The sequence below is a fragment of the Humulus lupulus genome, chromosome 8, assembly GCF_963169125.1.
Source record: "Humulus lupulus chromosome 8, drHumLupu1.1, whole genome shotgun sequence".
Lineage (NCBI taxonomy): Eukaryota > Viridiplantae > Streptophyta > Magnoliopsida > Rosales > Cannabaceae > Humulus > Humulus lupulus.
Window position 1 is genome coordinate 88,277,237 of NC_084800.1, and position 72,089 is coordinate 88,349,325.

The 72,089-nt window shown below is 33.7% G+C and overlaps 1 protein-coding gene across 1 annotated transcript; it reads right to left on the minus strand.

Annotated features, from left to right (window-relative positions):
- Window positions 1-35,534: 35,534 nt before the first annotated feature.
- LOC133798058 (uncharacterized protein At3g06530) lies at window positions 35,535-52,740 on the minus strand. The gene is made up of 39 exons (XM_062236242.1): window positions 52,438-52,740; window positions 51,961-52,174; window positions 51,768-51,863; window positions 51,552-51,669; window positions 51,299-51,472; window positions 50,254-50,424; window positions 49,397-49,452; window positions 49,201-49,290; window positions 48,966-49,114; window positions 48,675-48,757; window positions 48,456-48,587; window positions 48,272-48,346; window positions 47,821-47,989; window positions 47,522-47,664; window positions 47,294-47,386; window positions 46,765-46,945; window positions 46,107-46,204; window positions 45,825-45,977; window positions 45,523-45,679; window positions 45,140-45,279; window positions 44,456-44,537; window positions 44,214-44,376; window positions 43,756-43,831; window positions 43,392-43,565; window positions 43,230-43,295; window positions 42,980-43,084; window positions 41,969-42,058; window positions 41,199-41,410; window positions 40,865-41,075; window positions 40,575-40,757; window positions 40,210-40,305; window positions 40,037-40,104; window positions 39,594-39,930; window positions 39,301-39,516; window positions 38,454-39,119; window positions 37,948-38,354; window positions 37,254-37,503; window positions 36,558-36,728; window positions 35,535-36,292 (listed from the first exon to the last, which is right to left on the minus strand). The coding sequence occupies exons 1-39, from the start codon at window positions 52,598-52,600 to the stop codon at window positions 36,062-36,064; spliced, it is 6,459 nt and encodes a 2,152-aa protein (XP_062092226.1). The 5' UTR covers window positions 52,601-52,740; the 3' UTR covers window positions 35,535-36,061.
- Between the last annotated feature and the right edge of the window lie 19,349 nt (window positions 52,741-72,089).

The following is a 72,089-nucleotide window of genomic DNA, read 5'->3' on the forward strand; positions in this document are numbered from 1 at the left end:
TTTGATGCCATTTGCATTGTGGTTTAAAGTTTTAGGAAAATGGTTTACATTTAAACCTTAGTGGTTTAAATTAAAAAACTTTGGTTTAAAGAAATTTGGATTATAAGTAGATCTAAATGTATAAAAATTTGATTCAATTTATCCTTGTGGTTCAAAATTTGATGCCATTTAGCATTGGGGATCAAAATTTGATGCTATTTGAATTGTGGTTTAAAGTTTTAGACAAGTGGTTTAAATTTAAACCTTAGTGGTTTACATTTAAAGCTTAGGGGTTTAAATTTTAAACATTGAGGGTAAAAGAGACTTGGATAGTAAATAGAGCTGAATGTTTAAAAATTCATAAATTTTGGTTCAAAATTTGATGTTATTTAGCCTTGTGGTTCAAAAATTGATACCATTTAGCCTAGTGGTTCAATATTTGATGCCATTTGGTTTGTGGTTTACATTCTTAGGTAAGTGGTTTAAATTTAAAGCAAAACGGTTTAAAATTAAAGCTTAGTGGTTTAAATAGACTTGGATTATAAATAGAGCTTAATGGATAAATTTTTTTAAATCGCGATTAAAATTTGGTGTCATTTACCCCGCCGCGGCGCACAGAACCTTTAGATATCAGAGCCGCGGCACTCAGAATTAAACAAAAAATGGCAAATAATATCACTGCGAGCCGCGACTCTAATTTATTTGCGCCGCGGCGCCCAGTTCATACCTAAAATAATTTTTTTTTTTTTTTTTGCCACTAACAACTTCTGGTCTAAAATTTTTGACCAATAAAGAATTAGGTTTAAATTTAAAGTTTAGGGTTTTAAAATTAAAAATAATTGGTTAAATAGAGTTTGATTATAAGTAGAGCTTACTATATAAAAATTTGATACCATTTAGCATTGTGGTTTAACATTTTAGGCAAGTAGTTTAAATTTAAACTTTAGTGGTTTACATTTAAAGCTTAATGGTTTAAAATTCATAACATTGAGGGTAAAAGAGGCTTTGATTATGAATAGAGCTGAATGGATAAAAATTCATAAATTGTGAATCAAAATTTGATGATATTTAGCCTTATGGTTCAAATTTTGATGTCATTTAGCTCAGGGGTTCAGAATTTGATGCCATTTGGTTTGTGGTTTAAACTCTTATGCAAGTGGTTTAAATTTAAAGCTTAGCGGTTTAAATTAAAAACATTGTGGTTTAAAGAGACTTGCATTATAAATATAGCTTAATGATTAAAAATTTATAAATTATGGTTCAAAATTTGAAGCCATTTTGCCTTGGGGTTCAAAATTTAAGTCATTGTTGTCTAAAGAGACTAGGATTATAAATAGAGCTTAACAGAAAAATTTATAAATTGTGGTTTAAAATTTGATTCCATTAGAGTTGTGGTTCAAAATTTGATTCCATTTAGCCATGTGGTTCAAAATTTGATGCCTTTTGGATTGTGGTTTAAAGTTTTAGGCAAGTGGTTTAAATTTAAACCTTAGTGGTTTACATTTAAAGCTTAATGGTTTATAATTTTTTTTTTTCCAATCACAACTTCTGATTTAAATTTAAAGGATAGGGGTTTAAATTTTAAACATAATGATTAAACAGAGAATGTTTATGTTTATGTTTTAAGCCTAAAGAATTAAAACTTAAACCTTGTGTATTAAATTTTGATATTATTTAAGTTTAGTTGTTCATAGGTTAAGCCATTTAAGGCTTGCGGTTTAAATTTCTAGGAAATGGGTTTAAATTTTAAGCTTAGGGGTTTAAATTAAAAACATAGTTGGTTAAAGAGAGTGTTGGAAATAGAGCTTAATGGATAAAAAGTTGATACCATTTAGCCTTGTGGTTTAAAGTTTAAGGCAAGTGGTTTAAATTTAAACCTTAGTGGCTTAAATTTAAAGATTAGTGGTTTAAATTTAAAACTTTGAGGGTAAAAGCAATTTGCATTATAAATAGAGCTGAGTGGATAAAAATTCATAAATTGTGGATCACAATTTGATGATATTTAGCCTAGGGGTTCAAAATTTGAAACAATTTGGTTTGTGGTTTAAATTCTTATGCAAGTGGTTTAAATTTAATGCTTAACGGTTTAAATTTAATGCTTAGTGATTTAAAGATACTTGGATTATAAATAGAGCTTAATTGATATATTTTGATGCCATTTGGATTGTGGTTTAAATTTTCATGAAAGAGGTTTAATTTTAAAGTTTAGGGGTTTAAATTTAAAGCTTAGTGGTTTAAATTTTAGACATTGTGGTTTAAAGAGACTTGGATTATAAATATAGCTTAATGGATAAAAATTTATAAATTATGGTTCAAAATTTGATTCCATTTAGCCATGTGGTTCAAAATTTGATGCCATACGGATTGTGGTTTAAATTTTTATGAAAGAGGTTAATTTTAAAGTTTAAGGGTTTAAATTTAAAGCTTAGTGGTTTAAATTTAAAACATTATAGTTTAAAGATACTTGGATTATAAATACAGCTTAATGGATAAAAATTTATAAATTATGGTTCAAAATTTGATTCCATTTAGCCATGTGGTTCAAAAATTGATGCCATTTGGTTTGTGGTTCAAATTTGTAAGGGAGTGGTTTAAAATTAAAACATTGTGGTTTAAAGAGACTTGGATTATAAATATAACTTAATGGATATAAATTTATAAATTATGAATTAAAATTTGAATCCATTTATCCTTGTGGTTCAAAATTTAAAACACTGTGGTTTAAAGAGAATTGATTTATAAGTAGATCTTAACGGATAAAAATTTATAAATTATTTTCAAAACTTGATGCCATTTAGCATTGTGGTTCAAAATTTGATGTCATTTAACCTTGTGGTTCAAAATTTGATGCCATTTGGATTGTTGTTTAAATTTCTAGGAAAGTGATTTAAATTTAAAGGTTAGGAGTTTACAATGTTACTTGTTCAAGAAAAATAATGGCTATTTAAATTTTTAGACAAACGATTTACATTTAAAGGTTAGGGGTTTAAATATAAAGCTTAGTAGTTTAAATTTAAAACATTGTTGTTTAAAGAGACTTGAATTATAATTAGTGGTAACCCTAGCATTATGCAATGTTTCTTGTTTAGGAGAACAGAGAAGACAAAATTTTAAAGAAGGAATTGTTGTTTAGCCTATATATGCTTCATCCTGTCAAATTTGAGATTTTGGTTTGAGAAGAAATTTATACAATTGATAATCATATCGTAATATAGTTTGCACTATAAGCATTCTTTGCTCCACTTGGCATAAACATCTCATTATTATCTATGAATACATATAAACTACCTCATTCATTAAAGACAAGTTGCTTACAAAAGCACTTGAAGACTTGGCGTTAATAGTACCACTTGGGAAGTAATTCTCATTGGTAATGTAGAGTCCAAGAACTTTACTTAGCTAATTGTTTAGTAGTATTATAGTATGTTTAGTGTTATCATTGTTACTTTGGATTTTTGGTTCAGACCGGGAGTTATTTGGACACTCATAGTAGTACTTATAGATTTTCTAAGTTTAACCTATAGTTTAAGAATATTAAGTATAACCTAAGGTTTGATTAATGTGACTGATATTAAGGATTATATTATTATATTATAAGGTTTAGACATCAACCAATAGGATTTTAAGCACATGTTTTGAATGGTAATTAAGGATTAAGTATTTTTGAGGATTAAATTAAATAAGGGTAAAAGTTTGAATGTATAGGGTCAGTCAGCAGCTTTGAGCACGTTGAGGGCTTAGTCAAGGCTGTTTAATCCATTCAAACTTAGCTAAAAATGTGTAAATTCGTGTTTAAATATTCTGCGTATGCCGATATATCGCAGCTATAGGGGGCGATATGTCGCAGCACGTAGATACGGAAAACACGAATCGATGCACGGTCGCCTCGGGAACAAAGGTCCAGGCGATATATCGCCTATAGGGGGCGATATATCGCCTCCACCAGCATGAATTCAAATACTTTTGAATTCTTTTCCCTTCAGCCATTCAAACTCCTTCAACAGTCCAGCATCTTCTGAACGAGTCTTCAGCCTCTGCTGAACGATTATTCAAATGATTTTCACCTAAAAATCCATTATTTTTATTCAAGTAAAATCAAGATATTTTCATTCCCAAACTCTATAAATAGGACCTAGTACCCAGCCATTATTCACCATTTGCTCTAAGTTCAGAGGCTGCTAGTGTTAAGTGAGTGAGAGAGTGTAAACACTTGGTTTGGGGAAAAACTATAAGCTTAAACATCATAAGCTTATCAAACACTTGGGAAGTAAGTGAGTGCTATAGTATTTCGGTGGATGTTAGATTGATCTTGCAATCTTTGAGGTAAACCCAAAACTCTAGTTCTTTTCTGTATTTTTATGTTATTTCCTTTCTCAAAACCTTCTACTCAGTCCCCTAACCTTATTCTTATTTTGGTTAGGGAATCCAAGCTTTTAAGCATATAAGTTGGTAAGTATGTTTTCTATGGTTTAGTCTTTCCATCTCTTTCATTTCATCTCCTTTCTTTAGACTTACTCTTTCTTATGGTTTTAGGAGTGTTCCAACAATCCCAACTCAGTCCATAATCTCGGTAACTTTGGTAAGGAAAATAGGCTAGAATCTACATGTTTATGATTATGCTATTTTATGTGTTATGTTTTCATATGTTATATGTTATTGATGTGTATGTTGTAGGCTTGGGCATATGCCTATTTGACTAACAAGACCCCAAAAGGATTGTGGGCATAAGCCTATTTAGCTGGTAGGACCCCACTAATCTCATGGGCATAAGCTTGTTTAGTCTATGGGACCCCAAGTAATAATGGCCATTATAATAAGTGAATTATGTGTTATGATATGTCTTTATATTTTATTATGAAATTATGTATATGACTATGTGTTAGGTTTTCCTTGCTGGGCATTAGGCTCACTCCTTTCTGTTTATGTGCAGGAAAATAAGTTTAGAGGCGGTAAGATTCGTGACGCTTGGAGGATGTGTATCGATGATGAATGGAGTCAAGGGGCCGAGCGTTATTCGATTCGAGGATATAGTCTCCTTTTATGTTTTTTATGGTTTTTATGTGTATTTTCCGCATTATTATGTAATGTCTTTTATTTTAAATCTTATTTTGTTTTAAAGACAATGGGATCCCAAAATCCTTCTTAGTATTCTGTTTCTTTGTAAATAACTCTTATTTTCAAGTTACTCAATAAATTATGGTATTTTCGTAAAATGTAAGTTTTTATGTATAGTTTCGATAATGGTCCAATTAGTCTAGATTAGTGGGTCATTACAGGTAAACTCATATGGTAAGTTTATGATATCAAGCACAAAAAATCCCATCTTTCAGCAAAAAAAGCTGAATCCTTCTTCTACAAAAGTTGGTACTTGAGTCCCTTTAAGAGACCACATCTCCCATTTCCAATACTTATGTTAGTAGCAAAGGGTCAGTGGGGCGTGACTAAACCTTTCCCATATCTTCTCTAACTTTCTATTGACAAGAACAAAGTTACCATTATCATTGAAAAATAACTATATCTACCTAACATATAAGTGGGTCAGAGTTCCACAACTCTTGATTTCGAGGGTCAGTGAGCAATAAAAACATTCTTAAAACAAAAAGTATTGAGAATCATATTTTGTTCTTGTGATCACACGTGACACAAGTTCTCTGCTGGAGTTTCATGACCGTGCTTCCTCTTGTACCCATGATCCCAAAATTCTAAGGCCATCTTCCTTCTCATATCAACAACATTTTTTGGACCAATTTTGAATGGAGACATCCCCATCATTAACAACTCAGCCATTTTTATCACGTAAATACCACAATCAAACCTGCAAATTGGTAAAAACAAAATTCAACAGAAAAAATTGAGGAGAAAAGAAAAACGCAGCATACAAAGTAATTGAATCTTAACAAACTCACGTGTTATTCTGGAAAGGAGTTTCAACCCATGAGAACCTAAAATCCTCGCACATAGGGGCATAATGTTTACGTTTTTCATGGAAGCCCAAATAATCCAAAATGAATGGAAGAATTCTGCAATATTTCTTCACGTGTGTTTCAACATCTTCGTTATTGGGACTATTAAATGAGTCATAGATATAGATAATTTTTTTATCTATATGTAAAACTCCTAAGCTCCAATGATCTAAATAAATCCCCCTTCCTTGCGGAATAAGAAATGGCATGAAAACAAAGTCAACTTCAAACCATGACTTTCCAAATTTCAATATTTTTCTCATAATGAAATCAATAATAGCCTTCATTTTGGGACATGGATGCTTTATCCTTTTATGTTGATCATTATTTTTTACATCTGAAATCATCTTCCTTAAATGAGCTTCATCACAACTAATTAGGGTCATGTAGTGATCAAAAACACAACTTGTTGTAGTACACTTCCGGAATGAAGGATAACACGTATGAGACAATGCCTTCTTTCGCAAATAGTAAAAAGATATATCAATATGCTGCAAAAAAATATATAAAAAAAACATAAAATATATAATCCAAATATAACATAACAAAATTGAAAATGAAAACAATCTTAAGTATGCACAATATAATAATAAATGCTATATAGTATAAAATCTTACATCGTTATTGATGAGACCTTCTGCATCACACAAATCAAATAACCACTTTTTGTTGTCAATTTCTATTCCTCCCAATGATAAAGGTGATTTTAATTTGGCATGAAATGCAGCATATGGAGATGATTTACTTCTACAAAATCAACAAACATTTATAAAAAGATATATATAAAATAATAAAAAAAATTGAATAGAAAACACAAACGCAATTCATTTACCTTTTCTTATTCATACCATGAGTGTACCACTCCAAGAAGAACAAAATTGCTTCTGGATCAGGCATAACTTCATATTCACTCTCAAATGGAAATTTGCCTAAGAAATGACAAGTATTCTTTGCTTCTGTAGAGTTCACAGAAGAACAAAGCAATTCACTTGGTTCCACAATAGTTGTCATAGATGGGAGGGAAGCCATGATTGCACTTGAATCGTCATGATCACTTTTCATTTGCTTCACTTCTTTTTCTTTTTTTTGTTCTTCTGTTCCGATAAAGTTCTTTGCAATATTTTCTTCCTTTTGATAGAATTTTTCATTGACAACCTACATATGAAAAAAATCAGCAACTACAATTAAAAATAAAAAAAATTAACACATGTTTATGAAAGTATAATCAAATTCAAATTTTATACTTGTGGGGCACTTTTTACAATTAACAGAGAAGGAGGAATGCATTTTGGATTGCTAGGAACAATCTCGCCAGTTGATCTCAACAGTGTAGAAGGATTTTTTATTTTCTGTAAAATTTTAGAAATATTTGGTGGTTGCTTGCCATGTATGCTCCTCTTATTATAATTTTCCCTTTGTTCAATAGGGGCATTGCTTGCAAAATTCATGCATTCCTACAAATAATAAAAGATGAAAATTAAGAACATGATAATTAAATGAAATTTAACACAAAACTTTATTGAAAAATAGATAATATTTTAAATTTGTACCTTTGGTTGAGGAACACATTCAGGACTACTTAGAAGTATTTCACCACTTAACAAATCATTTATGCATGCTTGCAAATCCTCTTACGCAGATAACTTTCTTGTTTTCTCTGAAACTTTGGAATCTTGCACATATTTCAATCGTTTTTTGCTTCTCTCTTTCACTTGTTCTCCTTCTTCACGTATGCATTTCTTTAAATCATTTTGTTTCACAAATTTCTTAATTAGTTGTTCATAATCTTCTATTTTTTTCTTCATGGCATCTGTATCTTTCGTTCTCTCATCAATTTGTGTCATGCATATGTTAATCTGACCAATTCCACTTTTAATTTCAACAATATCTTTTTTTATTTCAATGTTCTCCTCTTTGAGCTCCTAGGAAACAAAACATAGGTGATAGAACAAATTAGAAAAGAAAAAACAAAATATACTAAAATATAAACAGCAAGTCCTAAACAAAAATGAAAAAAAAACAACATACATCATTAAATTATGAAAAAATAGTAGATAATATAAAAATACCTTCAATATTGAAATAATTTCTTCATCAATTGAGTTACTTTTTGTCTTCTTACTCATCATTGAGGGGGGATTGTTTGCATCCATGTATATTCCTCTTTCAAGAATTACTATGTTAGTAAACACACCATTAAGGTGTAATGACTCTTTTTCCACACTAGATGGAGACAAACAAACATAATCAACCTATATACATAAAATAAGAAAAGCAATGAACAAAACAAATTGTTAACAGTACAACAATTGAAATTAATTGAAGAACAATATTAAATATATATATATATGAATACGTACTTTTGATTTTTGGAAAACTTTAGACCAAATTGATCGGAGATTATTCACCTTAGTTGACTTCCAATTTAAGATTCTAGGGATTTTTGTACTTACACAAGCGCCAAACAAAGATCCCAATGATGGAATAACCTCATAACCCCACACTTGGAAAGCCACAGGGAAGCCGCATAACTCATAGTTGTTTTTTTGCAAATCCAAAACACTTGAAATACTCCCAATAGTTTCATTGAATGAACGACGACCCCATGGATAATTCTCAAACTTTTGTTCATCATCAACCAATTTCATAACAAAATCATCAACAAACCTGTCACCTCTTTTACTTTCTAAAATGTTTTGCACAATATGTACTTTAGCTATCTTAATGGCATCTTCGTCATCTATTTTTGAAGACATGAGAAGGTTTTTCAAGTCATTTCTTGAGAATGATGATTTCCCGGAGAAGTACTTTTCCATTAATCTATTGGGTTGAACACTATGATCAACATCAGTAGGAAGCTAGGAACAATTTAGACCAGTTATTAGAGCAAATTCTTCAATTCCAAACTTTTCTCTTTTCCCTCCAAAGTTCATTTCGATGTCTTGTCTACTAGAGTTACCCTCCTCATGAAGAATTAGAGAATGAACAATCATGGAACAAAGTTTTAGGTTACTATCAATATCTAAGAGAAATCCCAAGCATGAATCCTTTAACTTTTCAAATTGAGCATCAGTTAGACAATTCTCAATACAACGGAAATTTAGTTGATGATCTTGAAAATTAACTTTCATTTGATTCTTAGCAAAAATCAGCTTATTTGGACTTAAATTCTGCACATAAAAAAAAGAAACAAATAATTAAATCAAAAACATTATCTTCCTTTTTTTAAAAGCAAAAAAAGAAACATAAATAAACAATGTAAAATTACCTTGAAAACATTCAATTTTTTATGATAATAACCTGATTTCCTATTCTTCTGCATGATACGAGCTTTCTTTCCCATATCTGACATAAAAAACAAGCAAAAGATATAAACAACATGATTTTAAAATAACACTTCCGGCTTTAAAGTATATATATATATATAAAAAAAAAAGAATAAATAAAACACATAATATTAAATACATTTTCATACATTTAATCATGGAATTAAATGCCCTATTAATATAATAATATTGAATCAAAATCGCATATTCTCAGGATTATAGAAACTACAATTTAGTTAAGACATTTTGTCAAACACTTACAAGGCATGAAAATCAATTCAACAAAAGAATAAAAAAATCCTTATTCTTAATACTATACAATTGAATTTTAGTTGAAATATTTTGTAAAACAGATACAATGCATGATAATGAACTAAATCAAAGCATTAAAATAGATAAGTTAACTGAAACAAGGAATACAGATATATATATACAACTAAAAGAATACAGAATATATTTTACTGTTAGTTGCATCTGTTAACATTGTTAAATTTTAATTTTCAATTAAGCTTGCAAAAAAAAAAACACAGAATAAATTTGCAAGGAAACATTGAAAATACCTTGTTAGAAGCTCAACTTCATCTCAAATTCCTCTAGTTAAGACTAATAACTTCGAATATGGACGATCAAAAGAAGAATGGTTGTCCTCATAAAGGGAGGGTCGAACCAAAGCTATAAATAAAATGTTGAAAATGGAGAAGAAGATAATGAGTTTAGAGCTAAGAATGATTTGTGAAAACACTGAAGTTGGGATAGGAAAACTTACAGGTTTAAATAGCACTTGAAAATATGAAAATAATACAAATACGTAAGTGGTTATAATGTAACACACTTTGGGCATGGGAAGAATGTGGTGCGGGTTTTTTGTCAAAACATAGCGCCGCGGTGCGCAGTAAAAAAGAAATTATAGCGCCGCGGCGCGCAGGTGGCTTAAAAATAAAGCAATTTTATGTATCTGCGCGCCGCGGCTTGTAAATATATGGGCCGCGGCACACATTGAACACATATAACAAAATTTTTTTTTTTTTTTTTTTGCCAATCACAACTTGGGGTCTAAATTTTTAACCAATAAAAAAATATGTTTTAAATTTTAAGGGTAAATTTAGAGGGTGTTGGTTTAAATTTTAAACATAATGGTTAAAAAGACAATGTATATGATATAAGCCTAAATGATTATAACTTAAACTTTGAGGATTAAATTTGGATGCCATTTAAGTTTAGGGGATTAAATTTTAAGGCAAGTGGTTCAAATTTCAAACCTCGTGGTTTAAATTTCAAATCTAGGGGTTTAAAGATACAAGGTTTATAATTTAAGCTTAAAAAGATAAAAAAATTGTAATTTGTGGTTTAAATTTGAAGCCATTTAAGCCTTGATATTTAAATTTAAAAATTGTTGTCTAAATTTTAAACCATTAGGCTCATGTTTAAAGCCATCCAAGGCTTGTGGTTTAAATTTTCATGCAAGTGGTTTAAATTTTAAGTCTTGTGGTATACATTTAAATCTTAGTGGTTTAAATTTAAAATATTGTGGATTAAGTGGTCTTAATTTATAATTAAGGCTTAATGGATAAAAATTTATAAATTTTTTGTTTAAATGTGATGTCATTTAGCCTTGGGGTTCAAAATTTGATGTCATTTGGTTTGGGGTTTAAATTTTTAGGCGAGTGGTTTACATTTGAAGCTTAGGCGTTCAAATTTAAAACATTTTGGTTTAAAGAGACTTGGATTATAAATAGAGCTTAATTGATAAAAATTTATAAATTATGGTTCAAAATTTGATTCCATTTAGCCTTGTAATTCAAAATTTGATGCATTTAGCCTTGTGGTTCAAAATTTTTAAGCAATTGGTTTAAATCTAAAGTTAGGGGTTTAAATTTAAAGTTTATTGGTTTAAATTTAAAAGGTTGTGGTTTAAAGAGACTTGGATTATAAATACAGCTTAATGGATAAAAATTTATAAATTGTGATTTAAATTTGATGCCATTTAGCCTTGTGGTTCAAAATTTGATGCCATTTGGTTTATGGTTTAAATTTTTAGGCAAGTGGTTTAAATTTAAAGCTTAGGGGTTTAAATTTAAAGCTCACTGGTTTAAAGTTAAATCATTGTGGTTTAAAGAAACTTGGATTATTAAAAGAGCTTATTGAATAAAAATTATATATTATTTAGCCTTGTGGTTCAAAATTTGATGCCATTTGGTTTGTGGTTTTAGGGTTTAACTGCTTTTTTACCTTTTCGAATCTAAAATCGAAGCACGGTATTGTATGCTGGTAAATAACAAAACAGTTCAAATTCACTTCAAATTATTTTTCTTTCTTTCTTTCATTTTTCAGTAATTATCAAGCTTCAAGAAATTTTCTGTTCTGAAATTGATTTGAAACCTTTATTCTGAATTGATATAAAGCTGAAGTGAAATCAGATTCAAGAGGATGAATAAAATCTACATAACAAAAATATATAACTCAGTTTCTAGCACAACCACTTGAGCTTTTGGGATGCTGACAGCTAACTTGTATTAGGAAATTTGAAATCTGGGGTTGCAGGCATGGCATTTTTCAACAAACTCCACCATATCAGACCTAACTTGGAGCAGAATTTAGCTGTTTTGTCATGAGAGAACACCACACATATTGGACAAATGAGCTTCTCTGGCTATTTCAGTTCATATCATAAATATTAAATTCAGGTCATTACACTAGCTTCTGCTCTCCTAGGCATCTAAAGTGAGAGACCTAGGTTAGTTATAAAAAGTAAATAAAACAAATCATGTAAAAATGACCACAATTGCATACATACAATTAACTAATGCTTGTCGTTTTCAAATGAACTCGTTTTCAAATGAATCTTCATGTGAAGAAGATGAGCTCATCATCTTCATGTGAAGAACTTCCTTTAGCCAAATGACTTCAGCAATAAGGGGAGATTCAACTCCTTTGAACACTTCTTTAGCACCCTCAATCAGCTCACCATCTTCATTCCTTGTTATCCAACCTATACCAAAACAGCCAACAAAATCAAACAAAGCAGCATCAACATTGATTTTGATTCTTCCTTGCCCTGCTTTAATCGATTGCACCAATTTATGAGATTCACTGACACTACCAAACAGATCCATCTCAATCTTGTATTGGGCAGTCTTCCAATAATCAAAATAAGCTCTAGCAGAAGCCATTATCTCCTCTGTTGTCATCCTTCTTTCCACGCACACCACTTCATTTCTAGCTTTCCAAAACATCCAACAAACACATGCCAATCAAGCAAGAGTTATCCAACCTTTTATTGCTCTACACAGAAACAAACAAGCTAAGAACATCAGGCCAAGTTGGCCCAAAAAATATCTGATAAAGCAACAGTAGATTGAAAAGATTAGCTTTCCAACTTATAGTAAAGCCATTTAATGAAATACAAAACCATATTGAATTCTTCTTGAGTCTAAAACTGCTGCATAGTCAGATTCAACAAAGCCAATCACACTTGATGCATCAGTTTGGGGACCATATACTAAACTTGTAGTAGAACAACTCTTTAAATATCTCATTAGCCACTTGACAGCTTTAAAAATGCTCAATTCCTAGATTACTCATAAATCTTCTAAGAACACTAACCCCATGACATGATGCTTCCAACCATGTTGTATAAGGATATTTAAGAACAAGCATAAATGTATGGTTTTATTGCAATTATATCTTTTTGGTATGTAGAGTATTTGGTCACTGAGAATGTCAGTGTTTGTAATCTTTCTTCTCTGTTTCATATATAAATGAAATCAGATAAAACCATACATTCAGTATAATTTGTTTTTGTTTTTTCTTAAATTAATCATTTCAACTCAAAATTTTGCTGCTGCTACTACATATGCTGCAAGAGTTTCTGATCAACTTGCCTTTGTACAAATGTTTATACAAATTAGGTTATCTTGGGTATTGACAACTCCATCAAATATGGTAAATTCTACCTTTAATTGTTTTGTTCTATAATTGTTAAAGCAGTGAACTACATCATATTGGGAGCTATATATTGGTATATACTTGATGTTGGTGTTGTCTTCATGATAATCCTATGATGCCTTTGGCCCAATCTGGTGAGGTTTGGATGTTGATAATCACTGCACTCTGGCCAAGTATGTGTCCCACAACTCCTGGGGTTGCTGTAGAGGATTTGTCTTGTTTACTGATACATTTGGTCTTTCAATCTTTGCTTGTGAAGGTTTTGGCAATCAGATTCAACTCCCATGGTGGTAGATTTTTTAATGGCTTGTGGAATTGCTTTTTTATTCACTTAACAGATTGGGATTATTCAAGCCACAACAAACATGGTAAAGTCATGCTCAAACTCTTGACTTGAAAAAATTAACCATGGATTTGGTTTTGTATATAACTTGTTATTCATTACAGAGTGGATCATTGGTTACATTATATACCCTGGGAGGCCTCTTTCTAATGTGGCCTTCAAGACCTATCAGTGGTTATATCAGCATGTCAGAAGCTCTTATGTTCCTTGGTGACTTCAAATCAGTCCACTACATGAAGATCCCCCAAACTCATGTTTGTTGTTCAGGTAATAACAAGTTCAAGAACAACTAGTTTGATCTTTCTTGTCTTTTGTTTTACAATGGTATGTTCATTGATCTTTAGTGGATTTTAGTTCATATATCTTCATTGTTTACTTGATACTTTTGAGAGCATTGAGTGTGGTTGTAAAAGGGGTTCTCGGGTTTGCTATGTAAGCAAAAACATAGTACCAATAAGTCTATACTCTTGGTATTGGGATTCATATTAAGTTTATGTAGGTATCTCAAAACTCTAATTAATCTTGAAACAAAAGGGTATAGTAATACTACTAGATAAGAGAAAAAGAAAGTTGAAAATGAATTGGCCTAACAAGAGAAGTAAAATAATAAAACGACATGTGAATGGAAAAAATCTCAGGGGTCTCTGGGAATTGATCTTCTTGGCAACTGATAAAAATAGAAAGAGAATTTTGGACCAACCGTTACTAGACAGTTAAAAAGGATATTTAAGAACAATCATAAATTGTTCATATCATAAATATTAAATTCAGGTCATTACATTAGCTTCTGCCCTCCTAGGCATCTAAAGTGAGGGACCTACGTTAGTTATAAAAAGTAAATAAAACAAATCAACGAGCTAACCAGTAAACTAGTATGGGGGCTGCGGTGGATGTTGAGGATATGGTGGCTGGGAATCAAATGGTGGGAAAAGTGGTGGCTGCTGAAAGAAGATAGGATCTTGTTGATTTTGGTCCCAGCGCCCAAGCAAAGAGTTGATATGTGTAGTGTGATCCGCATCATATTGACTACGTTGGGCATAGTACTGCATCAAATGCGAATTTTGCCGATATATAAAATCATTTTGTTGAATGATATGAGAGTTTTGTTGAGCTAAGAACTGCATATATGGATCTGTAGGGGGAGTGATACGAACATGTGCATCCTCTGCCATAGGTTCAATCTCTTCTTCCTCATTCTCCTCTGGTATGGCACCTGCTAAATTAGCTATTGCTAACCGTTTAACAGTTTGTTCACCATATGCATTCACCATAGCAGCAATAATAGTAGGAAGAGCCCTCACATAGAGGTCATCTGTCCATGATGGAGTGGCAGCATTTTCACACAACGTTGTAACAGTGGATGCATGTCCCAAACCTCCTGTTGTGCCTCCCCGTCCAAAACATTTAAGGCTACTATTGATCACTTTGCCAATGTCAATTGTGTACCCCTCCATAATGGCATAAACAAGTAGTACACGCTCAACGTTGTAACAGTGGATACATGAGAAACTGGAAGAAGATTTGCACACACAAAATAAGTCCAAGCAGTGGCTTCTTTTGTCATATCTGCTTTCATCAAATGTCGAGGTTTCCCATTAGACATAACCCATTGAGAGCCTGGTTTACACAAGCGATTTATCACTGCACCAAAATCAACTTGTCCTTCTATAAATTTAACATACTCGTCCTCCTCAGGATCTAAGGTAACCAACTTGAAAATACCATTTATAGTATTAATATCGAAAGGCATCCATGTTCCACGAACAAAACATTTATTTTTGCGGGACTCCGGAAGATTAGCATAAAATTCTATTACCAATTGTTTTCTTCCTCCATAAGGTACTTGAACTAAAGTCTTCTACCCCCTCTGCTCAATATTAACAAGAATACTATTGTAAATTGGATCATCTTTTAGCCTAGAATCGAATTTCATGCCTCGTTCACCGAATACTTTCTTTGCTCGCATACTATCAAATCTCTTCTCAGCTTCTTCACTAACAAACTTATCTGAGTTAAACTTTGGACTTTTATCCCTAGAAGTAGAAGCTTCAGTAGATACCTTTGATTTCTTTTTAGGAGCCATTTGCACAAGATAAGACACAAAAAATATTTCTTCAAAATTACCTAAAAAATACAATACCAAAAACAATGATGTCAAAACATTGTATAATCATCAACTAGGCATATATTTATATTTATAATAACTCATATATATAATATTGAATTGCCTAAAACAAAATTAGGGGTAATAAAAAAAGCAAGCAATAAGCTTACAAAATATAATTCTCCAAGACATAAAAAGCAAACAATGTGTTTTAATGTGTAATTATAAGGTGGAGACAGATCGTATGCTCACAACATATAATTGTCCAAGACATATAATTCTACAAGCAATCAATGAGCTCACAAACATATAATTCTCCTAGACGTAATTATGTTTCATATAATTTACAATTATCATCTTCTGCTTAGAAAATATCATAAAATGTAATTTGGAAGTAAAGAAAGTAGATTACTAGTATGATACTTGAAAATTTGACATTATATTACGAATGCTTATGTAGCATGATTGATCTTTGAGATACTAACATTTTTAATTTCTCTATTGCAGCTTATACAGGAAAATGGGTTCTTAGCTTCTGCACTAAAAGACTGTTTATTATTATTCATTCAAATATATGAACATTTGTTTTGTTTTTTTCTTAGTTTCAATGCTTTGAATCTTAGAAATCAAATAAGCAATGGTTTCTTTGGTTTAAAGAATATATTCATGTAAAATATTTTTAATTTATCAGTGAAAGAGATTCTATGGCAACCTCAAATAATACTCATAGTCTCATATCATATATGTTGTTTTATACGATTCAATCAAACAATTTTTTTCATTTTTTTTTCTTTGGTTTAAATAATCTAGAAAACTCAAATGCCTTCTTCTCATTCAATACATGTTTGTCTCTTTTCGTTTCCTTATGCCACAACGTTGCATTTTAAAACTTTTCTATCTAGGCCAAAAATAATTAACAGACCAAAAATAATGAAATCATGACATTGAACCTCATTGAGTCAAATTCACAAACACTTGGTGAGCACACTAATAAAACAACCTTCAATACTTGATTTTCAACAATGTAATGCCCAAAAACTTAGACATAAACTGCAGTAATAAACAAAAACTAAGAAACAAACAACAATTTAAACAAATATAAAAGTTCCTCTACAAACAACAAAACACCCCTAAAATTACTAACATCATAACATAATTTTTTTCTAAACAAAGAATCTTCTTCATAAAAGATTTAATATAAGAATTATAATACATATACTCACTTGAAAATCTTCTTCCAAGACGGCACACAAAAGTTGTAAACCCGGAAAAGATGATTGAACCCTAAAACGGAATATGATGTTTTGAAATAATGAATAAATGAGATCTAGAAAAGTATATAAAAAGCAGAGGACTCGGGGTCGCGCTGCAGCACGTTATTATTGAGCCGCGGCGCGCAGACAATATAAGTTAGGGCAAATGTAGTGCCGCGACTCCCAGCGAAGGTAAACTTTTTTGGCAATTTCGCGCCGCGGCGCTCAGCAACAACAAACTTATTGCAATTTTAGCGAGCCGCGGCTCTCTTTTCTTTATAGAGAATAACTTAACAATGCTCACACAATATAAAATGATTTTGATAAAGTAAATAGTTTTATAACATAAACCAATATTTTAGATCAACACACATATAATTATATAAAGAGCTTATTTGATAACAATTTATAGATTGAGGTTTAAATTTGATGTCATTTTCAATATTTGATTCGATTTGCATTGTAGTTTAAATTTTTAGAAAAGTTGTTCAAATTTAAAGCTTAGGGGTTTAAATTAAAAACATTGTTGGATAAAGAGACTTGGATTATAAATTGAACTTAATGGATAAAAATTTATAAATTTTGGTTTAAATTTGATGTCAATTAGCCTTGTGGATCAAAATTTGATGCCATTTATATTGTGGTTTAACATTTTAACCAAGTGGTTTAAATTTAAAGCTTAGGGGTTTAAATTTAAATCTTAGTGGTTTAAATTTAAAATATTGTGGTTTAAAGAGACTTGGTTTATAAATAGAGCTGAATGGATAAAAATTCATAAATTTTGGTTCAAAATTTTATGTCATTTAGCTATGTGGTTGAAAATTTGATGTCATTTAGCCTAGGGGTTCAAAATTTTATTCCATTTGGTTTGTGGCTTAAATTCTTAAGCAAGTGGCTTCAATTTAAAGATTAACGGTTTAAGTTTAATGCTTAGGGGTTTAAAGAGACTTGGATTATAAATAGAGCTTAATGGATAAAATTTATAAATTATGGTTCAAAATTTGATGCCATAAAGCCTTGGGGTTTAAATTTTTAGGCAACCGGTTTAAATTTAAATCTTAGGGGTTTAAATTTAAAACATTGTGGTTTAAAGAGTCTTGTATTATAAATAGAGCTTAATGAATAAAAATTTATAAATTGTGGTTTAAATTTTTTGGCAAGGGGATAAAATTTGAAGCTTATTGGATTAAATTTAAAACATTGTACTTGAAAAAGACTTAAATTAAAAATAGTACTTAATGGATAATTTTTTTTAAATTCGGATCAAAATTTGTATGGAAGAATGATCAAAAGTATAGAAGAAAAGAAGAGAATTTGAAAATAAGATGTTTTGAAATAATAGAGAAATGAGATATTCAAATGTATATGAAAAACTAGCTCGGGTTGGCGCTGCGGCGCACAGACACTATGAAGCAGCAGAGCCACGGCGCGCAGGGAAAAAGGACATATTGAATTTTGTTTTCTCTGCGCGCCGCGACACTATTTTATTAGGGCCGCGGCGCACAGATCATACATTTATATTAATAATTTTTTTTCCCCTTGCCAACAGAACATGAGCTCTAAATTTTTTACAAATAAAGAAACTTGAATTAAAATTTAAGCCTATTTACTTAAATTTAAAGGCTAAGGATTTAAACTTTAAATGAAATTGTTAATTAGATTATTATTATGATTTAAGCCTAAAGGATTAAAACTTAAACCTTGTGGATTAAATTTTAATTGCTATTTAAGTTTAATGGTTCATAGTTTAAGTCATTTAAGGCTTGCATTTTAAATATTTAGGCAAGTGGTTTAAATTTAAAGCTTAGGGGTTTAACTTTAAAGGTTAGTGGTTTAAATTTAAGACATTGTAGTTTAAATAGACTTGAATTATAATTAGAGCTTAATGGATTTTTTTTTTTATAAATTATGGTTCAAAATTTGAAGCCATTTAGCCTTGTGTTTCAACATTTTTAGGCAAGTGGTTTAAATTTAAAGCTTAGGGGTTTAAAGATACTTGGATTACAAAAGGAGCTTAATTGATAAAAAATTATAAATCTTGGTTTAAATTTGATGTCATTTAGCCTTGTGGTTCAAAATTTGATGTCATTTAGCCGTGTGGTTCAACATTTTTTGTCAAGTGGTTTAAATTTAAAGCTTATGGGTTTAAATGTAGAACATTAAGGTTTAAAAAAGACTTGGATTATGAAAAGAGCTTATTTGATAACAATTTATAGATTGAGGTTTAAATTTTATGTCATTTAGCGTTGGGGTTCAATATTTAATTCGATTTGGATTGTAGTTTAAATTTTTAGAAAAGATGTTCAAATTTAAAGCTTAGGGGTTTAAATTAAAAACATTGTTGGATAAAGAGACTTGGATTATAAATAGAACTTAATGGATAAAAATTTATAAATTTTGGTTTAAATTTGATGCCAATTAGCCTTGTGGATCAAAATTTGTGATGCCATTTAGCATTGGGGATCAAAATTTGATGCCATTTATATTGTGGTTTAAAATTTTAAGCAAGTGGTTTAAATTTAAAGCTTAGGAGTTTAAATTTAAATCTTAGTGGTTTAAATTTAAAATATTGTGGTTTAAAGAGACTAGGATTATAAATATAGCTGAATGGATACAAATTCATAAATTTTAGTTCAAAAGTTTATGTCATTTAGCTATGTGGTTGAAAATTTGATGTCATTTAGCCTAGGGGTTCAAAATTTTATTCCATTTGGTTTGTGGCTTAAATTCTTAGGCAAGTGGCTTCAATTTAAAGATTAACGGTTTAAGTTTAATACTTAGGGGTTTAAAGAGACTTGGATTATAAATAGAGCTTAATGGATAAAATTTATAAATTATGGTTCAAAATTTGATGCCATGTAGCCTTGGGGTTTAAATTTTTAGGCAAGTGGTTTAAATATAAAGCTTAGGGGTTTAAATTTAAAACATTGTGGTTTAAAGAGTCTTGTATTATAAATAGAGCTTAATGAATAAAAATTTATAAATTGTGGTTTAAATTTTTTGGCAAGGGGATAAAATTTGAAGCTTATTGGATTAAATTTAAAACATTGTACTTGAAAAGGACTTAAATTAAAAATAGTACTTAATGGATAATTTTTTTTAAATTCGGTTCAAAATTTGTATGGATGAATGATCAAAAGTATAGAAGAAAAGAAGAGAATTTGAAAATAAGATGTTTTGAAATAATAGAGAAATGAGATATTCAAATGTATATGAAAAACTGGCTCGGGTTGGCGCCGCAGCGCACAGACGCTATGAAACAACAGAGTCGTGGCGCGCAGGGAAAAAGGACATATAGAATTTTGTTTTCTCTGCGCGCCGCGGCACTATTTTATTAGGGCCGCGGCGCACAGATCATACATTTATATTAATAAAAAAAAAAATCTTGCCAATCATAACATGAGCTGTAAAATTTTGACAAATAAAGAAACTTGGATTAAAATTTAAGCCTATTTACTTAAATTTAAAGGCTAAGGATTTAAACTTTAAATGAAATTGTTAATTAGATTATGATTATGATTTAAACAATTAAAACTTAAACCTTGTGGATTAAATTTTAATTGCTATTTAAGTTTAATGGTTCATAGTTTAAGTCATTTAAGGCTTGCGGTTTAAAAATTTAGGCAAGTGGTTTAAATTTAAATCTTAGGGGTTTAAATTTAACGATTAGTGGTTTAAATTTAAGACATTGTGGTTTAAATAGACTTGAATTCTAATTAGAGCTTAATGGATTTTTTTTTTTATAAATTATGGTTCAAAATTTGAAGCCATTTAGCCTTGTGTTTCAACATTTTTAGGCAAGTGGTTTAAATTAAATTTAAAGCTTAGGGGTTTAAATGAAAAACATTAGGGTTTAAAGATACTTGGATTACAAAAGGAGCTTAATTGATAAAAAATTATAAATCTTGGTTTAAATTTGATGTCATTTAGCCTTGTGGTTCAAAATTTGATGTCATTTAGCCTTGTGGTTCAACATTTAAAGCTTAGTGGTTTAAATTTCAAACATTATACTTTAATTATAATAGATAATTATCTTTTTTCAGAAACAATTATTATACAGCAATTATACTTCTCAATGAAAGATAAATAGGCAAAAATTTCCATTGAATTACTATTAGTATTTTTTGTTTTGTTTGTTTACATTTTGTAACTACAAAGCTCTAAGTTTTAGCAAAATGAAAGACTCTAAAATCTATAATCTTTGAAATTAAAACCAATGGTGCATTTCTATAATTAATCTAGGCATACATCTTCAATCGGAGTTTCGTATCCTTCATTCATGTGCTTGACGTTTCCATGAACCCACAATTCTATTGCCATTTTCTTCCGCATAGAAAATGCTTTATCTGGTCCAATTTCAAAAACTTATTTCCCCGCCATCAGTAATTCAACAAACTTTATGAGATAAATGCCACAATCAGTCCTGCAAACATAAAAAATAAAATCATATCAGAAGATTTTTAATAATAAATAAAAACCACAATTAATAATACTAATTTATATTTTAAAAACTTACATATTAACTTGAAATGGAGATTGCTCCCATGAACACTCGAACTCCTGACAACCTGAAGTATATCCTTTTCTTTTTTCATGGAAACGTAAGAAGTCGAAAACATATGGAAGAAGTTGGCAATATTTCTTTACATGATTTCTTACGCTTTCATCACCATCTTGGTAGTAAGAATCATAAATAAAAAAAAATCGTTTATCAATCTCAAGAACACCTAAGCACCAATGATTTAGGTGAGTTCCACCTAAAATAAAAAATGGCAGATATACAAAATCGACATCTAACCATGACTTCCCACACGAGATTGATTTGCCAAGTATTCTATCAATTATAATCACTTCCTTACTCCAATTAAAATTTTCTATTTCAGCTTCACTAACTGCTACTTGCGTAAGAAATGCATCAAAAATGTAGTCCGATGTAGTACAGTTTTGAAATGAAGGCAAGCAACTATGACAAATAGCCTTCCTTCTCAAATAATAAAGTGATATTGAAATATTTTGCAATATGAAAAACAAAGGACAAGAAAAATCATAAAAAGTATAAAAAAGAATACAAATTTTCATAAAGTATAAAACAGGATAAAAAAGAAATTTAATCTTACACTATCATCAAGGAGGTCATTCTTGTCATATAGATCATGGAACCACTTCTTATAATTAATGCATTGATCGCCATATACAAACCCAGGCATTGTTGCATAAAATGGATAGAATGGTTCTCTTTTAGACCTAAAAAAAACAAAACAAAAACAAATGGAATTAATATATAAAACAACATAATTAACGTAAATACTCAATAAGTAAACCAATTTACCTATACTTCTTAAGACCAAGCTTATACCATGACATGAATCTTTCTTCCAACTGCTTTGAAGGCATATCATCAAATTCGCTCTCAAAAGGAAATCGTCCAATGAAATGTTCTTTCTTTTTTCTTCGTTCATTGGACAAAGCAAAAACAATTGCTGACAAATTATGGGTATATGGAGAACAAACAAATTTGCTTGGTTTCCTTTCCCTTTTCTTTCTTGAGTATAATTTCTTAACCTCATGATTGTCATCTGATGATTGGGATAAAATATTGAAAGTTGGAGTGGTCTCAAAATCTTTGTCATGGTCAATATCAATTTTATTTGTTGTAAATTCTTCAAGATCATTTTGAATTGGTTCCACATTGGAAACCTAAAAATAAGAATTAGACAGACAACTTAAGAAAAATAAACAAACATTTTGTAAAAAGATAAAACACAAAATAATAAAAGGTTTTTCAATTCAAAGATAGATTAAAAATCATACCGGAATAATTGCTAAAGGAGCAACACATTCTACAGTGTTGAAGTCATTCATACTTTGATGCAAATCATCTTCAAATAAGAATTTCTCCTCTTGAGAAGAAGACTTCTGATCTTTGTTCTTCACCTTCTCCTCTTCTCCTTCTCCTTGCCCTTCACCAGGAACTTCCTTGTTTGCATCATGTTTCTTCATAAAAACCTCCATAAAATCAAAGAAACGTTTCATTCCCTCCTCAATGTCATTCACCTTTGTTTTCATATCAGCAATATCTTTTTTCATTACAATATGATCTTCTTTGATTTCCTGAAAAAAAATTAGAAGGGCAAAAATATATAATGAACAACACAAAAAAACTAAAATATATAAGGAATTGTAAAGAACATATTTTCAAAAATGAAAAGTAGATAAAAAAACAAAAACAAGGACATAAGTTGGAAACAATAAAAAACGAACCTTCAACAAAGAAATATTTTCTTCTTTGATTTCCTGAAAAAAAAAAATAGAAGGGCAAAAATATATAATGAACAACACAGGAAAAACTAAAATATATAAGAAATTATAAACAACATATTTTCAAAATGCAAACTATACAAAAAACAAAACAAAGACATAAGCTGGAAACAATAAAAAACGAACCTTCAACAAAGAAATATTTTCTTCTTTGATTTCCTGAAAAAAAATTAGAAGAGCAAAAATATATAATGAACAACACAGGAAAAACTAAAATATATAAGAAATTGTAAACAACATATTTTCAAAATGCAAACTATACAAAAAACAAAAACAAAGACATAAGCTGGAAACAATAAAAAACGAACCTTCAACAAAGAAATATTATCTTCTTTGATTGCCTGAAAAAAATTAGAAGGGCAAAAATATATAATGAACAACACAGAAAAAAGTAAAATATATAAGAAATTGTAAACAACATATTTTCAAAATGCAAACTAGACAAAAAACAAAAATAAGGACATAAGTTGGAAACAATAAAAAACGAACCTTCAACAAAGAAATAACTTCTTCATTAGAACTACTTGAAGTATAACTTTTGCTCTTTTTGGTTTTCGAATTATGATCATCTTCTTCTCTCCCTCTTTTAGAAGTTGAAGAGACACAAAGTATAGCATGATGAAATGAATTTCTTTCATCATTAGAAAAGTTTAAAGGAGCATAAACCTATACATAAAACAAAATAAAAAAATTAATACAACAATTCTAAAAAATAAGAGAGAAAGTTAAAAAAAATAAGAAATAAAAACAATTTTTTTACCTTTGATTTTTTAAAAACTTTTTTCCAAATTGTCTTTAAATGACAACTCTTCTTCCCTGTCTTCCAGTTCAAAATTCTGGGGAACTTTGAACCAACATGAACGGCAAATGATGACGCCAATAAGAATAACCTCAAACCCCCAAACTTGGAAGGCTATAGGGAAGTCGCATGGCTCATACCCTGTCTTTGATGAATCTAGGGCGCTTGTGAGGTATTTTATTGTTTCATTAAAAGATCGGCGACCCCAAAGATATGCCTCAAACTTTTTATCTTCATCAACTAAACTCATGACAAAATTGTCTACTAACCTATCTCCTCTTTTACTACCTAATATATTTTCCACAATATATACTTTCACTAATTTAACAGCATCCTCGGCATCAATATCTATTTTTCTAGATTTAACGAAATCTTTCAATTCATTTCTAGATATTGATGATTTTCCACTGAAATATTTAACAAGTAATCGATTATTATCATTGGTAACCCCCATATCAGCATGAATTTCATTGCAATTTAAATTTGTTATAATTCTGAATTCTTCAATGCCAAATTTTGTCTTGTTACCTCCAAAATTTAGATGGAGCTCATTCCCATTAGAGCTGCCATCCTCATGTAGAAGAAGAGAATGCATGATCATATGCGATGACTCAAGTAATGCATCCAAGTCTAGAATGAACCCAAGGCAAGATTGTTTTAGCAGTTGTACTTCTTCATTACTGAGAAAACTTTGAATGCATCCAATATCACTCCAATAGCATTGAGCTCGAATATTGGAATGCACAAAAAGTAATTTCTCTTCATTTAAATACTGCACAAATAAATGAAAATGAAAAAACATATGTTAATTATAGAAAGAATTATTAATAGCAACAAAAAATTTTAAAAAAATAAATAAATTTACAGATGATAAAACTTTTAAATACGTAAAAAACCATACAAAATACTTACTTGAAACATATCGTTTGATTTTGGATGAACCATTGATAATGATTTCTTATCTTTGTTAAATGAAGATTTGGAAGACATTTCTGAAATATGCATAAACAAAAATAAACAATTAATAAAAAAATAAAATAAATAAATAACAATAATAATAAATATGTATCTAACATTACTGATTAAATAATGCTCAATCAAAACAAATGCAATGAAACATAAACAATAATAAAAATTTGTTAATAAAAAAATATCAAAATTAAACCACATGCACAAGAATTCATAGAAGGACATACAATGATTTGAGCTACTCAATTATTCTTTATTTTGCATAATAAAACTACTTGAATAAATGAACAGTAAGAAACAGGTATTCATAGACAAGATGTTCATATTTTTCAAGACCTCAGCTTGACCATTCATTTCGAAAAAGGTAAGAAAAAAACATTACCTAATGGTCAAAGACTTAGAATTAATTTTAGTGTGTATCCAAAGGCAAATTTTAGAGTCCAAAAGAAAGTGTGTATGCAATACAAATAATGGAATAACAAAACATCCAAAATGATGAGAATTTTTTACTTGCATCAAATTTTGTGTTTGATCAAAACTTAAAGGGTTAATGGAAAAATTATTTGTCCCAGCTTCGAAGCAATTATGATTTTTTATTATCTTATGCCCCTCTAAATTTCCCCTCTAAAAACTATAATCTCTAACTAGTTAATGAAACTATGTTTATGCTAAAGGTTATGTCTATATGATTAGATGAACTATAATCTCATATAATTTTCTTTCTTAAAATTTAAAAGTTCATCTAACAGTTATTTGTCCTTCCATTCCTCTAGACCTTTTAATATTGTTGTGACTATTTATTCTTGGACTTCTAAGGCATCAGATGCTTCCCTTAAGGGGACTTCAATATAACTACTATATTTATGACTCACTACTTTATTTCTTTCTCCTTGCTAATGTTCTTCTTTTTTAGTTAAAGATCTTTGGTCACTCTCCTCTCTGAGTTTGAGTGAGTCTTTGGTCACCATCAGTGTTTTGTTCTGAACTTGTTACAAATGCCAGTAAGTTGTAAATTTGATTCTTTTACTTTGTTTTAATTTTCTCACCTAAAACCTCATCTTTACAAAGGGTCTCTTATCTTTCTACTTTCAGGGCTTATTTCTCAAGCAGCCAAGATGGGAACACAAGGAGCCCCACTCTGTAGATTGTTCTCTTATGAAGAGTTGAGAGAAGCAAGAAACAACTTTGACAAGTACATATTTTTGGGTGAGAGCTTCACAGGAAAGGTACCTACCAAACTCAAATGTGCTATAGAATTACATGTCAGACTCGAAAAATTGCAGAGAGAAAAAGTATGTACCTAAGCTCTTTTTACAAGTATGTTCTCTAAGAAGATTCTCTAGGGAGATAAAAGTTCTAATTGTCTAATTTAAAACTCCCTGCTCTAATAGACATAAACCAAATCAATAACAAAGCATAATGGTGCTAATTCTTAAGATATATAAGGGAATCCAAAATCACCCAACTAGTTGGAACTACATCAACTCTTCCATATTTAAGCCTCAAAACCTCCTCCTATAAAAATAAGATCCCCAAAATTTTAATTATGTAAACAAAACATAAATTCAGCAACTCCCTACAAGAAAATGCAAGTCAACATCAAAAATAAAATTTTAAAGAAAGGCCAATATCTAATTGAGATTAAACTGACTACACACTAAATTTAAATGCTTTAACATTTGAATCTATTATCGAAGGAACTCAGATAATTTTGCTAGCCTCGCCACTAATCTGAGACAATCTACCCAGAATTCCATTTCAAATTGGGGCAAAGATAGATCCTAACTCTTCCTATGTGGTTGGTTCCTAATACATATATATTTAAATAAATCGTTGATAAGTAAAGAAAAAATAAACTTCCTTGAAGAAAATATAGAAAGAAAATCAACAAAACAGCCACCATCCTTTATATTAAAATAAAAAACAACAACATGAAAAAGCTAGAAAAATATGCACAACTATACCAAAGAAAAAAGACAGGATAAATGAACTTATTAGGAATATAAGTATAAAAGGGAACACATAATACTACTATTATTCTCTAATACTAAGCTGAACTTTCATGGTATTTTCTTCAATTAGAAGGTTCAGCAGGTTTCTATTTCTTCCTAGGAGAAACTTCTTAGACTTGTTTTTCTTCTAATGGCACTTCTATTTTTCTAAAAATAAAAATAAAAAACTCTACATATGTCTGCCTTGTAGAAATATTTATTTTCTTTCTATAAGACCAAGTTGCCAAAAATTTAAAACTTAGTAGTTTAAATTTAAAACATTAAGGTTTAAAAACACTTGGATTATATGTATGGCTACAGAAATAGGCTATAGCTACTCTCTTCCATACTAGTTTGGAATCCTATATTATGCTTATCTACACTATTTTTTGGAGTATAAACCTTTTTCAAATGGATTACTTTTATCAAGTGTAATGACCCACTAATCTAGACTAATTGGACCATTATCGAAACTATACATAAAAACTTACATTTTACGAAAATACCATAATTTATTGAGTAACTTGAAAATAAGAGTTATTTACAAAGAAACAGAATACTAAGAAGGATTTTGGGATCCCATTGTCTTTAAAACAAAATAAGATTTAAAATAAAAGACATTACATAATAATGCGGAAAATACATGTAAAACCATAAAAAACATAAAAGGAGACTACATCCTCGAATCGATAACGCTCGGCCCCTTGACTCCATTCATCATCGATACACATCCTCCCAAGCATCACGAATCTTACCGCCTCTAAGCTTATTTTCCTGCACATAAACAGAAAGGAGTGAGCCTAATGCCCAGCAAGGAAAAACCTAACACATAGTCATATACACAATTTCATAAGAAAACATAAAGACTTAACATAATACATATAACATACACTTATTATAATGGCCATTATTACTTGGGGTCCCATAGACTAAACAAGCATATGCCCATGGGGTTAATGGGGTCCTACTAGCTAAGTAGGTCATATGCCCATAACCCATTTGGGGTCTTGTTAGTCATATGGGTCATATGCCCAAGCCTACATACACATATACATATCATAACACTTTTAATAACATAAACATATAGATAACATAAGCACATAACATATTAATTCTAGCCTATTTTCCTTACCAAAGTTACCGGGATAAAATGGACTGAGTTAGGACTTTTGGAACACTCCTAAAACCACAATGAACAAGGGTGAGTCTAAAGAAAGGAGATGAAATGAAAGAGAATAGGAAGACTAAACCATTAAACGAAAATATGCTTACCACCACTTAAGTGCTTAAGAACTTGGATTCCCTAACCAAAAATAAGAATAAGGTTAGGGGACTGAGTAGAAGGTTTTGAGAAAAGAAATAACATAGAATACAGAAAGGACTAGAGTTTTGGGTTTACCTCAAAGATTGCAAGATCAATCTAACATCCACCGAAATACTATAGCACTCACTTACTTCCCAAGTGTTTGATAAGCTTATGATGTTTAAGCTTATAGTTTTTCCCCAAACCAAGTGTTTACACTTTCTCACTCACTTAACACTAGCAGCCTCTGAACTTAGAGCAAATGGTGAATAATGGCTGGGTACTAGGTCCTATTTATAGAGTTTGGGAATGAAAATATCTTGATTTTACTTGAATAAAAATAATGGCTTTTTAGGTGAAAATCATTTGAATAATCGTTCAGCAGAGGCTGAAGACTCGTTCAGAAGATGCTGGACTGTTGAAGGAGTTTGAATGGCTGAAGGGAAAAGAATTCAAATGTATTTGAATTCATGCTGGTGGAGGCGATATATCGCCCCCTATAGGCGATATATCGCCTGGACCTTTGTTCCCGAGGCGACCGTGCATCGATTCGTGTTTTCCGTATCTACGTGCTGCGACATATCGCCCCCTATAGCTGCGATATATCGGCATACGCTGAATATTTAAACACGAATTTACACATTTTTAGCTGAGTTTGAATGGAGTAAACAGCCTTGACTAAGCCCTCAACGTGCTCAAAGCTGCTGACTGACCCTATACATTCAAACTTTTACCCTTATTTAATTTAATCCTCAAAAATACTAAATCCTTAATTACCATTCAAAACATGTGCTTAAAATCCTATTGGTTGATGTCTAAACCTTATAATATAATAATATATTCCTTAATATCAGACACATTAATCAAACCTTAGGTTATACTTAATATTCTTAAACTATAGGTTAAACTTAGAAAATCTATAAGTACTACTATGAGTGTCCAAATAACTCCCGGTCTGAACCAAAAATCCAAAGTAACAATGATAACACTAAACATACTATAATACTACTAAACAATTAGCTAAGTAAAGTTCTTGGACTCTACATCAAGTACATATCGTATGCTAAAATAATATACTCATGAGCAAAAGGGACATGACCTGTCATCTTATGCATATATAACCATTATAATTGCCTTGTTTTGTCAACAAAAACAATATTTATGATGTCAAATGCTAAAAGAATTATATCATTTCCTAATTTAGACAATCAAATACACTTTTAAGTTTCTGGGATTGAGTTTATAAGGAGCAAAGCAAGATTGAAAGCTTGAATGAGACTAGCTGTGAAGAACCAACAAACAAAAGAACAAACACATACTAAAAGGGCAAAAGCTTCACTTAATTCAGTCCAAATTCTTGACCCTAGAACAACCTCAAAATCATCTTGGAGAATAAGGAAGTACAACAAAGAGAGTTACAAGTAGTCTTGCTTCTATTACAGAAATGATGAGTCTCACAAACACCAAATATCTATCAATGTTTCTAATATAAAATTTACAAACAGTGTAGACAACTGCTCATAACTAACTAAACTATACAAGAGTCCAAGCCAAAAAATCCACTATAAGGGCGCTTATCAATAAAATTGATGACAATTTTGCAACTTTTGCTGCCTTAATAGTGATTTCAAGAGAAAATCATAAATCTTAATGGCTTGTAGTTTACATGTTAAGGCTGGTGGGGTACACTTTAAGTGTAGTGGTTTATATTTTAAGGTTGGGGTTTACATTTTAAGGCTTATGGATTATATTTTAAAAGGTTGTAGTTTACATTTTAAGGATTGTAATTTTCATTTTAAAGAGACGTGTTTTACATTTTATGCCTTGTAGTTGACATTTTAAGCATCGTGGTTTACATTTTAAATGATTGAGGCTTAAATTTTAAAGGGTTGTGGTTTACATTTTAAAGGTTTGTGGTTTAGATTTTAAAGATGCATGGTTTAAATTTTAAAGGATTTAAGCCTAAAGGATTAAAACTTAAACCTTTGGGATTAAATTTTGATACCATTTAAGTTTAGAGGTTCATATTTTAAGCTATTTAAGGCTTGCAGTTTAAATTTTAAGGCAAGTGGTTTAAATTTTAAGCCATGTGGTTTAAATTTAAAGCTTAGTGGTTAAAATTTCAAAACTAGGGGTTTAAATATACTTCATTTATAATTTAAGCCTAAATGAATAAAAATTTATAAATTGTAGTTTAAATTTGATGCCATATAAGCCTTATGGTTCAAATTTATAAATTGTGGTTCAAAATTTGATGCCATTTGGTTTAAAATTATAAAGATTTTGGATTAGACTTACACATTACATTATATAGATTAAAGAGATTATGTTTATGGTTTAAGCCTAAATGATTAAAACTTAAACCTTGTGGATTAAATTTTGATGCCATTTAAGTTTAGTGGTTAATATTTTAAGTTATTTAAGGCATGCAGTTTAAATTTTAAGGCAAGTGGTTTAAATTTTAAGCCTTGTGATTTAAATTTAAAGCTTAGTGGTTAAAATTTCAAAACTAAGGGTTTAAAGATACTTGATTTATAATTTAAGCTTTGGTGGAGAGATCAGCCCTCTTGAAAGGCTGTGCTAGGAGAGTTTGAGCCACTCTAATGCTCATTTGTAGTTGCTAAAAATATAGGGTGGGTATACAATGAACTTGGGAGAGAGCTCAACGACAAAATTAATAATAAAAAATTAAAAATAGAAAGCCTTGTCCTGACGTTATATGCTTTGACTTCTTTCATATTTTGCTTATTTATGTTTTGTGCTTATACATCCATGTCATTGTCAGATTTGATGAATGTTCTCCCTTGTTTTCTGGTTTTGACTTATTATAACTATATTCCAGATTGGATTTTGTCTATGCTATCTATAATCTATGATGGCATAAAGAAGAAGAATCCATCTCACTTTCCACTTTTTTTCTCATGGTTTGCTAGTTAGTACTTAATATTCTCACTACAAATGTTTGGTAAGGAAACTATATGAATATAATATATACACACACACATATATGAGTATATGACTTGGGTTTCATCTTTTTGCATGTTTCGCCACTATCAGAATTATAAAATGTTTGTAGTTTGTGACTTTAATTATGTCATCTTTTTTAGATAACAGAACAACAAAATATTACATTATAGTATATTAGTTTCATTTTGCCCTTTCCCTTTTACTCAATCTAATTTAAATAAGTTAGTTTAGTTATAATCTGCAACTAAAACAATAAATTACATTGGAAGATATTGAGCAAAATATTATGATATTTAATTTTTTTAACCAAAATTAGGTACCTATGCAAATTAGAAGTGCCTTGTTGAATCAGGCAAAGTAGGATTTAAGCTCCTAGTTTTCATTATGGTAAAATCATTAATGTCTAAATGCAAACGAACAAAGATATTGATGCTTAATTGGATTAATAGTGCAAATTTTCACTACTAGGAGTGGCAGTATTGATAGCTCTCGTTGTGAACTTAACTACACTATCTTGATGACTACTTTTACTAATATAAGGAATATGCACGATCTTAGTAATTTAAGAGCATTATAATGGATTTTGATGATAATGTGTGATGATCTGGTTTTCTGGGCTGCAGTGAATTCCGACGATTACTTAATGACAAGGATGCAAGAGATGCAGTGGAGCAAGAAATGGGGACTGCAGCATATTCCTTCTTTGGTTTTAATGGTAAACCAAAGAAGAACAAGAAAAGAAGTGCAAAAGCATGAGATTTCAGCTAATGATGCCATTAGGGGGGCATGTCCGTGTATGAATCACTAGGAGAATTAGACAAACAAGAGGCTGCATATGCTTATTTTTAGCTAGCCTGCTACCAGAGGGATTGTAGTTTGAAGTTTATAGAGACAGGTCACAAGAAAAGTAACTTTGCTAAATGTGAAGGCAACACTCTCGTACAGGGCAAGTAGTATGCATCTGTTGCTGAAAGGAACTGGCAAAAGGCAATGGACTTTTATGGTCCAAAATCTCATCCCACCATGTATCTGACCATACTGATGCAGATATCGGACCTTCTATCATGCCTTTCAAATCCTTTACACTCAAATCTGGTATGATTTTCTACTTGACATTCATTTTGTTTCTCTTCATTTCGATTTGCAAAAAAATTTCTTTTAAAAATTGGTATTCATCCTTACGATTTTCTAGAGAATGCTCGCTTTTTTTCCCCCTCAGACTATGCCTTATTGAAATGCTAACAAACATTTAAAATGTTTATACATTCAACTTTACTCAACTAGGCCTTGCCTACATAAATCTATTTACAGAATCTCTACAGGTAATAGGGTCCTTAAAAAATTTCAGAAACAAATTTTTTAATATAACTTGAAAATACCTACTTGTAGGATAGTTAATCAAACTTAGCTACTAATTCTATTTAGCTCAATATTACGCAGGTTATTAGTCACATTTCTCATTCTACCCTTAAAAACACTACTTAGGAGTTTAGTGTAAAAAAAAAACTCTTCACTTTAAATCAATTTCTAAACCCAGCTGCATCGGATATGTCATTCTTTACAACTCACTCGAAAGGGCATTCTTAATTCCTTTTATGGATATGTCATGAGTAAGTGAGTTTTAGCGATTTTCTTTGTTTCCCAACTACACAATATATATACTTTTTGCTAGTGATTTTCTTGGTCTTATAGAAGTGCAATATGGTACTATATGGAAATGGCTGGAGTGGTTACATAAACTACGGAGAAAATTATTCAGAATGCTCGCATATTGGTTGAAAAGATTGGAAAGCCACTTGAGTTAGATGGTACAGATGGTATCTGGTGTGCATTTCCTGGAACTTTTCCAGAGAATTTTACTTTCAAAACTAAGAATGTATAACTCTTAGTATCATCTTAGTAGTACAAAGGCCATGAGTTTGAGCAATTTTTGGGGTGCATTACCTACATTGTCTTTAAGTTGACGATACTGGTCTTGTTTATCTAAAGATGCTGACTACTCTATGGGAAACAAATGTTTCAGATTTGAAGAAGAAGCTAACCATTTTGATTTACTTTATTACTATAATTGGCAATAAATGTCAAAATGGAAGGAATGGTCCATGCCAAAAGCAAATGTTGAAGTTCTCCCAAATCTAACATCACTTACTATAGGCAGTTGTCGGAGACTCAATGGAGAGTTACCTCACCTCCTACCATCTCTAACACAGCTTTATATTTTTCACTGTTCAGAGCTTGCTTCCTCACTCCCAGTGATGACAACTGTCACTAGTGTAAGAATTGACTAGTGTGGGAAGACTGCAGGATTCAAATCATGTAGTACTTTGCAAAATTTTGATGAAAGGTGTGTTCCTATCAATTTGGAAAACCTGTATCTCAGGTACTACAACAATCTAGACTTTCTACCGCTCAGTGATTGTAAATCCCTCCGAAAGCTTCCAGTTGAATATATATCTAGCTCTTTCAAAATGCTTCCTCTAGATTCCTTACCCAATATTAGAAATGTCGAAGTTCATGATTGTAATAATTTGGAATCTTGCTTACTACTAAATAGCCTAAACTGCCTATATACTCTCTCCATTAGATGGTGCCTTAATTTCACATTATTACCTGATAGCAACCTTCATTGTCCAATTCTTGTTCAACTCCATCTCATTTATTGCCACAATTGGGCATAAATGAAAGAATTTTAAAATCTAGTTAAAAATTAAAGATGTCCTCTAACAATGGGTACTCCGTCTAATTTTTACGATAGAAACATCAATTTATCTATTGGTATTTTACTTTTTCATCAAAGACACAATGAGTAGTACGACTCCTATACATTCCCATACACATAAATGAATATACATAATACAAAACCAAGAGACAAATTTAAAGAAAAAAAATGAACATCAACGAGTATTTTCATCAAAATAAACGCAAGCAATGAAAACACTAGATAAGAAGGGAAATTTTTCATTTGATGTTTAATGAGGAATTTCATCAAACAAATAGAGTGCAATATATTAAACAACTTATTTTACATACCTCACTACTAGGTTCAAACTATATAAGAGCATAAAATATTCATACAAAATTTAATGGAACTTTCATCAAACAAATGGAGTGCAAAGAATTAAACAAAACTCATTTGCATACCTCAAGAAAAGCAAGCTTCAAAAATCAATTGCACAGGGGGAGGGGGAACGGCCTCAGACAATGATGACTTTCATCAAAACAAACAATAAAAACACTATATAAGAACATAAATTATTCATACAAAAATCAATGAAACTTTCATCAAACAAATGGGGAGCAAAGAATCAAACAAACCTCAATTACATACCTCAAGAGAAGCAAGCTTCAACAATCACTTGAAAAAGGAAGATCGGCTCTGTACTTGGAGAAGAACTTCAAACGATCCACAAAATCAAGACAGAGGACTGTTCAAGCAATCGGCTCTGGCGTTGCAGTTAGGATGGGGGGTGAGTTTTGGCGCTGGAGACAGAGGAATGTTGAAGATGGTGATCGGGGGGGCTCGGCAGAGAGAAAGGAATAGTAAACGAAAACTTTGAAAACAGAATGAAGGTGAGAGGGAAACGTGGGAAAGAAATGGAGAGTACTCAATTTATAATATAAAAGGGTATTATGGGGAAACTGATTAAAAAACTGGGTAAAAATATAAAAAAGTTGAAATATGGGTAAAAACTAATAACAAACTATAAAACTGGGCACACAATCTAATTTTTATTACTTAAAGACTTTATAATATTGCATAGTAAGTGTACCAAAATTATTATCCGTTCACTAAATATAGAACTACATAAAATGATTTTAAGTAGTTCACTATTATATCATGAGAAATATAATTATTGTAACTTATTAGTATAGTATATGAGTAGTGATGAGGAAACTTTCTATTGGACTCTCATTTAAATATTTACTCCCAAACATGTGGACATTATTCAATTATTACGGAAGTGCAAAAATGAGTGTAAAATAAATCATATTGAGCATTTTTCTCTAGTAATAGATTTGTACACCTTTTCATCAAAACTAATGGCATTCTACACAATTAACACATTGTTAAATATTCATGTCATTTCGACATTGGAGTAGGATGACAAGATTAAACTTCTAGCTAAGTTAACAAATGTAGATTTTATGCCCAAAACAAACTTTCAATGTAGGAAGTAGGAGGTGGAAACAGGAAAGAAACAATGTATTCCACTACTCGAAAACTCCTTGGCATTTTCTCAACGATAAGAAAGATACAACACAAGATAATCATCTTCACCTGCCAACTCGTGTCTTTTTTAATAATCTAAATCAATACAACCGTATAATAATTAAATTGCTTATATTATCAGATCAAAATTTTGGTTCACAACCACTGCTGTAGAAAAAATCGCCGGTAAGCTGTGCTATTAATTCTTATAGCAACATTTATAACAAAAACAAATGACATACTAATTGCTCAACCTACTGAATAAATACAATGCCCACTTAGGCATATCCCTAACTTTGTCTTCCATCATTTGACGTGCAGCATGTTTGGTTTAATAGTCGGAGCCAGTCCATAGTTACCACGAATTTCGGAACAGAAATCACACCCCCTAATCCAGATTGATTTCAATCATTGTTGGCGAACAACAAAAGAAACTGACTCCGACTAATCATTTAGGCATTTATAATTACACTTGAAGACACACATTGGCCAAACCCCAAAAAATCATATAGGCTGTCCCATACCTTTGGCTCGCAAAAAAATGGATGGTGATACATAGTCAGAAAAAGCCAGGACCTAGTTAGTGTGTCATCACAGGTATTGTCGAAGGCTTTCACCACTAATGGATTCCATTTCCTTGAGAATCTCCTGTGCAAGGGATTTAACAGAGGGCTCCATATCCTCAAGTAGTTCCCCAAGGAAGGGGATGGTTTCAGCCAGGAAAACTAGATATTCTTCTCTCAGATGCTCAACCAAATATTTGACTATTCTTAGGCCCAGAATTCGAGCCCGCACCTTGTCACTTCTAGTCTGCATTAGTACCTACATTGAGTGTACAAAAATACAAAATATGTGTAAGAAACTATTCTGCAGGCCGTATGTAGTAAATAGTTGAAAGAGCCAAAAATAGGTGAGCTGCACGCACTATTGATAATTTAAGGATTTAAACTTTGATAAAGAAAAGTATTAAATTCAGTGAGAAAATGCTCAGAATTAGTAATTGGTCTCAATAAGGCAATATAAGGAATTCATCGTCTCTCTAAGCATAACTAATCAAAAATTCAGGTTTATAAGATTCCAAAAGCACCTCATGGTTCAATGGTTTCCATAAGACGTCAGTTGCTGCAGTCACTGCCATTTGACCAATGCAAACAACCAACAAGTCATCGACTTCCTTCACTGATGGCAAGTTCTGATGTTCTTCGAGGGAACTTGGTGGTTCTATAGTAAGCTGAGAAACAATGGGCTTTAAAAGAACCTACAAACAGAAACGCAAAGTTCAATCATCCAACGAAACAGTTATTTCTATAGTAAGCTGCAAGCAAAACACGTTTTAGACAAACCTACAAACCATAAAGGCCATGTTCAATCATGAAGGAAATGGCAATAAGCGAAGTAACGTGTAAACAAAATTCTTGTAATAATTTACCATTTTTAACAGAAAGACAAGCATTTAAAATAATAGTAATTAAAAAAAAACTCTCAGCCTGGTAGATAATACTATTCCAACATACATAGCAAACAAAAGAATGCAAGCACGGACTATTTTCTTACTTTCCTCCCTGTCTGTTTTCCCTCCTATAAACTATTTTCTTGCCGAGGTACTGAGATGATGAACATTCCTATATAATATATATATGTAATAATACATTCAAGTAAACACAACGATTGTGTTTAAACTTGACTGCTAAATGAGGGGTAGAACTTAAATGTGACTGGTACATGTTTATTAATATTTATGTATAACTCTCTAGATAGGCAAAAAAAATATATATTAACTAACCTGAAAATTTGAAGAGTCAAGAAATTTCATGCTTCCAGTATCATAGAGAAAACATTTATGTAATGATGACAAAACCATTGCTCTAAGCTGCCAGTTTCCAAGTGATATACTGGTTTCTTCTGTATTTTTTCCTTCTAGAATTCTGGCCTTCTTCTTCCGTGTTAAACCAGAAGCCTTGGCATCCCCAGCTGCTGTAAGAAGACGGACACAGCCCTCAAGCAAGTATTTGAAGTATGGAATAAACAGAGACCTGCAATAGTAATGACACAATTGATTTACAAAAGAAAAATAAAAAATATAAATATTTTGTTGGTATCTTAACAGAAAATTCTTGAGCTTAAAGCAAAAAATAGTATCATGTACCACCATAATTTAACTACTACGTTTTCCTTCAAGAGCCTTGTATGCTTGTGGAAAAAACATTTTCTAAAGAGTATTACAAGAACGTATGCGGCAGAGATATGCATCGGATACAAACTTACTTTCAAACTCATATTTTTAGTATCCATTGCAATTAAGCTTAGTTTTTTTTTTTCATTCTTAAAATCAAGGGTTGTAAGACATCAATAAGAAGATATTTAGATTTTGTGGGGCTCATCAAGAAGTCAAAAACTGACCACCCTAGGTTCATTTTGCAGTAAAGAAAAATAAATGGTTTAACAAATTAAAGTGCTTAAGGAGGGAACTGACTCACCTATGGTTCTCAGCAAGCTTATTTACCATACCATAGAATGATATTGCTCTATCCACATTAGTGTTCCCTACAACACCATCTTCAACATCAGACTCTGCCCATTCAATACTCCTTATGAAAAGGGGCTTAAACATAGTCTCTGTCAGTTTCATTGTCAGAGAAATTACTGTATTGATAACACTTTTTTCTACAACATCAATATCCTGAAGTGAAGCTGGCCTTTGACGGCGTAGATCCAGAGCAAGCAAGCAAAGGTCAAAAATCTTTGCATGGTAGCCACCAATAGATGGTCTATCCATTGAACCAATCAAGTTTGCCAACATTCCAAAATAGACGGTTAAACTTGAATCCCCAGATGAAACAGCATTTGAATAAATTTTCAGCAAAGGTGGCAAAGCAAGTCGAACCTGGAAAAATTGATACAAGTCAAAGTAACTATGAGTAATAATGTGAGAAAAAGAGTACAACTGTACAAGTCAAAATGTAAGAGTTGAACAGGGGCTTACAGGGATTTTTTCCGTTATGAGTCTCCGTACTGTGTCAGCCTGCAATTTGACCTTTTGATCAGATCCTGATGCATAGTCATGATTAAGCACTATAACTGTTATGATATCTCCAAGGTACGGATTAAGAAAAGCCCCAAGTTTGCCCACAACAGCCTCCAGAACAAGAAGAATGGACAAAATAATACTCTCTTTAGAAGTTGATAGTGCAGTTGGTGTGTCATCATTACTTTTTATGGCCTTTACATCTGAACGTAAAGAGATTTCACGAGATATCTTAATTACATTCTCCATTATACATGGAAGCTCAACTAACGCCCTTGGCCCAAGAACATTGACGAAAGCACCAGTTGTCCGTAGGCAGCCAGAAGAAACAGCCAAGTTTTCTGGACTAACATTTTTGGTAACAGATGGCAAACAATCACCAAAGATGGAATAATCAAAAGGAAACCTGCTGGCAAGAACTTCTAGAGCTGAAACAGCTGCCAGTTTCAGAGAATCTGAAACATCGACAGAATCAACTATCTTCACTATTTCTAGACACAGTTTGTGGAAAGAATCAAGAGCAGTCTCTTCCAAATGTTCCCATCGACCATACAAATTTCTCTCCTTATGCCGTGATTTTGTCGTGTCATTCTCCCTCACCATTTCACATAAAAATCCAAGAGCCTGCATAAAAAATTCAACTTTATTAAGTTAACAGGCCTTCAACTAGGCATATGACTTAAGCAAGGAGCCTGACAAGCATACAACAATGAAGTAACAAATACTCCATTCTCCTTGTGCCTAAGTAGTACAAACCTCTGAGCTTCTCCTATATGTACAAGTAACAATTAAAGTTAATATGTACCTTTCTCCCCACATTTTTATCTCCATGGCGAAGCAATCTAATGATGCCCTCAAAGTATGCTGATGGAATCATGAGTGAAGTAACAGTCCTCAAGACAGCTCGATTGCAATCCTTTAGTTCTTTCCTTATAACAGGAGGGACAGTCATTTGCTTCTTCCTTGTGTCAACAAGTTGTGATAATAAGCCCACCTGCTCCATGAGATCTTCAAGCAATACCTGTGAAAGTTATCAAGCAAAAATTTATACACACACTGAAAATCAACAGAACAAACACTTGTTTCTTAATTCCCAACCTGAACGTTTTCTGATTCCAACTTTAAAGCAAACTCGGGATCTTGCAATTTGTGCTGAGTGAATTGGATCACAAACAGCAATTCCACAAACAGCTCCTGGCACAGACTACCAGTTCCTACTTGTTGGAGTAGCATAACAAGAGAGGGTAGCCAAATCACGCATGAATATTGATCACATATTTGCAGTGCAAATACGTACTCCCACTCTTTCTTTGTGGAAGATATGGAGTTATCTGCAGCACTCTTATTATCAAAGAAAAGTGACCCATTTCTTGAAACTAAGGAACGGAATAGAAGGACAAGCAACGAAGCCAAGCTATTAGACTCCCCCAATGTCCTGTGCACAGAAGTATGTCCAAATCAACTACAAGTTTAATAATAACGATGATATTAAAATTTAAAAACACACATTTCTAACAGTTGAACATGAATAAACAGTGTACCTCAATAGATATACTACCATTGACAGCCTTCTATGCTCAGCAACTTCAGGCAACACACTCATAAAAATCTAGAGAACAAGAAGAAAAAAAAAAGATCATTTCAGTGGTTGACTTGACTTACAAGTACTCCCAAGTGGTATTCTCACAACCAAACCAAATAATGACTAGATTACCTGCAAAAGTTTGTCCATGTTTTTTGTTCTTTGCAACCAACATGGAACAATTGTTGATATAAGATCCTCAAACACATGCTGAGAATAGTTGTCTATCTACAAAATATAATTATCACAATATTAAGCATACAACTAACATCGAATCGAAAAGAAGTTCAGGGTATTTTCATTTTAAAAAAATTTCTTTCATGTGACGTAATATTCAAACCATAGGTCAAAATTTAAGATTCCCAAAGTTTCACAAACTCTAATTTATATAACTCCCAAATAATGCACTACAAACAGAACCAATAAGATGGATCACATTTTTGTTAGCTACAGTGACTCATAAAAGTTTAGTCAAGCAAATGGATATATCACCAAACCTGTGTGACAGCTGATTCTCCAATAACGGTAAATATGTCCTCTATGTGCTCTAAAATTTTCTCTGGTGTGATCTTTGTAACAGTGGTTATCAGTGAAAATACATGGTTCCGAGTTACCCCATCCTTCGCAGTGCGCGCACACTCAACTAGAACTTCGATGTTTATCTCATTTCTTACATTTTCCTGCAATGAACGGACAAGTAGAAAATTTAAACAAACCTACCTCCTATAAAAAGAAAGAGCAGTAAGGTGAGAACTACAACCATAAAGTCCACAAGATGAGAAATTACCTTTGGTGCCAAACTGGTAATGAGCGAAGTACTAATATCTTCCAGGATTATTAGCAGTGTCTGTTGTATGTAACACACTGTGGCAGCAGTAGTTTGATAAACACCAGACAAAGGTTGAACCACGTTTTCATCAAGGACAGAAAAATGGTGAACCCATTCATCCGGAAAAGTTTTGCCGATTAGGTTGAATAAAGGTCCCAAGAGCAAATCTCTATATGATCCAAATTGAAGTTAATTACAATAAGAAAGCATTTATAGAAACTCCCATAACACTTGGACTGCCCAGAAGTTTTCTGTGAGTAAAATATTATAAGAAAAATAGACATTATCTAACCTGTTAACTATGTCTTTCTTCAGTAGCAAAATGTCAAGAAGGGAGCTAAGAAAAGAAAGTGCATTTTCTCCTTTATAAATTTCATCATCAGGCAGTGTGGACTTCTGATCCCCAACTAATTTCCTTTTCTTCTTCCCATAGGCTGAACTAATCACACGACCTTTATTCTTAAACACAAGATCAAGCATCTGAACAACAGTGGACCAAGTAATCTGATACAATCAAAAGTGTTTCATCAGTCTCTAATGCTTCAGTTAAACTGAGACAACAAATATGAAATTCACAATTATGTATAATAATTTACTAAAGAAATTATGATGTCCAGCATGTTACATATATTACTTTCCTTGAAGCATTCTATGAAAATTAGATAGTTATTGAAGAAATTTCAAGACAACTATTAAATATCTAGTGGGTCTTGAAGTGCGACTAAGAAATGATTCGCAGAGTTAGCAAAATTTAGTATATTCCTGCGAACAGAATATAATGATGGACTTGTCAGGTTAAGATTTGTTAGGACAATTGGTTGCTTAAAATTGCATTACATACCTATAAGTTTTGGTTAGTCTCTGCAGTTGTAACTTGTATATATGGTGTCTAGTACTCTTGGTTATACTTGTTTGACCTACTTTATGTAATTATTGTACATTCAAAGCCCATATTAGCCTTCATGTCAAAATGGGAAGGGAAGGAGGAATAAGTTAAGTATACTTTAGCATAAGCATGACATGCACTCAAACTGATAAAAAATAAGAGAGAGAAGAGCATACACTTAAGCACAACAAGGCTTCTCTGGCAGCATTTCGTATCTCACCACTAGCATTTCGAAACAAAATCACAAGTTCACGAAATAGAAGCTCCTGCATACAAAAAAATTAGAAGTCATTTTAACCCATTAGTAAAACCATTTTTGCCCAAGGAATGAAGCAAAAATAATGACCTAGAAAAATGGTTCTCCAAGTAGTAGTCCAGCAGTTAATTTTACATGCCTAAATAAAGAAACTCCATTCACATGGCTAGAATGATTTATCCAACATTTTATATGCAAAAAAATTTAATTTCACTATATAAACGCATGAAACACTTGAGCACAAGTAATAATTAATAGTAAAATAAAACACTTAGTTCATGACCTAATTCTGAACAAACTGCAGTTCATACATATCCCTGTACTAAGAGATTTGGTCAAACACAATGTAGTTTTTCTGAAAAGCTCTTCAAAGAACTCACGAAACTTAGAAAAAGCAAATTCTCAATGGAATAATTTTTTTCCCTAAATTAATTGCTTACTACTACTGCACAAATTCAAATTCAACTTGGGAGAAGTATAATGAATTGGTTGGAATCATAGCAATAAAGTCTTGTGCAACATCATATTTAATCTTCAAAAATGGCCCTTTTTTGAATTGGAATACTCAATTTACACTATTTTCATCTTCCAGAATTTAGGGGATCAATGTAGCATGCTTCTTACTTATTTGATATCTTCCATCAAAATAAAAACTGTAAGGGAGGAAAAAAACGAAAAGAACAATCAAATTTAAAAATAAAAAAGAGCTTCAGGCATCAATGAAACTGCTAGTTTTCTCCTTCCCTTTCCAAACATTTAGTATAAACTATCGGACTATCATTTTCATGAACATTCATTAGATTTGGATAACACATCTATCTTAGTGACATGGCATAAGATACTTTCTGTCATGCAGTTACCATGCAAAACTCATTCATATTGTTTCCATGAAGAAAATCATTTGCAATCATATTATGTGAACAAAGGTAACCTGCATCTCAGTCTTCAATTTACTATAGATTTGGTTGTTAAGATTCAGCAAGACAGTCACACAAGGACGCATAACAGCTGGGTCTTCTGCAGCCATGCCATCCAACTGAAAAAACAAAAGTCCAGAAAATGCGTGAATCATTGATAAAATCTGTTGCACCAAAGGCGTTGATGTACAGTAAAAGCATTACTTGTGAAACTATAATGTAGAACTACAACCTATAAATGTTTCAAGTTTCAACAGTACTTACTTGCAAAGCCTTGAATAAATGATCTTCAAAAAAATGGCCATCAAATGACGAGGGTATAGCACAATTCTAGCACAAGCAAATGAAAACAAATTAATTAATAGTAGGATGTGATATGATTCAAACTGCCCACATAGGAACTATTTAGGAGATCTATCAACTTACCTCTAGTAGAAGGCATAGAATATCAACCTCAATGTCTGACAACTTCTGGCTGGACGTATCCAATTTACAGTGATATTGACTGCGTCTTCTCAAAAGTTGAGAAAAGAATGACTCAAGTTCCTTTACATGTACAACAGTACTGCCTACTCCTTTGAGCAAAGATAAAATCATAAGCTGCCAGAACATAAAACCCATCAACATCTCCACAAAATATGTACTACATTGGAATAAGTAATAAAAATAACAATTATGCTAAGACAAATAACAAAAACAATTAAAAGAATAATAGCAACAAAAATGAATATGCAACTTAGAAACCATGTGCAAAAATAAAATGAAAAGGCAGTCATCATAGAGCGCTAACCTTTGCATAATCAGAGAGCTTTAGAGCAGAACCCAAAATGAACGCAAGAATCTTTTCCCTGGTGGGTTGATCAAACCTGCAGAGTAGAAAGAAACATAATGATAGTTATTGCTGGGCACAAAAGGCAACAAAATTTCTGGAGAAACTTATAGGTCCTTTATTATTCAATACCCTTATAAGCACAAAATAATTTACAGGAAGAAGTCATCAGATTGGTACAAAGAAAAATATGGATTATAAAATTAAACAAGAAAAAGCAACAACAGGCGAAGCAATATATGACAGTTCATATAACTTGAAAACAAATATTCATACTGTAAGCCTTTTTTTTGTGGGGGGGGTTCATATAACTTGAAATCTCACGATGGGTCATCAATGAAAAAGAAAAATCATTCTAATCTACAGGAATACCATAATAAGAACAGATGAATACCACCCTAATAAAAAGAGATAAATACCTTTGCTCAATATTCCTAGGTACCAACAAGCTATGGCAGGATGAGCTGAGTAAAGATGCCATAAGTGAAGGAAGGAATTTTCTGTCAGACAAAATTAGCCTTTTCTGCTGAACTATTAAGTCCAAAAGTTTATCAAGAAAATGACTCCAAATTGCTTGGTTTCCTGGCATTTAAACAGAGTCAGTATATGCAAATATTGAAGTATAATTCAGGAAACAGATAAACAGGAGACCATGTTATACCATTTTTCTTGCTGGAACAGTCAACAAGTGCCCATAATGCACGTAACCCTTCCACACAATTCATAGCTGCAGTTCTTACATCCTAGAAGAGAAAGAAATTCCATAAAATGAAACCAAGTTAGCACAAAACAAAACCACAATTAGTTCAGTTCTTTTATGGAGAAGAAATTTCTAATTACACCAGCCACTACATGTATCAACTGAATCCAGCAGAGTTAGATGCCTGATGGTAGTCTTTTAATATACTCAAATATATATATACATATGCATATTAAAGCTAATCATACCTATTTAGTTTTCGTAAGCTAATTTAAATCTACTAAATCTTTTTTGAGTTAAACAAGACTCAAATACAGTATATATAGAAATACAAATTATGGGTAAGCGTTAAAACCAAAATTCTATAAATGAGGGAGAAGTATGTCCATTGCTATCAATTTATAATATAGAAAAATAAAAGCACATGGGGACACGTGTATTAAATTTGTAGCATATGTCCAATACTACATCCTGTCACCTCAGGTTTAAAAATATGTGCCAACAAACAGATATGATATTTATAGTTAATGAATATAAATCTTAGCCCGGATGCATATAAAAGAAGATTAAAAAAAACTCCTTGCAAGTCAAAACATCAAAACAAAGCAAGTACTGACAAACAGTTTCGAGAGACCAAACCAATACCTGGTTAAAACTAGACAGTGGAACAAGAATTGAGGGAAACTCAGCAAGAAGTTGACCACAAAACTGCAATCTTCCTTCTGACTGAAAACAAAGATATGTGAAACAGTGGAGACTCTCAACTTGAGCTGCAACAGGAACATCTGCAACACAAAATGGCCGGTTTAAGTTTATGTCAGTGTAAGAGAGACATCTATAAGGCATATTTTAAAGCTAACACACAATACAATGCAGATTGGTCTAATAAAATAAAATCAACATAGAAGACAAATGTAAAATCACTAAACAGAAATAACTAGGCATTTTACTTTGAAGGAAACATAAAAATAAAGTGACATTGGAAGGACAGTATAAATGACACTTGATACAGAAATCATGCTAAGCACCTTGTTCTGTGAAAAACCTGCACAAAAATTGGAGAGAAGAGGCCTTGAACTTTGTGACAAGGTAGAGACGATGCTCCTTGAAAACATGATTAAACTGAGAGGCTGAAAAAAACACAAATAGGTCCTCAAGCCAGCTAAACCACTTCTTGTTATCATCCTGCAACCAATTAGAAACACAAACACATACCCAATTATCCTAAGAAGTCGACAACGTGACTAATTACAGCCACAAGCATTTGCAAAGGAAATCTTTTAAACAAAAAAACCGAAGAAACCAGGAAGTGGGCAATAGAATCACCAACCTGTAAGACCTCTCCATGGACCGATGATTTAAATACCTCTAGTAACCTCCAGAAGGTACATATTATAATATTTGTATTCAATGCTTTAAATTTGAATTCAAAGAGCTGATCTAAGAATTTTTTGCAATCCCAATTTAGCATCTCTATCTTGAACTGCAATAAAAAGAAGAGGAGAGTTAAGAGAACAGATACTTCATCAATACTTACTAAAGTTTTGTTTTCTTCAAATAAACTCTGAACATTCTACATGTTATATAAATAACAAATGATGTTCTTTCATACCTCTTTTAAAGAGCCATCACCCAAATTTTCAAATGCTTCCCATTCAGTCTTTAGTATTGGATAGCAGGCTTCCAACAATGCCACAAATTGACCAGATTCTGGCATACATGAAAAATTAAAAAGAAGTCATTTGTACTGAAAATAACAGGAGTAAAAAACAAGAAACTGTTTCTACAGCATGCAGATATCTACCCTTGAGAGACAAGCAAATCAGAATTATAGATTAGCCTCTCCTGCCCCTAAAAAAAAGGGGGAAAAAAAAAGAGCCCTCTTTCACCTATGCATTGCCTTTCATTTTATTTTTTGTGCCTCCTGCCAAATTATTAGATCTAGATTTGTTCTATCAACATCTCACTTAATTTATCTTTTAAACACCAAACGGAACGTCCATACATTTTAACTAAATACTGCTGCAATCCTTATTGCGACAAAATTCATCAAGAGCTCAATATGTTTAGGACAGCTGGTTGGACCACATATTCATTTAATGAAAAAATATAAATACATATCAAGTTAATAAGAATATGCAAAAGAAAGATAAAGAATCAGGAACCAGTCCAAAAAAATATATATAAGAATGTCTAGCATTTACAATAAACCAAACAACATAAAGTGAGGAAAAGCATAAAACAGTAGCTGAGGGGAATAAAAACCATACTATTTTTTTGCATTAAAAATGACTGCATAATAACCAACAAGAAAAGTGTCTTCGAAGATGTAGACTCTTTAAAATTCTCAGTAATCGAAGCAATGTACTGTTCAGGGTGCATTAAGAATCTTTCAGCCAAAAAAGTAACAGTGTCCATATTCATTGAAGATATGCTTCCTGGTTGCAGCATCTGCATTTTGAATTCCACAAACAAAAATAGTTAAATATCTATCATCACCAAAAAATGCTTAGGAATCATAATTTTTCTTTTTAGAAACTAGGCTCCCCCGGCCTAACCCAACAAAATTTGGAGACCAGGATACTATAGCAGTTCCTATGTAGGTAACTAGGAGGGACTTAAACCTCAGACCTTGTGGGAATAAACCACATGCCTGACTATTTGAGCTACCTCTCTTGGGCACTAAGCAATCATAATTGAATGCTAAATATCTATATATATAAGGGAAAAAAATCAGCAAATTACAAGAGAGAAATGGGAAAGTTTTACTCGGGATAAATTAAACAAATTCCAACATACCAATTCTGTACTGGAGACACTAGGAAGATTCTCAAAAAGTGGCCAGTTCAAATTCTTGGCTGTTTCCAGTGCTTTCAAATTTAGCCTCTGTGTCTGGATTCAGTAACAATACATTTAAAACTTAAAAAGAAGAAAAATAAAAGCAAAGACCAGTGCACTGGTCCAAGAATGAAAAAAATAAAAACAAGTAAACTGAAGAAAGTATTGGGAAAAAAAAAAGAAGACAACCTTTGGAAGAACTAAGAGTAAAGGACAGATCATGGAAGCAAGCATATTCATATGATCCTTATGATCATCATGGGAAATGAAGTCTAATTTCTTCAGGCAACAAAGAGCAACATCACAAGCGAGACTGGTGTTCTCCGATGAACCTTCAAGCAAAATTGGAGGAATTAGACATAGGTTATTCCCAATTCGATAGATATCTATATCAATATTCAGAAGGAGAAATCATAAAAAACACACCAAACTAGGAAATCTTGAATAATGATTTTCGTGCCAAAACACTTATTACGTAACAAACTCACTTGAATTGACAATACCAATGCACCGCTTAAGCACATTACTCAGAACTTTGAAAAGCTCAGTTGTATCTAACATATCAGCTATTCCATCAAAAGAAACAGCTGCCCCAACAACAGTAAGATCCTCATCATGCAGCTGTTGCAATATAGCATCTTGAACAGATGAATAAACCTGCTCCAGAAGAGAACGAGAAGATTAAACCACAAGCTAATAAACTAAGATGTGCAGAAAAATACAGCTCAATTTTAAAGCATTTAAAAAAATTGAGAGGGAAAGAAATTGCAAGTATCAAACACAATGCTGCCAAACTGATAATGGCACCACTAAACAATTGTTAACCTCCTACTTATATTAATATTGACTGGGTGAAACCTAACGGCAATACAAGCAGTCCACAGAATATTAAAAGGCATAAATACAATCGAAGAACAAATTGACTTCACTAAATACAACCTGTGGCTCAGTAGCCTTCGCTGTCAGGATACTAGTGGCATTTAAACCAGATAGCACAGCACGCCGCACGTCAGCCTGAAACATGAACTCAAGTCCATAGAAAGAGAATTATAGAATGCCCACAAGAGATGTGCAACAATTGAAACAGAATCATATACAAGAAATTATTGAAAAAATACGATACCTTAGGATGATGCAGTGCAAACCAAAGTTTCGAATGAGAAAGGGTGGCTTGTGACAAATCCAAATTACCATCCAAGAACTTACACAAAATATCATATGTTGAATCCCCTTTCTTGGACTGAACATTTTTTTCCTGTCAAAGCAAACGACATAAAATATAAATATATATTTTTTTTTAAAAAAAACGAGGGGGAAAAGAAAGACAAGATCGAATACATACTTTGAGGAATTCGCGAAGCGCTCCTTGTAGTTCTGATGGATAATTCTTGTTAAGAACAAATAAAATTTTCTTCACAATGCTTCCTATTTATCAGGAAAGATAGTAGTAGCAATAAGAAAACTATTGCAAAAATAAGCAAAAGCAAAATGCAAAGGAAAGCAGAGACAGTGTAAAGACTATTTCAAAAAATTGATATATATATATATAGTTATGAATCCAGAAATCCCCCAGCCAGATCCAAACTGCTTAAGTGGACTCAAGTTCAAAACTGGAGTCTTCCTCCTTATGTACCTGACACGGATGATGTTGAATTGCTATCTTTTTGTGAAGTTCTCAAGCAGTAAGATAGAACCTTAGTGACCATATGATGAACAAAACCCTTTATAGGAAGTACCTCCAAGATCGAGATCAATACGTGCTGAGATGATTCATTAGAAAAACTGCAAGCAAAAATAATGTAAGTTTATATCACAAAAAGAAGATACAATTAAGAGCAATGATCTAAAACAGCAATTTTTTTCCTCACCTGTAGTCAACCACAGAATCCAAAAGCACGGAGAGAAACTTGTCGATATTGAACTCATTAAACAGTTCCAAAAGAATCCCAGCAAAATCACTTCAGAGTATGATACAAAACACAATTAGAAATTTGAAAATACAGATAAAGATGCAATATATAATCATGTGAAACTGTCCCAGTATGCCTAGGCAATTAACATTACCGGATTTCCATCAGAATCTCCAAAGCCTTTTGTGGGACCCTATCTATAGATTGCAACTGAAAATTTTCATGTAAACAGAAGTAGTAGAAGATCAAGATTTATACACTCACAAAAACATTAATATACACAAGAAAAAAACCACAAGCAAATACATGAAGTAACATTTATAATCAGATTCCAGGATAAAAAGGATCCTTGGGCATCTATACCACACCCATCCCTCATCACGACTAAGATCTTATACTGCAAAGACAAAGGTACCCAGTATACTGTACAACAAAAATGCCACCTTCCACACGCATTCCTCATATATAATACATATAACCAGATATATTACACAGTTCTTATTTTCCCTTAATCAGTCCTCTGCCATGATACAGTTATAAACCTATCTTAAACTAAATCCTTCCTCAGTAATTCAAAATGTCTACCAACATTATTTTCTCTTCTTCCTTTATCTAAGATTGCTCCACTAAATTGCATGAACAATTTCTACACTAGTGCACCCCTTCATCTTATAACATAAATGAGCTTGAAACATAATTAAGAGAAGAATTCTTACACAAACAGATATCGATGACATTAAAAATCTTATTTATGCTAACTGATTGATGCATCAAGTTTAGATTCAACAACAAATCTCTACATTTTTTTAACAGAAACAAGACTCGTATTAATGCTTGGATAAGAAAACAGCAAAGAATAAAACAAAACAATTACAGCAAAACACTCCAATCCCTTATAAGATCAGAGGATAAACACATCTCTAAAAATTATAAATACTTAACAGCAACAAATATTATCAACAATGAGACAGTCCAAATGTGCATCTTATGGAATAATCAATAAGACCATACCTGAATAAGGTTGATCATAGTCATAAGTGATAACCTAAGCCACTGAAGATCAGTTGACTCTTTTGCATCATCTCGAGCAATTTCAGCAATTGACCGAATCAAAGTCTTGACAAGTTTGGGAGACAATGCAGCTTTACTAGCTAGTAAACCAGCGATCATCATAGCACCAGCCTATACACAAACAAATCATATACTTAACAAACATGATTATTTAAACAGAATCTATTGTTCAAGCATGAGTTATGACTTCAAAGTTTAAAACCATGTAAGAAAATCAAATTCATGCGCAAAAAAAAAAAAAGATGTGACTGCCAAAGAACTCAATTAAAAACTCTATTAATTGACACATTATTATGTAATCACTTTAGTGTCTGTTTGGTGGGGGGAATGGTATGGAATCCATTTTAATTCCTTTTCTTTCAATTTCTTTATTCGGTTACAATCTAAAGCATTGGAATGTCATTCCATCATTTGGGTGGAATGGCTACTCCTCCCAAAAATGAGAGGAAAGGTCATTCCAATGCACAATAAAAATTTTAACTCATTAAAGTTTATTCCATTTTCATTCTTATCCTTATTCTCATTCACATTCCAATGTTTCTATTACTCCCAACCAAACATACCCTGGATTAATACAACAAGAGAACCCATGTCAAAGATGGGGGAAAGTTATTATATAACATTAGTAACATGGGATTCATATGCGGGGAGAGAAAAGGTGATCACGATGCATACACTTGCATATGTAATCCACTTGAACATTAGTCACAAAAGGGAACAGAAATAAATGTCTATCAGCAGTTTCTTATGCATTAGCATGACACAGATTAGTGGTAACAACACATAAATGCTTCTAGACTATTGTACCAAATATCTATGTAATGTTTCTCTACTTAGTCACTTAAAAGCTTGCAAACCAAAATTGGAAGAAATATATACAAATATTTTTTTATTAGACATGACACAACAGTGGATGAATAAATAATATCCTAACAAAAAGTGTGGCTACAGCTACAACCCACACACAAGTGTATATAAACCTGACCTTGTGATCTGGACCTCCTTTTGCATCAGGTTGAAGTCCTGAACTAACAAATGGGAGAATTCTGGTGACAAAATCATTGTCAAGAGATGCAACTGAACCCAAAGCTTCAATGACAACAGCTGTGCAAAAACTGATCACTGGTCTCGAGGGCTGAAGCTTCTTTGACGGTGTTGCCTGTTGCAAAAGGAATCACTCGTAATGGCACCAAAACAAAATGCAGAATCAACAATCGAATAGATGAGAAAAAACTCACATAATGGCATAGAGCTTCCAAAACCCCCTTATCACGTATACATTGCTGCACTATAATCTTTCTAGGCGGTGGTGCACCGGAGAGTTTTACATCATTCAAAAATTTCCATTTACTATTTCTACAATATCAGTGATTAAAAAAAAAATCAGACTTCTTTACAATAGCAGACCACAATTTGAAAGCAAAAAAACATAGAAGAAAAAAAAATCTGCTAACCCTGTATCAATCAACTTTACTATTCGAACAAAGGCATGGGTATCATGGTATGGTAAAGAACACAAAATCAGTTCCTCAAAATTGTAAACATGAATCCTGAAATGAAAACAACGACCACATTAAAACAAATCAATTCAAAGAAGAAGAAGAAAAAGAAGAAAGATACCCAGTAATGATATATTATGAAGCTTACTTGTATCTTCGTATCAAGTACTCGAGCGTCTTGAGTGATGATGGAAGTTGGAAATGTATTGATATTAAGCGCAAGTACGAGCTAATTGTTCCATTAATACGATTATTTTCCTCTATTCCCAATAACTCTCTATCCAGTTCCCTACTTTTATGGCTAAATAGATCATTCTTATAGTTTCTGAATTGCTCATCGATGCTTATAAGAACATCAAGACCTGAAAAGTCATCCATACAAAGCATTCATTATTTTCAATAAAAAAAATTCCTTAAGACAGAATTTCAGCTTAGAACAGAAGAAATTAGAACGTTGGCGTTAAGCCCGCATACAAATACTGAGAAGAGACCCAGTAAACGAATTTGAATGTATAACCAAAATTTTGGTTCTTTGTATAATAAACCTTCATTTAACAGCTTAGTAATCAATTTCTACTATTGGCTTTCTCGGGAAACAAACCAAGAAAAAGAAGTAATATCTGACCTTGAAGTGCGATAGAGAGAATGGTTTCAACATCAATGTCAGCGGCTTTTTTGAGTTCGAAGATAATAGAAGGACGAGTGAAAGGCCTCTTCTGCTGCGGGTCGGAGTCAGGTTGTACGAAGGATTTGATGGCCTGTAACTGTGAGGCAATGGACGCAGCCATAGCTCTCTTTCCTTTCTATCAACCCAATCAAGAATTAATGGAGCTTTTGACTGGGTTGGCTGGGTTGCTTCAGTGTCCAGGAAGAGGGAAACTGCAAGGGCCGACTTTGAAAGGGTTTTAGGGTTTATTTCATCGTCGTTACGGGGTTTTAGAGTTTTTTTTTTTAATTTATATTTTTTCTTTTGCACCTTGCCGAATATTTTTATATAAATAAAGCTCAAGAATGCAAATTATTCTAATTTTAATAGTATAATTTAACTTGATGTGCAAATAAAACTAATAACATTTAAGAAAACATATCTTAGTATAATTTACAAATGTATATCATTACTTTCTTGAAAATAGTATTATGATTAGTTAAATATAAGGCTAAGAATATTTTCATACCGTGCTGCAAATCGTTTGATGCGTCCTACTGAATTGTATTATATTGCATAATATTATACTGTGGTTATTGTATAGCATATTTTTATATACAACTATATTTAGTATTTACTTGTATTTATATGTAAATATAAAATATATTAATAAAAATTAATATCAAATATAATATTATATAAAAATATGATATATAATATAATTTAATATAATAATATATAATACGGGATTCCAAATATATTCTTAACGAGATTTCACATAGAGATAATGTAAAATTTGAGTCTTTGTTGTACTTATTCAAAAATTGTAATTTTGTGTTTACAGTGATACAGTGAATACAGTGAGGTATATAAACATGTTCTAAAAGTTTGAAAATATTTGAAGTTGTTTAATATCATTTTTTTTTGACAAGTTTGATAGGTTTTAAGAAGATGCATTGGGCACACACGATAAGAAATGTTGAAATAAAGCAAGTGGCACATACCATGTTAGGGTTTTTGCCTTTAAAGCATGTGTAAAGACATTTTATTTACTGAAAGTTAATAAAAATATATTTGTCTTATAATTTAATATATATATATTATTGTTTGAATAATTAATATAAATATCAGAAAATTTTATATTCATTAATGAGAATATGCTATTGTATGAGTACGAGAGTATGCTCTTGTATGAGTACAAGAGTACTAAGATCATTCGCAATGAATAAAATAATCAGCAATATATTAAAGTATGGAATATTTGATCAATGGTTGCTAATACGGTTTTGTAACGCCCTAATTTTGCTAATAAGGCTTAATGCCTTGATTAGGGTGCTAGGATGACATAATTGGATTTATATGTGAATTATGTTAATTTAATTGAATATATGTGTGATTATGTGGAATATATGAGTTATATTATGATATGACTGTTTATGCATGTTTATGTGTATTCATTACGCTTGTGGGCTCATTTTCGTTAAAAATGATATTTTTGTAATTTTTATCGGTTGAGGGTATAATTGTAATTGTATGTGTTATATGATTGAGACCACATTATTATGTGAATATATTGACGATATTTAATGAATAGATAGAGTCAACGGTACGACAGACCGCCTACACGCGAATTAGCTTCCGAGGTCGAGCAGTCTCAATTTGAACTACAATCCCAGGAAAATTAGGTGTACAGCCTAAAAATTCTTATTTTATTTTCTCATTGGATTTCATTTGAACCATTTAGTTTCGCCGTGTTGTAACAGAGACACGGAAAGCAAGACTCCATCAAAATCTGCCACTCGTTGGGCGACGCCTTCTTTTCTATGAGCACCCCACCACTGAATGATGAACTTTGCTAGTCTTCGCCTCCGACCCTAGTCTGCGCTCTTTGGACTTTTAAAACTTAGCGAACCGAAACATCTGAGTAGCTAAAGGAAAATCAACTGAGACCCCGTTAGTAGCGGCGAGCGAGAGCGGATTAGGGGTTTAAAGTAAAGCTTGCTTCTTCACAAGCTGCTTATTCCCCCCCCCCCCCCCCGACCGGCAACTGCTGGGGAATTTCTAGAGTCGGATCGGAGAATTCCGTTACGTTGAAGGAAAGTAAGTCAAAAGTCCCCCATCTCTTTACAACCGGATTATACCCGTCCCGGTCCTATTTCAAACAAAAAAAAAAAAAAAGCAAAGAAGGGAAATCTTTGTAAAGGCTGCAAGGGGTGTCACCTTCACTAATGTAGCGGCTTGTCGAGCATTTGACAAACTCACACCATCCATTTCAAATAGGATTTGTCCCGTAGACACACGAGCAATCCAACCCGTTGGATTTCCTTTTCCTCTTCCTTTCAGTCACCTTTTTAATGTGCCTTAATCGACCTGTTGATTTCCTAGTCTCCCCCCATCTTTATGGTGATCGGCTTAATGACCTCTATTGCAAAGAAAAGCAAAGTTAAGGCAAGAAAAAAAGAATGAAATACGAATGGGTTGCATTCGATAATAAGTATACCAGTATAAATTCTAAAGAGACGTCTCAGTCGCAGCCAAACCGACTGAGAAAGAAACTTCAGAGCCTAAAAAAAAAAGTTGTGATCGAATTTCCTGCACCATAGAAATGTGATCAAAGCCCCCCTTATCTTCCCTAACGTTCAGAGTTGTTCTGGTTTGAGAAAAGAGCATCGATCGAGCGCCCTGAATGAATAAGAAATGGATAGCAAAGGGAATCGATGATTCTTATTCAACCGAGTTGAAGCTAGCAACATGTCAATTTGGCTCTTTCTTGTCTTTGAATGCCTTGTTAGTACGGTGGATACTAACCTTTTCAAAGGGTCGGTCTCCAGATCCAGAGAAGAGTTGAAGGTGGTGCAACATCGAATCCTGTTACGTTACTTCGAATGGAATCTTAGCCCGCCTCACTTGCTTTCGAGGAGTAGGGCAAAAGCTTTACGAATTTTCTTTCATAAATGTTATCTTTCTGAATTATTGTTGTTCGGAACGCCGGGCTCAGGTGACCATGCATATAATAGCTATGAGCTGCTGTAAGCGCTGTTGCACAATGTATCACAGGACCCAACACAATATTATTCTTATATATTTCCTTTATTATAAAAGATGCAAAAGGTGTTGATACGTCTTATCCACATAGAAAGCTTACCCTCTTCCACACATTACTGGTGGATGCTAGAACCGCTATCACTTTTCGACTTGAGTCGATCCTTTAAAGTAATTTGGCAGAAAATTCATAACGGGGATTTATACCCAACTCAGAGTGAGGCAAGGGGTATTTTGGTAATTTTGTGTATGTTGGAATTATTGGAACATTATTGAGAGAAATATTAGTGTTTGGAAGGTTAGTGGTTTAATTGGGAATTTAGGGTGTTAATTGAGGTTTAGTGGAAATTGTGGCAAAATGACTTTGGTACCCTTGAAGGTTGCCTTAGGGGTTAATTGTTGGTAGGGGTACTATGGTCATTTGACCTATGCACTAGAGTAATGGGCAGCGGCCCTTGGGAAAACACTTGCATGTTTTTCCCTTTCCCTTGGTTTTCTCTTGAGGTGCTTTTGGTGCTAAGGAAAGGTCTTGAGCTTGAGAGGGAATTGAGTGGAGATTTGGAGGAGGTATTGAGCAACAGTGAGAAGACTTGGGAGTTGCCAAAGCTAGGATCCAGCTTGGATTTTCGAATTTGTATAGCTGAGGCAATAATTTATCAGGTTTCTCTAGGTGTTCATCGTGTTATTAATGCTTTTGAGTTTTGATTAATACATGTATTTGAAGTGGGTTGATTTGTGTTTATGATTGAGTTTAGGTTGATTATAGGCTTAGAAATAGTTATGTAATTCCTCCTACCCTGGGTTGTTATAAATTTGATGTTGAATTCTCACATTTGAAGAGGGTGAGCTTAAGTTCAAAGCTCAAAGTTGCAAATCTTGATATCTTGGTGTTTTTGGTGTGTCAATGATTTTTTTATATTGTCTTGAGGTTGTAGAACTGATTGGTGGTTATTTTGGTGTTAAAAATATGCTAGAAAACTCGTTTAGGTCAAGTTTCAGGTATGGCTTTGTAAGGGGATTCGCATGGGAGCGATTGGGGAATAACACTATGATTTCTAGGCAATTTTGGGTTTTTGGCGACCTAGCGCGACCGTGCTAGGGTCCCAGAACCTTGGGAATTGGGTTTTGATTTGGGGTTTTGAGGTTTGAGGCATGACCACGCTAGGCAAGACGCGACCGCGCAAATGCTCCAAAAACTTCAAAATTTATGTGGGCGCAATCGCGCCAGGTGCCTGATAAACGAGTTTTAGGTAGGGCTGGCAATTTTCGATACGACACGATGACACGACTCGAAAACGACACGAAATAAATGGGTTTGGGTGACACATTTAATTTTCGTGTCATAATCGTGTCGACACGTTTAACATGTTTATTAAATGTGTCATTTTTGGGTCAACCCGCTTAACCCGAAAATGACACGCTTAAGACACGTTTAAGATTATATAAACATTTTAATTTATTTATATTATGTTAATCGTGTCAATTTCGTGTCGTGTCATTACACGTTTAATTGTGTATTAATCGTGTCAGTTTTAGATTTGTGTCAAATGACAAATTTATTAAACGTGTTATCGTGTCGACACGTGTGACCCACTAAGATAATCGTGTCGTGTACGGGTTTGGATTTCTGACACGAATAATAATCGTGTCGTGTACGGGTTTACTCTAATCGTGTCGTGTCATAATCGTGTCGACACGATTATGACACGATAACACGAATTGCCACCCTTAGTTTTAGGGTCATTTATGGTCTAGTTTTTAGGGTGCTTTTCGTTAGTTTATGATTATTTTATTGCAGAATTATGCTCGCTTGTTCATGTTTCAAGTTTTCCATGCTAAATTGGTGAAAAGAGTGAAAAGGATTGAAAGTGGAAGAAAATCTAGTTAAGTTGAAGAAAATTGGGTTTTTCGGGATTGATATGTGCGAGTTTTGATGTTGATAATAGTGCTACTGCGCTATCAAAGGAGCGTTGTAGCGCTAGGAAGGACCTTGAATGCATGATTGATTATGGAAGTAGCGCCCTAGCGCTACAAATGCAGCGCCACAGCGTTATCACGAACAGCCAAGCAGCGCCCCAGCGCTACAACAAGGGCGCTACAGCGCTAGTAAACAAATTTTTATGTGTTTTGGCTCTGACTTTAGCACTACAACACTCCAGAAGCAGCGCTATAGCGCTGGTTACGCGTTTTTCAGATTTTAAACCACTTTTTGAAGGTCAATCTGGTCTTTTCACTTAGGAACCTTGGTGTAACGCCCTGGTTACCCCAGAACAGTTACGGTGAACCGTGAATTTAACTCGCTACCCGAGTTCTTTGGTTAAAAACGTGCTTCTAGATGTTATTAACAGGCTAAGGTGGAAAATCAATCAAAAGGAAATGATATATTTTTTTTAAAACATAAAACTGCTCATGGGCCCATAAAAACGTTTACAAGTTATTTACAACTCAAAATGGTCATTACAGTTTCAAATATACAAACCCTGCCGACCTAAGCAGCAAAAATAGGGTAAACCCCCTAGTTCCTCTGAGAACTCCTTGGCTGTGATGGTCAAGCGGCCGCATATGCACACAGCACCACCTAAGCTCTCCACTCAAGGCTGGGTGAGCTTTTCTTTTCCTTTACCTACACCACATAGCACCCATGAGCCAAAGCCCAGCAAGAAAACACAATATTACATGAATATAATATCAACAATGATCATAATAATCATTCAGGACTCTGAGTCCAAAATAAAGGAGTGACAGTTGAAAAGTCACTAAGGTGGGTTCCATTCCCTTTAGCCATGTGACGATAGGGTCACCTGGGCTTTTCAAATAAGTGATCCTTTCACTAGCTTATCAAGATAGGTGCTCGATGAATGTTGATCCCAAAAGAGGGTGTTTTAATATTTAAATTCGCAAGTGCACGAATCGTTTCGGAATATAATGTTCATGTATGTACGAGGTCGAACCCATGGGAGTTGACTAACATCAAAAGAAACTATTTCAAACAAAGCAAGAATATTCTAACCTAGTTCCAAATATTTGATGAGATTTTGTTTTAGAAAAATAAAAGACAAGTAATAAAAATATTAATGATAAAAATGGTTTTCAAATGAGATATGTAAAATAAGATTATTAAGATTTTAGAATCCACAAAATGCAAGTTCAATAGTATTTATAAGTATATTGATTCCCAAGTTTTGATATAGTTGAAATAAATCACACTATATATTTTTTCAAAATATATTTTCTATTCAAGCACAAGTTACTCTTTCAAAAATGTAGGATTTTTCTTCACTTATATAAGATATAATTTCTAAGCATTAGTTGTGTTACAACCTAATGAAACTACAAAAAATCAAAGAGAATATGTTTAGGCAAAATGTGATACTTATGCTCTAAGAATTAGATGTGAACAATTTAATGAAAAACATTTAATCAAAGAATATCATATTTTTGCATAATGAATAACTAAGTGTAATATGCTTTAACAATCAATAATAGATGAAAAATGCATATCTTTGATAGAAAAATCCATAAACAATGTTGCCCACATGGGAAATCAACATACAACAAAAAATACTATCTAGTTACATTTTGCTTCATCATCATCTTAATAATCTTTGAAAAAGATTGGAAGCTCATAACTAGGTTGAAATAAAAATTACAAAATAACATACTTGACATGCTCTTCAAAAGATAAAAATGGTAGAGAAAATAGTGAAAAGAAGAGAGAAAAATATGAAGTGTATGAGAGGTTGAAAAGATGAAGAAGAAGAGCTCCCCAAATGGTCTTACAAGACTCTATTTATAGGCAAAATATGGAGATTAAATTAATCAAATTAAAATAAATAAATTGATTAATTTAATTGTGTTGGGAAGTGGTAGGATAAATAGAGTAAGTGTAAGAGTATTGGAAAGATGAAATGTTTGGTTGGGTAAAAGATTAGTGAAAAGCTAGGGTAAAAAAATGAATTAGGAATGTTTATTTAGGTAAGAAAAATAGGGAAGAGTGAATTGATATTTGAGTGAAAAATATTGGGAATAAAAACATGATTTTTTGGTCTTATTTTTGTGGCTATGGCAGAGTTGACTTGGGCTGTTTAGGCTATGGTGGGTCGTGATGAGTGTTTTCGGGCCTGGCTAATGGTGGAACGGCTGGGAGTAGTCAGGCGTTGGGCCTGGGCTGGTGAGGTGGTGAGGTGGTGAGGCACACGGTTGGGTGCTGGAGCTGCTTGAAGTTGAGTGAAGTGCATGGCTGAGGAGGACAGCTGGCGGCTTTAGCACTTGGAGCAGGCGTGATGATATATGCTGAGGAAAGGACTTGGGCTTCGGTGGAGTGTTGAGGTGGTTTCGGCGTGGTGGAGAGAAGAGGAACTGTGGGCCTTCAGCTGGGAGAGCAGAGCTGGGGTTGATGCATGGCTGGTCAGGCGTGGGAAGCTGAAGGCTTGGGCACCTGCTGACTAATTGGGCCACGGCTGGGCTTGGAATTTGGGCCTGGGGAAGCTTGCTTCACAAAATTGCCATTTTCTTCCTTTCTTTCTTGAAAATTGCCATAGTTCCTTCACCATAAAAAAATTAAATTAAATAACAATCAAATATTTTCAATTATAAATAAATCATATTAATTATTTGAAAATACTTAATTAAAACTTAATTTAATTTATCAATAAAGATCAACAAAATTGCACTTTTATTTTACTTCTAACTAAACTATATTAATTACACATAATTTAAACTTCAACATATTATAATAAAATATCTATAAAAATATATAAAAATCTAGAAAATTATAATAAGACTAATAAATGTAAAATTACTTAAAAACTTAATAAATCAATTAAGAACTCAAGAACTAAGCAACAATTAACACATAAAAAGTGGTAAAATAACTCTATTTTGTAGAGTTATTAATGAACTAGTCACCAATATAACCTACCACATGACCATAGAGTCATAACCATGGGATTCCGCTCCCTAGCCACGTGACAAACAGTCACCTAGGCCTGAGGCCCTGGCTTTGAGTAACTAGTCTTAGACTAGTCAAGCGCTTATAAGTTTCATCGACCTTAGGGTCAGTCCAGCATTAATGATCCTAGAGTCATTCAACGCTGATATCGATTAGATCTAATCTTTAATCGGCCCGGCGTTCAGGACGCTTATGCCGTTTCTGACTCTCAGGTCAGTAATACGCGACCAATGCCGACCCTGACTAGTCAGTGCCATACACAAGTAAGCAAGAGTTGCTAAGCATTTAATATGCAATCAATGTCCACATTTAATAACAATCATGCATGTCATATACACAGAGTGCAGTTTTCTTACCTCTGATTCGAGCGAGAGTTAATATAAGAACGACCCTTGAGAACGATCAACCTTTAAGCCATTTAACGGTCACCTAGTCATAACCAAATATTGGACACCGTCAATAAAATGAATAACAAAGGTTCCCGAACCAAGATCTAGCCTCTGGGACATCGAACCCCACTAATCTGGGTAGTAGGAACAATCCCAAGGCCTAAAACCAAGTTCCCGAGATCAAAACACTCAATTGGCCTCAAAACCACTCAAGAGCCGCGACCCCCAGCCACACCAGGAGCAAGGACCGCGGCGCCCACTACCCAGTGTCACGGCGCCCAGCACACCCAAATTCCTCCACCAGCTTCTTCGAGGTTGGGCCGCGGCGCCCAAGAACAGGGTCGCGGTCCCCACCCAGAAACCAGCCATAACCTCGTTTTTTTCTCATTTAAAACCTTCCAAAAACATACCTAAACACTTCCAAATCAAAAAATCAAAGTTCCCAAACATCCCAATGATCCAAAATCATCAAATTCTGAGGCTCAAACGAATCAAAAACTCATCGATTCACAAAATCCAATTCAAAGCTTAGAAACTCTAAAAACTCAAAACTTAAAGCTTAGGTTACCTTTGATTGGGTTGTTTCTGGTTAAATCCTTCGGTCAAGAAGCTTCTAATATTTCCTAGGATCGCTATGCCTCGATCATCGCTTGATTCTGACTCCTAGAACTCAAGATTTATTTGAAATTTCCACGAACGTCACAAAGGTTAACGGGAGAGAGAAAAAGGTGTTTTAGACGAACGGTTCTATCTGACGAACTACTTCAGGCTTAAGTAACCTCAAATAAAACCTAATGCTCAGGGTCCCAAAAACACCCCCGGGGACATAATAATCAAAACTCCCAGAATTTCCTCTTGATCTCAATAACTCCCAATTTATCATCAAATAAACACTCTCATTATCCAATATCCCAATAAATAACCTTGTTATGAAAAAATCGCTAATTTATAATATAAGACCGTCTCATGCCGAATAGCTCGAATATATCTCCATAATAATGGGATCTCATCCATAAATTACAATATGCACCAAAATACACAAATATGCCCTCAACGGGCCAAATTACCAAAATGTCCTAATAATCAAATGTGGACCCACATGCATGCATTTAACATCATATTATAATATAATTCACATAAACATGCATATAATCATTTAATAGCATAATTAAACATTTATGGCCCTCCCGGACTACTAATCCAGCCATTAAATCGCATTAGGAATTTCGGGGCATTACACTTGGAAGACTGTTTAAAGAACATTATTCTGCGATTTTAAAAGGAGTCTCAGTTATATAAAAAAACCCTAGATTAAAAGAGGCTGCTGTATTTTATTTTCTCTATTTTTCATATGAATTCTTTAGGTTAATTTTATGAACAATTATTTGCAGTTTATTTTCATCATGGTATTTATGAACTAATTTCTTTTATCTAGGAATTAATGTAGTCACTAAGATTCTATTTAATTTTATTATGATTTTCTATTGATACTTCTTTTCCATTCTAATCTATATGATGTATGTTATCCCCGTTTCTTTCCGGGTGTCCGGATCCACACTCTAAGCCCGTGGGCCGCTCGATTTGGAGTTAAGGCCTAGATCGGGCCCATTTGACGAGGAAAACTGGTGTTGGAAGCCTAAGTCTGGGCAAGGCCCAAAGGGCGTCCAGGAGTGCAGACCGGGACCTCCGCTGGGGCAGGTGGTATGGTCTCGGAACCGCTCCCCCCAACATCCCGAGGCGCGGCAGAGAAGGTCGTGGCTCGCAAAACCAAGATGGGAGCCGGATCACTGTGGATAGACCTGGATCCTGGTAAATGGTCTGGGATCCTGGTAAATGGTCCGGGACCTTGGTGAACGGAGGGGGACGTTGGTAAATGAACCCGGGTCGGTTGTCCGAGGTTGGCAAGGTAAAGTGCCCAAGATACTGATATCGTCCCATGAAGCGTGGGGGTTGTCCCCACGCTTAAACCTGCAGAAGATGCTACCTCGGGATTGTACGCCGTTGGTTCAGAACTGCTCCGCCACTACTCTGATCGATCTCGTCCCCCAAATCTTCTTTTTCAGCCTAGAGTACCCAAACTGAAACTCCAGCTTGTCGCATGTCTTAGAATAAGATATTGTTTGGTTTGGCCCAATGGGCTTTGACTATTGTACATTTCATATTTTAATCCTTTGTATTGGGCTTCTGTCAAAGAAGCTAATGGTATTTACGCCCTTATTGGGCCCGGGTCAGCCCGGCCCAAGCCTAGTGCACTCATGTGCCTATAAATACGAATAATGGTGCACTGAGGAAAGGGAGGGATTTTGATGGTAAGCACTTACTCTGCTCAAACTTGTAGAAAAACTCCATTGTCAAAGGTTCTCTAAGCTTTAATACAACTGTCTCGTGGACTAAGGCTTATTAATGCCCCAACCATGTAAAAACCTTGTCTTTACTCCTCAAATCCTTTCTTTTAAGCTCTCTAATATTCTATTATTAAAGTTTCTGAAAAAACTAGTTAAACAATGTGTGTTTAATGCTAGTAAATACTTTATCACTATTTGCTTGATTTAATGGTTTTGATTCAAAATTCGAAAGATGAGAATTGAATATGCTATCATTGTATAGACATAGGTTGCATATTGGACGAAAGTACCTGTATGACTTGTGTAGTAATTAGGTTTCCATGTTTAATGTCTTTTATATGTTCAAGTTTATCACAAAAATGTAGAAAACCTGCATATAGATTGAGATCTTATATCTTGAAAAAAAATAGGAATCGATTATATTTACCTGCTATTAGAATAGAAAGAAGAGATTTAGAATTGATTATTAAAATTAATAGAATGAACAGTTGATGAAATTAATTCCTAGGATTTTTATTATTGATTTTTAAGTAGTGATTCATTGTTTTGTTTTCAGTTCTTTAATTTTGGTTCGTAGTTTATAGTAATCCTTTTATTTTTAATTGTTCACTTAAATTTTAATTAACCAAATAGAATCTTAAAATCAATTAGTGGTACTTGGGAGATAGTCTCTGTGGGACGATATTCGTTCTTCCGGAATTTACTACTTGACACAACTACGTATACTTGCATACAAAAATTTTAGATCAAGTTTTTGGTGCCGTTGCCGGGGACTTATAATCCAATATCACAGTTATTGTTATTTGTTCTAATTTGGTTATTTTATTTTATTTCATTTCTGTTAACATTTATTTGGATCAAGGTTCTATTGTGTTTCAGGACTTGTAGGTATATGCGAAGTAATAGACAAAATGAGATTATACCAATAGATCTGGAAATTGAAAGAACGTGCAGACAAAACAAGAAAAAAAAGAGGAGATTGGATTTTACCATGGCTGACAATTTGGGAAATGGTGCTAATAATGGACAAGGGGCTGCAGAGGTTCAAAGGGAACAAGGACCAAGAACTTTGAGAGATTATGTACTTCCTACTATTACAGGAGTGTATTCATGCATTAGACCTCCAACCATTGCTGCAAACAATTTTGAGATTAAGCCAGCAATCCTTCAAATAGTCCAATCAACTATCCAGGTTTGGAGGTATGCCAACGGAGGACCCCAATTTACACATAGCTAATTTTTTGGAGTTATGTGCTACGTTCAAGATGAATGGGGTGAGTGATGATGCTATAAGATTGAGGTTATTCCCATTTTCACTGAGGGATAGGGCGAAGAGTTGGTTGATATCCTTACAAGTGAATTCTATCACTACATGGGAGGAGTTAGCTCAGAAGTTCCTTGCCAATTTCTTTCCTCCAACAAAGGCTGCCAAGTTAAGGGGAAAGATTAATAACTTTTATCAGATGGAAGGAGAGTCACTGTATGATTCTTGGGAACGCATTAAAGAGTTGTTAAGGAAATGTCCACACCATGGAATAGAAAAGTGGATGTTGGTGCATAATTTTTACAATGGGTTGAATGGAACAACTAGGACAATTATAGATGCTGCAGCGGGAGGTGCCTTTATGAGTAAGAGTGCTAATGAGGCATATGAGCTATTAGAGGAGATGGCGATGAATAATTATCAATGGCTAACTGAAAGGGGACAACTAAAGAAGGTGGCTGGAATGATGGAATTGGATGCTATATCCATGCTTACAGCTCAAGTAGCAGCCTTGACAAAGCAATTACAAAAGACTACACTCCCATCTCAAGCAATGCAAGTTCAAAACCTTTGTGTGTATGGTACAACCCATCAACCCAACCAATGCCCTGCTATAGATATGAATAATATGCCCATGGAAGAAGTACAAGCTATAGGAAATTACCAAAGACAACCCAATAATCCAAATTCCATGTCATAGAACCTAGCTTGGAAGAATCATCCTAATTTTTCCTGGTCTAATAATCAAAATACTTTACAACCTTATCCTCCACCTCAGCCACAATATCAACCTCCACAAAATAGACGACCATATCCACAGCAACATGCCCACCAAAACCCTCCACCTGGATATTATCAACCACAAACAGACCACTTCAACAAATGCCAATGAAACCAGCTGAACCTCAACCTGATGTACTTAACCAATTCATCACTGAAACCAGGGCGTCCATAAGGAGTTTGGAGACTCAAATAGGGCAGTTGGCTACTTTAATGTCTAATAAAACTCAAGGAAATTTGCCTAGCACTACAGAAGTTAACCCTAAAGAACAGTGCCAAGCTATTACTTTAAGGAGTGGAACAAGGTATGAAGGGCCAAAGAAGAATGAGTTAGAAGAAGAAGAAGGTCAGAAGGGAAATACACAAGGTAAATAAGAAAAGAAGTTTAATGATGAAAGGGTTCCTGAAGACCTTAAGAAAGAAGAGGAGACCCCACCTGTGAGTATTGAGCACCATGTTAGAATTCCATATCCACAAAGACTTCGTAAGCATAATTTAGATAAACAGTTTGCAAAGTTTTTAGAGGTGTTCAAGAAGCTACATATAAATATACCATTTGCAGAAGCATTAGAACAGATGCCCAGCTATGTAAAGTTTATGAAGGAGATTCTGTCTAATAAGAGAAAGATGGGTGATTATGAAACAGTGGCGCTAACAGAAGAATGTAGTGCGATTTTGCAAAGGAAACTTCCTCAAAAGTTACAAGATCCTGGGAGTTTTACTATTCCATGCACGATTGGGGAGTTTGAATGTAAGCATGCACTTTGCGATTTGGGGGCAAGTATTAATTTAATGCCTTTGTCAGTATCCCGTAGACTTGGTTTGGGTGAAGCTAGGCCAACTACAGTAACATTGTAGCTGGCTGATAGATCTGTGAAACATCCACGTGGTATTATAGAAGATGTATTGGTAAAGGTGGATAAGTTTATATTTCCAGTTGATTTTATAGTACTTGATATGGAGGAGGATGAGAATGTTCCTATTATTTTGGGGAGACCATTTTTAGCAACTGGGCAAGCATTGATAGATGTGCAAAAAGGAGAGTTAAAGCTGAGGGTTCAAGGGGAAGAAGTAGTATTTAATGTGTTTAAGGCTATGACTTATTCTAAAGCAAGTGATAGTTGTTTCTCAGTTGATGTGGTAGGAGAAGTATTAGGAAGAAAAAAATTAATTGAGGATCCTCTTGAATTAAGTATTATAGTTGATGATGTAGATGGTGAGGAAAATGAAGAAGCGGTGAGTTATTTGAAGTGGATAAAATCATCTGAGTCGTGGAAGCATAAGAAATTTGAAGAACTGGGTGAGGGACTGGAAAGACCATTACCATCGATTCTGAAGCCACCTATTTTAGAACTGAAAGTTTTACCAGAACATCTCCATTATGCTTATCTTGGGGAAAAGGAGACTCTTCCGGTTATAGTTTCATCATTTCTTTCAGAAGTAGAGGAGGAGAAGTTGCTGAGGGTGTTAAGGGCTCATAAAACTGCTATATGGTGGACTCTGGCTAATATAAGAGGAATTATCCCATCGACAGTTATGCATAGAATTCTCATGGAAGACGATGCGAGACCAACTATTGATGCTCAACGAAGACTTAATCCGACAATGAAAGAAGTAGTTAGGAAAGAGATTTTGAAATGGTTAGATGCTGGAGTGATTTACCCTATTTTTGATAGTGCTTGGGTAAGTCCAGTACAAGTAGTACCCAAAAAGGGTGGTATGACCATGGTGAAGAACGAAAGTAATGAACTGATTCCAACAAGGACTGTGACGAGTTGGAGGATATGTATAGATTACCGGAAGTTGAATAAGGCAACTAGGAAAGATCATTTTCCTTTGCCTTTTATTGATTAGATGTTGGATAGGTTGGAGGGGCATAACTACTATTGTTTTCTAGATGGGTACTCAGGCTATCATCAGATTGTAATTGCACCGGAGGATCAAGAGAAGACAATGTTTACATGTCCTTATGGGACTTTTGCTTTTAGAAGGATGCCATTTGGGTTATGTAATGCACCAACCACGTTTCAACGGTGTATGATGGCAATATTTTCTAACATGTTTGAGAAGGGGATTGAGATTTTTATGGATGATTTTTCGGTTTATGGGCCCTCTTTTGACATGTGTTTGACAAATTTGGAGCTGGTTTTGAGGAGGTGTGAAGAGTCACAATTGGTGCCTAATTGGGAAAAGTGCCACTTTATGGTAAATGAAGTAATTGTATTGGGGCACAAGATTTCTAAGAAAAGCATTGAAGTGGATAGGGCTAAGATTTCTACGATAGAGAATTTGCCATCACCGGTTTCAGTAAAAGGAGTATGGAGTTTCTTAGGTCATGCGGGATTTTATAGGAGGTTTATCAAAGATTTCTCCAAGGTTTCGAAGCCACTGTCCACTTTGTTAATGAATGGGGTTACGTTCGATTTCGATGAGAAGTGTCAACAAGCTTTTAGGATACTTAAGGAGAAATTGATTTCGGCACTTATAGTTGTTGCACCTCAATGGGATTCGCCATTTGAATTGATGTGTGACGCCAGTGATTTTGCGGTTGGGGCAGTGTTGGGACAAAGAGTTGACAAGGTATTCAAAACGATTTATTATGTAAGTCGTACCTTGAATGATGCTTAAATAAATTACGCAACTACATAAAAGGAGCTGTTGGCCATAGTGTTTACTTTTGATAAATTTAGGCCATACTTGATTGGGAATAAGGTGGTTGTTACACAGATCATTCTGTGATAAAGTATCTTATGACCAAGAAGGATTCCAAGCCTCGTCTTATTCGGTGGATTTTTTTATTACAAGAATTTGATGTGGAAAATAACGATAAGAAAGATACTGAGAATTTGGTGGCTGATCACTTGTCTAGATTGGAGGTTGATGAAGATTCTCTTTATAAAGAAGTTCAAATTAATGATGCTTTTCCTGATGAGCAGCTGTTCGAAGTAAGTGTTTACAAGGATGTTCCATGGTTTGTAAACTATGTTAATTATTTGGCTGCTAAGGTTAAACCTCCTGAGATGACAAGGCAGCAACTAAAGAAATTTTATTCGGAGGTGAAGCATTATTATTGGGAGGAGCCTATTCTGTATAAACATTGCCCTGATCAAGTTATTAGAAGATGTGTGCCCGAAGAGGAGATGTTGTCAGTTTTGACTCACTGTCATAGTTTGCATTGCGGCGGTCATTTTGGAGGAACAAGAACAACAACAAAAGTTTTGCAAAGTGGGTTTTACTGGCCTACATTATTTAAAGATGCTAATGATTTTGTCAAAAGTTGTGATCATTGTCAAAGGACTGGGAATATATCAAGAATAGATCAAATGCCAATGACTGGTAGAAGTTAAGTTGTTTGACGTATGGGGAACAGACTTTATGGGACCTTTCCCATCATCGTATAATAATAAGTATATTTTACTTGTGGTGGATTATGTTTCTAAATGGGTAAAAGCTGCAGCAACTCCTACTTGTGATGGGAAAGAGGTACTTAGATTCCTTCATAAAAATATCTTTACTCGATTCGGCACCCCCAGAGAAATTATTAGTGATCAGGGAAGTCATTTTTGCAATAAGTGGTTCACTGCTCTTTGTGCTCGCTATGGTGTTCATCATCGAAAGGCATTATTTTATCATCCAATTGCAAATGGCCAAGCTGAAGTGTCAAACAAGGAAATAAAAGGTATCTTAGAAAAGACAGTAAATATGTCAAGGAAGGATTGGTCGAAGAAGCTCGACGATTCACTTTGGGCTTATCGCACTGCATTTAAAACTCTGATTAGTATGTCACCATATCGATTGGTGTTTGGTAAGGCCTGTCATTTACCGGTGGAATTGGAGCATAGAGCTTATTGGGCTGTGAAAAAGTTAATATTGATCTTTTTATGGCGAGACAGAATAGGCTGATGGAGTTAAATGAGCTTGAAGAATTCTAAAATGAAGCTTATGAGAATGCAAGGATTTATAAAGAGAAGTCGAAGGCCTTTCATGATAAGCAAATACTGAGGAAGGATTTTCAACCAGGAGATAAAGTCCTGCTATTTAATTCTAGACTTAAACTTTTTCCTGGTAAATTAAAATCGAGATGGTCAGGACCATACACGGTGGTTGCGTCATTTCCTTATGGAGCAGTGCAAGTTCATAGTGAGAAGACAGGACATTTTAAGGTGAACGATCAGAGGTTGAAGCATTATTTGGACGGTCCAGTGGAAAAATGTAAGTCCGTGGTTGTAATGCCCCAAATTTCCTAATAAGGTTTAGGACCTTGATTAGGAGGCCGGGAGGGCCATAATTGCTTTATTATGCTATTTAATGATAATATGCATGTTTAGGTGTATTAAATATGCATGTGAACCCATTTGTGATTAATTGGGTGATTTTCATATTTTGGCCATTTCGGGCATTTTTGGCATATATGTGAAATGGGCGTGGTGCTTTGTTATTATCTGGTTATGCCAGGGTTACCCAGCACAAGACGATCCTAGGAGGTAAGCTAGTGGGAAAGTCACAATGGGATTTAAGCTTGACTTGGAGTAAGTCAAGGGGTATTTAGAGCATTACCGGGTTATTGGGTAATGGGAATTAGTATTTGGTAATAAATTGGGAGTTAGTAAGACCAGGGGGAAATTCTGGAAGTTTTGACTATAATGTCCCCGGGGGTGTTTTCGGGACCCCGAGCATTAGGTTTTATTGGAAGCTACTTAAGCTTGAAGTATCCCTTTTAAGAAAATAAAAAGAACGTTCTGTACGTTCTCTCTCCCAAAAGTTCCCTTTTCGTTCCCGATTGCATTTTCGAGGATAACTTGAGTTCTAGGACTCGGATTCAAGCGAGGATCGAGGCATAGCAATCCTAAGGAAGATTAGAAGCTTATTAGCCGGAGGATTTAGTTGGAAACAACTCAATCCGAGGTAATTCAAGTTTAAGTTTTAAGTTTATAAAAGTTTTTAAGCTTGAATTGGACTTTGTGAATCGTTGAGTTTTTAGTTTGTTTGAACCTCGGGTTTTGGTGGTTTTGGACCATTGGGGAGTTTGGGAACTTTGATTTAATGATTTGGGAATGTTTAGACATGTTTTTGGGAGGTTTTAAAAGGTTAAAACGAAGGGAAAATGGCTGCCCCGAAGTTGGGCCGCGGCCCTGTTCTTGGGCGCCGCGGCCCTTGCTCGAAGAAGCAGGTGCCAGGATTTGGCCTTGCTGGGCGCCGCGGCCCTTGAAGGAGGGCGCCGCGGCCCTAGCCTCAGAGAACCCTGGGGGCCACGGCCCAAGGTGCTAGGGCCGTAGCCCTTGCCCTGTTTTCACCCCGTTTGCTCGTTTTGACCCCGGAAACATGGTTTTAGGCCTCGGGATCATTCCTACTACCCGGATTAGTGAGGATTGATGTCTTGGAGGCTAAGTTTTAGTTCAAGGGTTGGTTTTAGAACTTGAACTCATTGGGTTACCATTTGTGGTTGTGACTAGGTTAACACTAGAGGCTTGGAATCAGGATCGTTCTTGTGGCTCGTTTGTTGGTAACCTGTGCTTGGACTCAAGGTAAGAAAACTACACCCCATATGTGACATGCATGGCTATGATTGATGCATGTTGGATGTTTAAATGTAAACATTGATAGCATGATGAATGCTTGGCAATCTTGCCCATTTGCATATGATTACTATTGAGGCATGCTGGATGATTAAGTGTGATGCATGTGATGCACGAGAAACATGTGATTAGGGCATGCCATGAATGATGAATATGAGATTGGTCAGAGCTTGAGTCTCTGTGTTTGTGCATGATTATGATTATGCTAGCAACTGTTTAGTAAGCATGCTGAATGCCCTATTCTTGGATAATTGACATATGATACACATTGGTAGCATTGCTTACTCATGCATGGCTCTGACTAATTAGTCAGAATTGGCAAAGGTGCTAGTACCAACTGTGAAGCCGTGACTCACTAGTCAGGTTCGGCAGTGGTGCTGGGCACTGGTCACGCACTGACTAATTAGTCAGGTTTGGAAAAGGTGTTAGTATCAACTGTGAAGTCGTGACTCACTAGTCAGGTTCGGCAGTGGTACTGGGCACTGGTCACATTGTGCTAACTCACTAGTCATGACAACCCTAGTGTGTAGTGCAAGCTATGTCGATTGGACCTAATCGACCCTCTGCATTGAATGACTCAAAGAGCATTAATGCAGAACCGACCTCAAGTTCGATGAATATAAACAAGCATTTATCTAGCCAAGGGCTAGCCATGTAGAGCCATTGCAGGAAATGGGCACTGGGTCCCTAGTGACTTGGTTGTCAGTCACTCAGTATGGTTTACTAGAACCTCAAGTGATATTCACTGGTCTGATCAGGGCTATGAGCTCTGTATGATCACTTTGATCATCATATGCATGGCTTGGGCACCGAGGCCCCTAGTGATTTGCTTGTTGGTCACTCAGCATGGTTTATCGGAACCTCTAGTGTTAAGACACTCATCTGATTAGGATTGACTTGATAGTCTGCCAATCAGAAGGCCAGGACTTCTTATCCTGGATACCCCAGCATCTGTTTGAATTCGCTTGCATGCTGAATAGAGCTATGAATGCTAGGCGTGCCAGATATGATTTGATATCAAGATATAACTGCTTATGAGCATATGAGTTTTCTTGCAGGGCTTCGGCTCACGGGTGCTTTGTGGTGCAGGTAAAGGCAAAAGGAAGCTGGACCATCCTTGAGTTGGAGAGCTTAGGTGATGACGTGTACATATGCAGCTGCTCGACCAATACTTGGGCGAGGTTTGAAAGTGGAACTAGGGCTGAACCCTGTTTTGCCGCTTAGAACGGCCTGTTGTAAACACTTTCTTGTAACAAACTCTGAAATTATATTTTTGGGATCCCA

What these genes read in the sequence shown, in the direction of transcription:
- LOC133798058 (XM_062236242.1), bottom strand. Translation starts at nt 52,600, where the DNA reads ATGGCTGCGTCCATTGCCTCACAGTTACAGGCCATCAAATCCTTCGTA. An exon ending in GTGATGGCTCTTTAAAAGAG is followed by an intron (nt 45,978 to 46,106) that starts GTATGAAAGAAC and finishes TTTTTATTGCAG; the next exon opens with TTCAAGATAGAGATGCTAAA. An exon ending in ATGGTAGTATATCTATTGAG is followed by an intron (nt 39,931 to 40,036) that starts GTACACTGTTTA and finishes TTCTGTGCACAG; the next exon opens with GACATTGGGGGAGTCTAATA.